We start from the raw sequence: 72,089 nt of genomic DNA on the forward strand, positions 1-72,089 counted from the left end.
TTTTTTGATAATCTGAAAAATCATAAAAATGATTCTTGAAGCAAGAAAAAACAGTGAATACAAAAGCTTGCGAAAAAAAATGGCAAAAAAAAAAAGAGAAAGAAAAAGAAAAAGCAAGCAGAAAAAGCCAAAAGCTCTTTAAACCAAAAGGCAAGAGCAAAAAGCCAATAGCCCTTAAAACCAAAAGGCAAGGGTAATAAAAAGGATCCAAGGCTTTGAGCATCAGTGGATAGGAGGGCCCAAAAGGAATAAAATCCTGGCCTAAGCGGCTAAACCAAGCTGTCCCTAACCATGTGCTTGTGGCGTGAAGGTGTCAAGTGAAAACTTGAGACTGAGCGGTTAAAGTCGAGGTCCAAAGCAAAAAAAAGAGTGTGCTTAAGAACCCTGGACACCTCTAATTGGGGACTTTAGCAAACCTGAGTCACAATCTGAAAAGGTTCACCAAGTTATGTGTATGTGGCATGTATGTATCCGGTGGTAATACTGGAAAACAGAGTGCTTAGGGCCACGGCCAAGACTCATAAAGTAGCTGTGTTCAAGAATCAATATACTGAACTAGGAGAATCAATAACACTATCTGAATTCTAAGTTCCTATAGATGCCAATCATTCTGAACTTCAATGGATAAAGTGAGATGCCAAAACTATTCAAGAGGCAAAAAGCTAAGTTTCATTGATATTTTGGAATTTATAGTATATTCTCTTCTTTTATCCTATTTGATTTTCAGTTGATTGGGGACAAGCAACAATTTAAGTTTGGTGTTGTGATGAGCGGATAATTTATACGCTTTTTGGCATTGTTTTTACATAGTTTTTAGCATGATTTAGTTAGTTTTTAGTATATTTTTATTAGTTTTTAAATAAAAATCACATTTCTAGAGTTTACTATGAGTTTGTGTGTTTTTCTGTGATTTCAGGTAATTTCTGGCTAAAATTGAGGGACTTGAGCAAAAATTAGATTCAGAGGTTGAAGAAGGACTGCAGATGCTGTTGGATTCTGACCTCCCTACTCTCAATTGCGTTAGAAAGTAGACATCTAGGGCTTTCCAGCAATATATAATATTCCATGCTTTTCTCGAGTTTAGATGACGCAAACTGGCATTCAACACCAGCTCTCTGCCCTATTCTGGAGTTAAACGCCAGAAACAGGTTGCAAAGCAGAGTTAAACGCCAGAAACAGGTTACAAACTGGCGTTTAACTCCAAGGAAGACCTCTACATGTGAAAGCTTCAATGCTCAACCCAAGCACACATCAAGTGGGCTTGGAAGTGGATTTCTGCATCATTTACTCATTTCTGTAAAACCTAGTAACTAGTTTAGTATAAATAGGACTTTTTACTATTGTATTTACATCTTCAGATCTATCTTTGGATTATCTTTTGATCCTTGGATCACGTTTTGGGGGCTGGCCATTCGGCCATGCCTAGACCTTATTCTTATGTATTTTCAACGGTAGATTTTCTACACACCATAGATCAAGGTGTGGAGCTCTGCTGTTCCTTATGAAGTAATGCAAAGTACTACTGTTTTTCTATTCAATTCAAGCCTATTTCTTCTCTAAGATATTCATTCGCACACAAGAACATGATGAATGTGATGATTATGTGACGCTCATTATCATTCTCACTTATGAACGCGTGCCTAACAAACACTTCCGTTCTACATGCAAACAAGCTTGAATGTGTATCTCTTAGCCTTCTGATTGTGAGATCAGAGTCTTCGTGGTATAGGCTAGAACTATTGGCGGCCATTCTTGAGGTTCGGAAAGTCTAAACCTTGTCTGTGGTATTCCGAGTAGGATCCGGGAAGGGATGGCTGTGACAAGCTTCAAACTCGTGAGTGCTGGGCGTAGTGACAGACGGAAAAGGATTACTGAATGCTATTCCAGTATGATCGATAACCGACAGATGAATAGCCGTGCGGTGACAGCGCATCTTGGACCATTTTCACTGAGAGGATGGGAAGTAGTCATTGACAACGGTGATGCCCTAGACAAAGCTTGCCATGGAAAGGAGTGGGAATGATTGGATGAAGACAGCAGGAAAGCAGAGGTTCAAGAGGAACAAAAGCATCTTTATACGCTTATCTGAAATTCTCACCAATGACTTACATAAGTATCTCTATCCCGTTTTACGTTTTATTTATCTTTTGATTATTAAAACTCTATAACCATTTAAATTCGTCTGATTGAGATTTACAAGGTTACCATAGCTTGCTTCAAGCCGACAATCTCCGTGGGATCGACCCTTACTCACGTAAGGTTTATTACTTGGATGACCCAGTGCACTTGCTGGTTAGTTGTGCGAAGTTGTGATAAAGTGTGTGAATTACTTCCGAGCACCAAGTTTTTGGCGCCGTTGTTAAGGATCACAATTTCGTGCACCAATATTGACCAAACCATTTGACGTACTTCAAGTATAGAAGTAGACTTAATGAGTTTGGTTCCTCATAATTGTCAAGATATGGTTATTAGACAAGGATGGTGACCCCAATTCCCATGCCTAGCCAAGAGTTGCTTTTATTATTCATATCTAAAAATCCAAAATTATTGATTACTTATCTTAGTTATAGTTAGTTGTTTAGTTTGGTGTAGAATTATATTGGATGCTACTTTGTTAGTTTGGAATTGCTCATATCTTGCTTAGTTATTTGAATTAGTTTCTTGCAATTTAAGATTACTTGCTTGTTAAGATTCCTAGTTTAAATTCTTGCTCATGACTCACAACCCCAGATTTCTAACCAATGTTGAAGCACATGTTTTCCCATTCCTTGTGAGATGACCCGAGGTTTGAATACTTCGATTATTTCTATTGGGGTTGAACTTGTGACAACCAAATCCCTTTCTAAATTTGATACTCGAGGATTGTTGTTGGTAGAGCTATACTTGCAACGCGACGTTACCGAGAAATTCTTTACCGACGTAGTCCACGAGCTAACATCAGCAGGCTGTATGATCCTCTCGAATGAGAAATACCAGGCGCTATCACCGCATGGCTAATCATCTGTCGGTTTTCACTAGCGTCGGAATAGGACCATTATCCTTTTGCACACTGTCACTGCGCCCAATATTCACAAGTTTGAAGCTCGTCATAGTCATGCCCTTTCAGATCCTACTCAGAATACCACTGACAAGGTTTAGACTTTTTGGATCTCAGGAATGCTGCCAATGATTCTAGCCAATACCACGAAGGTTCTAACCTCCGGACTCGGTCCGTGGATTAGAAACCCAAGAGATACGCACTCAAGCTGTCGCCTAATGACTACGTTGAGCTCATACAGAACGGAGTAGTTGTCAGGCACGCGTTCATACGGTTGAGGATAATGATGAGTGTCACGAATCATCATATTCTCCATATTGAAGTACGAGTGAATATCTTAGAATAGAATCAAGCGTAATTGAATAGAAAATAGTAGCAATTGCATTAATCCATTGAAACATAGCAGAGCTCCTCACCCCCACCTATAGGGTTTAGAGACTCATGCTGTCAAAGGTACAATTGAAGTGTAAAAATATCATAAGTTGTAAAATGAATCTATAAAAGTAGTTTTTATACTAGACTAGTAACCTAGGATTATAGAAAATGAGTAACTAAGTGCAAATAGTGCAGAAATCCACTTCCAGGACCCACTTGGTGTGTGCTTGGGCTGAGAATTGAAGCTTTTTCGTGCTTAGGCTGTTCCTGGAGTTAAACACCAGCTTTGGTGCCAGTTTGGGCATTTAACACCAATTCTGGTGCCAGTTTGGGCATTTTACACCATAATTTTTAAACTGACTTTGAACGCCAGTTTGGGCCATCAAATCTCGGGCAAGGTGTGGACTATTACATATTGCTGGAAAGCCCAAGATATCTACTTTCCAACGCAATTGAGAGCCATTACAAGAAAACAAGCTTTTTGCTACGCTTTTAAAGCGTGGCGAAAAGTCTAAAAAAGCGTAGCGATAGCTTTTCGCCACGCTTTTTGAGCTACCGGCACGCTTTTGAAAGGGTCACAACTGCAAGGGTGCCGGTAATTAATAACCGATTTTTTCTTCTAATTAATAAAGGTGGGAAAAGAAAGAAAGAAAAGACCAATCCTCAACAAATAAATCAAGCAAAATAAGATATACCATGAGAGCCATTAATTCCTTCTGGAGTTTGCAAAAATCAAAAGAAACAAAACCATTAAAATTCAATTATGGTTTCTTTTCTTTTCCTTTTTCCAATTTGATTACGAAAAAGTGCAAATCTTCAAAGATTTCTCGTGTTTTCCAAAATTGAGATTCAATACCACACTAAATACAAAACAAAACACTACTAAAAAGTCAACAACTTTGAATTCAGATTCCAATTCAACACCATTAGCACCATTTATAATATTTTATCTCACTATCAAATGTCCAAAATCAACAACAACAATAAGTCAACTACTTTGAATAGAAATATATCGAATATCCAAAGATAATGACTTACATCTTTGGGTGGAATATGAGTTGATTCGGAGGAGCGAGGAGTATATCTCGGTCTACTACTTGAGGCATCCAAAGGAGAATTTTGGGCAGCTTGCACTAAGGCTGCTACCTCTTCCTCACTCATTCCAGGGTTGACTTGGTGCACCAATACCTTTAATAAACTACATACACCGTCCATCTTCTTCTCTAATGATTCAACATTGTTGTTGTATTCAACTTTGACTTGTCGAATCTCCTCATCCTTTTTAAGAGACCTTCTTGTAATCGAAGCCCCATAACAACAAACTCGACCTGGTTGGTCCTTTCCTAGCACTCCTACAAATGCATCCTCATCATTTTCCCCTGCCTCTATGCGGATTTGAAGTTTAGCCTGTCAAAAGTGAGGAGCAATAAAATACAAAGCCGCATTAACTCAATATTAATAGAAATCACTATAGAATTTATATTGTACAAATCCAAATACAAATACAAACAACTCACAATTGTGCTTTGTGTTTTAGCATCAATTTCTTTTCCTTTTTTACTTGTGCGAGTTACTATGAAAACTTCAACTCTTGATGGTTCTTCACTGTTCTCTTTAGAGTCGCGCTAGAGTACATATAGAAAAATTTACATGAAGCATACTAACTAGAAAATTACAACATGAATATAAATGAGAAATCACAAAAAAATAAGTTATATTACCAGCTGCTTGCGCACTATTCCAAAATTTGTGGAACCCATCCGGTGAGGACATGTTTGTTTTGACCTATTTTCAGCATTCTTAGTAGATACAGCCTAAGTTCAGTTTTCCCATTGAAAGATCTTTTATTATGTCTCCATTGATGGTTCATAGGTAAAAACCTTCGATGATCCATATAAACAGTCTTGTGGCTATGTTTCAGATATATAGAAGAAGTTTCATCATTACAACATGGACAAGCCAATTTTCCCTTTGTACTCCACCCAGATAACATAGCATACACAGGAAAGTCGTTAATTGTCCATAAAAGACATGCTCTCATGTTGAATGTTTTGTTCTCTTTGGAATCATATGTTTCGACACCTAACTCCCACAATTCTTTTAATTCTTCAATTAGTGGTTGAAGAAAGACATCAATATCATTTCTTGGTGATTGTGGGCCAGGAATGAGTAAAGAGAGCATAAAATAATCAGGCTTCATGCTCATCCAAGGGGGTAGATTATACACCATTAGAACAACAGGCCATGTACTATTTGTACTACTCAAAGTTCGAAACGGATTGAATCCGTCGCTTGCTAAGCCAAGTCTCACATTACGAGGCTCCTTTGCAAAATCTTCATGTCGACTGTCAAACGCTTTCCAAGATTCACCATCGGCAGGATGACTTAACGACCTATCTTTAACACGTTCATTATGATGCCAAGACATAGCTTCGACCGTCCTTGTGCACATAAAAAGCCTTTGAAGTCTGGGAATCAGGGGGAAATGCCTTAGAGTTTTTGCAGCAACTTTACGAGGCTTTTTAGATGAGGTAGCATCGTCCTCTTCTACATGATGCTCAATATAACGGGATGTTCCACAGACATGGCAAGATGAGTCATTCTCATGCCCGTTCCGATACAACATGCAATCATTGCGACATGCATCGATCTTTTGGTAGTCAAGACCCAAATTCTTCACCATATTCTTCGTTTTATCAAAAGAAGTAGGAATATTCAAATGTGGCATTCCTTCTTTCAATAATTCTAAGAGAGAAGTGAACGACGCCTTACTCCAACCATGCAAGCATTTTAACAAGTAAAGACGGATGGTAAAGGATAATCTTGTGAATCCTTTACATCCAGGGTATAGTTCTTGGCTTGCCTCGTCTACCAATTTATAAAATTCTTTTGCACCTTTGTTAGGCCCCATGTTATATCCATCAACTTGTGTAGTATCTCTGAATCTATCACGTAACAACTCATTAATGTTATCATTGTAGTTATATTCCTCATCTGTGTCACTGTCAACATCCATAGCAACAAGTGATTCCCCATGATTAAACCACCGCCTATAACCTTTTACGAATCCATCGCATATTAGATGGTCATACACGACATCTCTCCTTAACCAAAGTCTATTACAACACTTTGCACATGGGCATTGAATTTCTTCCCCTTGAGAAATTCCCGGTGATGAAAAAGCAAAGTGTAAAAACTTTTCTACACCGAGTTGATATTCTTTTTCATGACGTGATGTATCCATCCAATCCTTGGACACATCCATCGAAAACCTATATATTTCAAATAGATAGCTAAGTTTCTAGTTTGAAGTCTTTACTGCTAGTCTCACTAACTGCGAGTCTAGCTTCTGAATTAACTAAGAGACAATATTTTCCAAGTCTCCAAAATACTTTGAAGGCATTGGACATAAAATAGCAAAGAAAATTAAATTTTAGCAATTCTTAAAGAAGGTCCTGAAGTGAGTGCCTCAGGAAAGCACTTAAGTTGTCCACATAACATTAATAACAAATTAATAGATGTATTTAAATTTGCATGAACCAACCTTAAATACTGTCTTAATCCGTACAACACCAGCACCAAAGTAGTAGCGCAACAGAAGCAGAATTAGAAAGGTAGCAGCAGCAGCGAATAGAGATTCGGCAGCAGATAATTAGTACCACAGCAACATCAAAGCAATACCACAGGAGCAGCAGAATAAAAGAAGTGGTAGTAGTAGTGGATAGATAACTATCAAAAGCCTGTTGGAAAGCATAAAATAAAAATTCTCTTGAGAATTAAATTTTTTTCTTACTTTAAGACATAAAAAATACATGAATATAAACTCTTTTGAGAATTTTAATTCTCATCTTCAACCAGGGTGAGAGTGGCCCCTAACACTTGTCAGCCTATTTTTTTTTACTGAAAAATATAGCCATTGTAGCATGTAGCAACCAACCAGCAATTAACACATTTCTGAATTATTTTTCGCTGTTATATAAACTGTTTTATGAATTACTAGTACTATTTCAATTTTGACTTAAACCGGCAAGTATGTCTCAACTTTAATTTCTCTGAGATTAAAGTATATCTAGGCTGTGATTTTTCAATAATCTAATTTTAGGTCTCCTGATAAGTATACTTTAAATACAATCATTCTCAAGCCATAAGGTAATCATAATAATAATAAACTTCTACCTAAGAATAACTATATTAATTAAACATTACTCCATCAAATAGAAACAGCAAAGCATGAAAAATTATGCAACTCTCTTTTTCTAACCACAGCAATGACCTTGGAAAGACATGAGCAAGCAACTCAGAATCAGAAGGATAATGGTCAATTTAAAAGACTAAAATCTAATCAGTTTTTTTTAAGATACTATATGTTAAAAAAAACTAACTATATATATTTTTTATCTATTTTATACACTAGCATAACAACAGCTCAATGAAAGCAAAAAAAGAAGACTGCTTAGACAGAAGGCAACTAGAGTTGTTAGTTAGCTAAATGCCTAAATGTTTTGCGCTTATTTATTTAATTAATTAATTATACTATTCAGTCACGCTTAAACGGATCCCACAAGCTTTTCCATACATGAACAGAAAAAGAGTCCTTAACTTGTTATATTGTAATGTATATATAAAATATAAATATGAACTTGGATAGAGAAACAAGAATTCAGAATTGTGAACATGCATAAGTAACAAAACCTGTTATAGTTGTGAACTTAAGTAACAAAACAAAACATATTTTAGGCTAGCTAAGTAACAAGGATCAAATTCTTTGTAACAATCATTTTAAATTCTGTCTTAGACATTACATATGGACTGTTTCATAGCTAGCAGTATGTCAAATTGCACAACCAGAATGAGCCCTACGACCTAGACTAGACCAGGAAGGAAAAAGAATATAATTCCATCTAGCTGTAAGTTTTCTTGATGAAGACTAATAAATTCCAATCTGCAAGCAGCATGCTGAATAAATGAACAGATATTACAATATTTATCAAAACAATAAGAAAGGAAGAAAAAGGATCAATAAAAAATTAAAAATAAAAGCCGTAAACAATGCAAAGGTGGACACTTGTAGTTGAATTCTATTACAAACATATCTCCATAAAATTACATAAAGGAATCTTATATCCATGAGATTCACATCCCTAAATAAAATTTAGAACTCCTTGCTTTAAGCGATACATTACTCTTTTCTTGGGAATGGAATTACAAAAAGTATAAAGTAAAGAGAAATATAGTTAAGTTACTTGCATTGCTTGCATCTAGAGTAGTAGTTACAAATCAAAATTACATTTACCTTTTGAAAAATTTAGAACAAAATATATTACTGACACATACAGATACAAGTTACGTATCATCATGGCATTATTTCTCGTAATTATTTTACTTTACATGGTATTTTAATTACTACATATTTAAACTAAACGCAAATAAGGAGCTTGTGATTTTGAAAAGCACAAGCACTTCTTCAAAAAAACTTTACCAAATCAAGCCTTAATGTCTTATTGGTTCTGCATCACTGGCAGACATAAAAAAATTCCTAAAAACAAATAGGTATTCATGAAGACATGAACTGAGTCAAGTTTTTCCTGTTGAATATTTTAGGAAATAAACTTATTTAATTGCAATAATATCTCTAACAGCTTAGAACACTCGAAAGACCTCCACATCAATATGATATATAGTTGTGCAAGTGTATTCAAGTGAGACAGCGCAAACCAAATGCACCAATTCACAAAATTCAATATTAAAAGCACAAATAGTGGCAATCGGCAAGAATTAGTATCCAAATCCAGTAATAATAATCCAATAATTCAAGACAAAGACACTAGTAGTGTCAATTCTCAAAGCCTTTACGAAATTCAGAAAACATGGAAGGAGGAAGAAAAAAGAGGTAATACCATCAGCAGACATAGCAAAAACTAACAAGTTTCTTGGAGTCTTGTGATGCAAATGGTAGAGCTTTGAAGAAATTGAATTTGTGAGATTGATCCCTGAATTTGATAAACAAGAATTTGTTATTATTTATCCAAAGTAAATTACAACATATCAGCATGAAAGCCTTATGCATGGCACATATAATAAAGTCAGCTACAAAAAGTTAAATGGATAAAGCTAATATTACTAAGTACTCATTAATCAGCTTCAATATATTGGGTAGTAGCTATTAGATAGTTGATTAATTTTGAAGATTTCTGTTGCTTTCTGTAGGTGGAGAAATTAAATTAAAATTAAAATAATATAGGAATAACAATACATTATACATATACATATTGAAAATCATGTTACGGCTAATGCCCTTCATCATCAATTATTCGTCCCTTTAATTTTCTCTTAATATATATCTCATTAATCTTGGCATGAATTTCGTATATATTAGGAAAGGAAATAGATTAACCCATGAGAAAAAAAATAAAAGAAAGATGAGAGAACTCAGAGAAGTGTGTTTATAAGGAAAAGAATCTTAAACCAAGGATTGAATTTTGGAAGTTAATTTTACAATTCGTGCAGGAACTTATGCAACATCCAAATGGTGCATTCCTGCTTCATTTCTACTAAGATTCAGTCAAATAAACCAAAACACAATGAAAACATAGGACCATGAACTCATGTTTGGTGATGATAACAATGGTCTCGACAACAAATAGCTGCTTCTAAATTGACAAAAATGAAACAGTTTTCAAATTTATAAGTAACTTTAAATAATTTTAGCAAGAATTTAATTGTAAATTGTGCTATATGCAGAGGATGAAAACTAACTTGAAGGTACAACCATTATGAGTGAATAGCAAATAATAATCAGGGGCACCCACAACTGCTAACTCAATACACTCCTCAAATGGAATCAAATCCTCAAAGTTACTAGTTGAAATTACAAATGCCTCATGTTCAAATTTACTGGTACAGTGGTATGTGATGCCCAATAAACAGATTAGAATATCCATAATACTCATCAATGAGAAGACACCAAAGAAGGCACATCAAAGAAGTTGGTGAATCTAATATATATAAAGGTCATAATATCCTCTTTGGTATGTGAAACAAACTATGGATATAGATTCTAATTGACAAATGGTAATTAATTAGAAGTAACAAGAGTATTGTATATTGTTATAGCTAAAATAAAAATAAAGATATGAGCTAGATTCCATGTACATTGAAAAATTATTGTTGATCAAAAGCAAAATGAAGCATACTCCAATGTAATCACGTCATTAGTTTAACAGTTTTACATTACTCATATGTTCCAACACATGGACATAGGACACAATAGCTCAAATGAACCTATAGTCACTACCATCACAGAAACCAATTTAAAATAACCAAAATGAAGATACAGAGAGCCAGTAGGAGAAAATTACCATAGCCAGCGGCAGTAATAGCTTGCCTATACTTCTTGTCCCGGGCTTAAATATAAAACAGATTTCTTTAGTAAGTCGCAAACAAAGTAAAAGAGCAAAGTCAGTCATAAAATCACTATGATGGTTTTTTGACAATATAATTAGAGGCTTGGTCCAGCAAAAAATTAATAAGGACAATTTTTCGTTTAGCAGCTGAAGATCTTGCGCAATGAACCAAAACCCAAGGAGGAACCCTTACAAGAGTGCAATCTCATATGATCCAAAATTGATCTCACAAATCACAGACAAGGAAAACGGCATCATCAAATTCGAAGCATGAACATGTCATAAATCTTCAAACAAAGTAGACATGCAAATAAACACGCGAATCATGAACCCCCAAATATTCAAATTACAGTGCGATTTAATACAAAAAAAGGAACAATCTTTTTTCTTTGCAACTTGCTTAACCAGCTCAACATGACAACACTTAAACCGATTAATCAATTCGACAAAGCTTCCCTTGAATCATTAAAAAAAACACTGATTTTGAACGAGGAGACAAAAATCACACACTAAGGAAATGAATAAAAATCAAATGCAAAGACGAAGTATATGAAATGAGACAGAGAGAATGAAAGATGAAATTTCCAACAAGTGAGGGCTTCGTCGTCCTGGGCTTCGTCACTGGTCTTCGTCATTCTGGGCTTCGTCACAATGTAGCCATCAGATTTGCGGAGCGACTTACAAAGAAGAGGACTTACAAGAAGCAAGAAGTAGGAAGGCAGTGGCCCGGAAGGGGGTAGGGGGTTAGGGTTTTGCAGCGATAGAAGGGATGAGCAGCGGCAAAGGGGGGCATCCACGACGACTGAGCAGAGGGAGTCACTTAGCTTCCAGAGATAGTCACCGAAGAAGGAGGGTTGGGAGTGCCAGAAGAGGGATTTCCGGTAGAGGCATTGCAATCGCAGCGTCGTTCTTCACGGAGGAGTGTGGTCGGAGTGTCGTCGCGCGGTGTGTGCAAGGCACAATGAAGGAGGAGGAGTTAGGGCACAATGGAGTGAGTGTCTCGTCGCTGGGGCTTTTGATGGAGGAGTAGTTAGCGCAGAGCACAAATGAGAAGGTGTTGGGGCAGAGCAAGCACAGTACAATGAAGCTTTTTCTCTAAGTTTTTTGTGGTGGCTTTTTTTCTCTAAGTCTTTAAACGAAGAGGGGTTTTTTTAATTTATCCGATCCCTACCTTTTTTTTCGGGGGAACCTTTTGGCCACGCTTTCAAAGCGTGCCAAAAGGTTTCTCATAAACGGCTATGCTTTTTAAACGCCGCAATAACAAAACTCTGTTGCTACGCTTTAAAAGCGTGCCGGTTTCTCTCTACGGCTACGCTTTTTAAGCGTGGCAAATAAAAGCGTGGCCAAAACTCGCATCAATTGCCACTCTCATAAAAGCATGGCCATTGACACTTTTTACCACGCTTTTGAAGCGTAGCGAAAAAAAAAGTGGCCAAATCTTTATTTTATCACCACCCTCATAAAAGCGTGGCCATAGACCACTTTTGGCTACGCTTTTAAAGCGTAGCAAAAAAAAGCGTGGCCATAGGCCTTTTTTCTTGTAGTGAGCGCGCCAATTGGGCTTCTGTAACTCCAAAAAATCCAGTTCAAGTGCAGAGAGTCAGAATCCAACAGCATCTGCAGTCCTTTTTCAGCCTCTGAATAAGATTTTTGCTCAGGTCCCTCAATTTCAGTCAGAAAATACCTGAAATCACAGAAAAACACACAAACTCATAGTAAAGTCCAGAAATGTGATTTTTGAATAAAAATTAATAAAAAGTAACTAAAACATACCAAAAACTATGTAAAAACAATGCCAAAAAGGGTATAAATTATCCGCTCATCACTACTCAAAAACTATAAGAAACATTCTATCAAACACCTAATGTGAAATAAAAATAATCATTACAAAATGCTAAAATTAAAGAAACCCATAAATTTCATAAGCGAGAAATCAATAATAGCAAGCAAGATCAACATAAAAGAAACATAGAAACATAAAATTGCATTAAAAGGAAATTAGATCTAACAATGTTCATCAACATACAAGAGAGCAAAATGAGAACTTAACACTACAACTAAGGAAATTAAGATGTAGAATTGAGAAATTGTAAAAGAAACAAGATGAAATCAAGTAATTAATTCAGGATCCAAGACAATTTGACCTAATCCTAACCTAATTCTAGAGAGAAGAGGGAGCTTCTCTCTCTAGAAAACTAACTAAAGGCTCATGTTGACTAACTAATTGCTCCCCCCTCTCTTGGGCTTCAATTCTGCATGAAATACACTCAGAAACAAACTGGATTTGGGCTTGGGAAGCTCAGAAATTGGCCCCAGCATTTTGCCTTTAAGTAGGTCACGTGTGAGTATCGGGCGTACGCGCCATGTGCGCGTGCGCGTCGATTGGATGTTTCTTCATCCACGCATACGCGGCATGTAGGCATGCGCGTCTCTATGCAAAATCACTTCGGCGCGTGCGCGCCTTGTACGCGTGCGCACCCATCAATGCATTCCCAATTCTTGTTTCCTCATGCATTCTCAACTTTGTATACTTTTCTCCACATTTCTTCCATCCAATACTTGCCTTATGAACCTGAAATCACTCAACAAACACATCAAGGCATCGAATGGAATTAAAGTGAATCAAAATCATCAATTTAAGGGCCTAAAAAGCATGTTTTTACACTTAAGAATAATTAAAGGGAGAATTACAAAACCATGCTATTTCATTGAATAAATGTTGGAAAAGGTGAATAAATCCCCTAAAATAAGCACAAGATAAACCATGAAATTGGGGTTTATCAAAGGTGTCAAGTGAAAAGCTGGAGACTAAGCAGTTAAAGTTGTGATCCAAAGCAAAAGGGTACGCTTAAGAACTCTGGGCACCACTGTTTGGGAATTTAAGCAAAAAGGGTTCCCCCAGTTAAGTGCCTGTGGCGTTTATGTATCCGGTAGTAATACGGAAAAACATAACGCTTAGAGTCAAGGCTAGGCTAAAAAAAGGTGCAAAGCACCAAGAAAAGGAAGCTGTGTTCAAGAATTAAGAAGAGCTTAAAGAAGAGAACTAATAATATCATCTAGACTCTAACTCTGAGGGATGTCAATGCTTCTGAACTTCGAAGAAAAGTGAGATATCAAAAGTGTTCGGAAGAAAAGAGCTATTAGCCCCACTCAATAATTGAAACTCAGCTTCATTGAAAACTTGGAAACTTGTATTTTTCTCTTCTTTTTAATCTTACTTATTTTTCGTTGCTTGAGGATAAGCAACAGTTTAAGTTTGGTGTTCTGATGAGTGGATATTTTATATGCTTTTGGCATCATTTTCTTAGTGTTTTTGGTATGTTTTGTTAAGTTTTATTATGTTTTAGTAGGTCTTAATGAAAAACACACTTCTTTGGATATTACTTTGAGCTTTTATGTTTTTCTATGATTTTAGGTGAATTTTGGGTGAATCTGGCGAAGTTCTGACAAAGTCTATTTCAGAGGCAAGAAACGCAGAGCAGATGCTGTCAAAGTCTGACCTCCATGCATTCAAATGAGCATTTCTGGAGCTATAGAGATCCAAATGATGCATTCTCAATGGAATTTAAAAGCTAACATCCAGGGCATTCTAGCAATATATAATGGTTTATGCTTTTCTTCGGATTGAACAACCCAAAATAGGCGTTGAACACCCAAACTACTCCCTATGTAGCGTTCAACGCCCCAAGAGGACCAAGGCTGGAATTGAACTCCCAAACCTGGCATTCAACACCACAAAGGGAGCGAGGGAGCAGCAATCCTACCCCCAACACCCACTTCTTCAAGTGGGACACTAAGCTCTACTCAAACACTCAACAAGTGGGCCCAGAAGTGGATTTTTTTCGCACCATTAGCTTAGTTATTTCATTTTTATAATTTCTAATTACTATTAATTCCTTTTTAGGTTTATGTTAGTATATATAGAAAAGAGATCACCATTGTTTGGGATATCTCCTTTACCACTTTCGAACATTTCATAGTATTCTCTGTAGAGTACGAGCAACTAAACCTCCTAAGTTAAAGTTAGGAGCTCTACTGATTCATATGAATTAATACAATTACTTTTATATTCCAATTAATGTTTGATTCTATTCTATGATGCATTGTTGTTATTCAGCCTTATGAATTTTGATTCTACATGAGCTCTTTACAAGTCTTGACCCGGATAGTATTGAGCTACAGCTTGATGATGCATCCGGGTTCCAACAAAATTATCTGGATTAATTGGGGTATGTGACATATAACCTCATTAGTCAGGGGCAATTGAGGTTCCTATGGCTCTAAGGGCTAGAACCGTAAGAGCATCAGTCTCTGATCTGAAATATACAACCTTGTCTGTGGCGTTTTGAGTAGGATCAACAAAGGGTTTGACTTGCGCACGCTTCACCCTCTCCCAGATTGATCTAGTCCGTTCAGATGTTTGGTCTCGACCTGAGGAGATTAATAACCACGACCCATGGCTTAATCACTTACAGCCTTGCCATTGAAGGAATCACTCATCATTGGAGTAGTGAGTATGACGTGTAATCCAGAAGAGGAAGCAACTCCGAAGCCTTAACTGACGTCTCATCACTGTCTCTACAATATCCATTTATCGTTCTTGTTATTGTTCATTTATACGTTTACAACAATCAAATCTTCTTTCTATTCGCTTGACTAAGATCTGGAGGATAACCATAGCTTGCTCAATCCGGCAATTCTCGGGGTATTCGACCATCACTCACCTGAGGTATTACTTGGACGACCGGGTGCACCTACCGGTTCAGTTGTGCGAGTTTAAATTTCGCGCACCACTGATGAGTCCATATTTGACGATATATTTTGGCTTTATTTGAATGGATTTCATCACATAAACTCACACTTAATCACCAAAATAGCATACTTTTGTGTTTTATCCCTAAATTGAACCTAAATGTGAAAACATGTGTTTTTGTGCTTAAATTAGTGATTTTAATTCCACTTTTATTCCATTTGATGCCATGACATATTTTGTGAGTGATTTCAAGTCATTTATGCAAGAATGGATAGCCAAAAGTGGAAGGAAGCATGTACAAGGGAGAACACTTGAAGAAAACAAGGAAAAGCACACAAAGACAAGTGTGCGTATGCACAAGAATCTGTGCGTATGCACAAGGATGTGATTTTCGAGGCCTTTGGCCCAGGTTATGAAGGCTCAATGCTGAATGGGAAGTGCTATATGAAGGGGATGTCAACACATATGAAGGCATTAGTTAGTATTAGGTTTTATTAGGTTTAGTTTTTAGCTTTCATTAGTTAGGAAGCTTCCATAGGAGTAGGAGTAGGAGTAGAGTAGAAAATGCTCTCCTAGGATTTTATTTCCATCTCCATTGTAGCATTTTATAGCAGGCTTTGCTTTTGGATTTTTGCTTCTTTTATTGTAAGTACTCTTAATCTTTTCTTTAATTACATCACTTTTGCTCTTATGTTCTTATGGTTCAAGTTACTTTGTTAATATTTGCAATTTTGAGTTCTTGAAGTTTTGATTGATGAATTTCTTGTTTTATGCTTTATATATGCTTGTTGGATTGTCTATTTTTGATATTGTGAATATTTTGGTTATAGTTTTCATTTTCCCTTGCAATTTCCTATGTTTTGGTTTTATGCACACAAGGTGTTTGTGAAAATACCAATTATAAGTTTTGAGTAGATTTTCACACCTTGACTTGGGATTTGAGTTCCTAGGATACTAGAGTCATAATGTCCGACATTTAGTGGTAATTCTTGGGTAGTTAGTTGACTCTTGTTTCCATTGACGCTAGCTTTTTATCAACTAGTTTGGTAAGTTTGCTAGGACTTATGGATTAAGGTCAATTCTGCTTGATTGACCCACTCCTCGATATTAAGGGTTAACTAGGCGAGATTAACTCATCACAGTTACCATAGTTGTGGTTATGACGATGATAGGATTCCTTGGACCCTCTTATTCCCAAGTCAAGGCTCTTTTATGCATTTATAGTATTTTTCACTAGTTTTGATCTTGTTTCCTTGTTAATAGCATTGATTGCAATTTTGATAATTTCTTAGTTCTTTTATTTCTTGAATTCCTTTAATCTTTAGTTCTTTGATTTGAAAAACCCCCCTTTTTCCTCACAACCAAAGCGTAACACTTTCAATTGCATCCCAAGGGAAGACGGCCCAAGGTTGAAAGACTCTCGGTTTATATGTTTTGAATTGGAAAATACTAAACTTTGATGTTTGGGATTGAATTGCCAGTTTGGGTTATACTTGCAATGAACCGCTTATTCTTCTTTTGAGAAATTCTAAACCGGTATAAATCCTCTCACATCAACCACCGATGCAGCTCTCTGATTCACTGGAGTATGGACTCCTTTGAATGATTTTCTCACATTATTTTATAGGAATTTGCATTGCTTCTCCTGGAAAGGAGTTTGCTTCTCTGTCACCTGCTTGGTAATCAATTTTGTATCTTTCTCCAGATTTTTATATTTATTCTAGTCTCATGTGCGCAACTTTGTGTGTATTGAGTAAACTCAGCAACGGTTTGAGTAAACTTAGCAACAGAATTCTCTAGTTTTTCTTTGGTAAGCTCAAAAGATGATGGTTCTTGATAAGAATAAAGAGATGATGGTTATTGATATGAACAAAAAGATGATGGTTCTTGATATGGATAATTAGGATGTAAGGTTGAAGCTTCTTGCATGAATTTTGCAAGGGATTGCTCTAGTTTTTCCATGGAAAGATCAAGAGATGATGGTCCTTGATATGAATAGAGAGATATTGGTTCTTGATATGAATAATTGGATGATGGTTGATAAACCACTATTTTATGGTTTATCTTGTGCTCAATTGAGTAGCTTTTATCAATCTTTCATACACTTGTTCATACAAAATGTATGTTTTACAATTTCCTTGTTGATTTTGTGCTATGATTGAAAATATGCTTCTTTGGACTTAAATTTCCTATGTTTAATCCTCTCTTATTACCATTCAATGCCTTGATATGTGTGTTAAGTGATTTCAGAGATTACAGGGCAGGAATGACTTAGAGGATGGAAAGGAAGCATGCAAAAGTGGAAGGAATACAAGAAGTTGAAGAAATTGCTAAGCTGTCCAGCCTGACCTCTACGCACTCAAACGGTCATAACATGAGCGACAGAGGTCCAAATGATGCAGTTCTAGTTGCGTTGAAAAGCTAACGTCTGGGGCTTCAATTTGAAATATAATATGTCACAGTGGCCATACATCTAGGTGACGCGAACGCGTGCTCCACGCAGAAGCATTACAGTGACGAAAATCAGCGTGGCAGATTCGCCCCCAGTGATTTCTGGGCTGTTTCTGGCCCAGTTTTCGGCCCAGAAAACACAAATTAGAGGCTATAAAGTGGGGAAATCCATTCATTTATTAATGAAGCTTTAATAATACACAATTTTAGGATTATATGTAGTTTTAGAGAGAGATGTTCTCTCCTCTCTCTTAGGATTAGGATTTAGGATTTCTATTATGTTTAGGCTACTTCTCTCAATTTCCAGGTTCAATGTTCCTTTTATTTATTTTCCCAATTTAATTAATGAATTCTCATGTTAGATTTGATTTCTTTTATTTGATATAATTTGAGGTAATTCAGATTTAAGATTTCTTTCTTTTATTTATGTTACAGTTGCTTCCCATCTGAAGGCATTCTTATTCAAGTAGATTTTCTCCCTTTTTGCTTTGGTTAAATAATTGGAGACATTTGAGTTATCAAACTCCTTGTGATTGATAATTGTTATCTTGCTAGTTGATTTGTATTCCAATATCTCTAGTCTTTTCTTAGGAATTGACTAGGACCTGAGGAATCGAATTAATTTATCCACTTGACTTTCCTTCATAGTTAGAGGTTAACAAAGTGGGAGCAAAATCCAATTCTCATCACAATTGATAAGGATAACTAGGATAGGACGTCTAGTTCTTATACCTTGCCAAGAGTTATTATTATTATTAATTTACTTTATTACTAATTTATTCTCCTTGTTCCCTATTTCAAAAAAACCCAAAAATATATCTTTTTATATAACCAATAATAAATCATACCTCCCTGCAATTCCTTGAGAAGACGACCCGAGGTTTAAATACTTCAGTTATAAATTTTATTGGGTTTTGTTACTTGTGACAACGAAACTTTTGTACGAAAGGATTCTCTGTTGGTTTAGAAGCTATACTTACAACACGATTAATTTTATAAAAATTCTAAACCGATAGAAAATCCGTTCGTCAAAATGGCGTCGTTGCCGGAGAATTGCAAACGTGTGCCTTATTATTGGTTATTGTAAATATTTACTTTTAAATTGATTTTTTCGAAAAAAAAATTTTCAGATTTTTGTTTTAAAATTTTTATCTTATCTTATCTTACTTTTAAATTTCAAAATTCAAATCTTTTTCAAAAATCATATCTTTTTCAAAATCTTATCTTATCTTATTTTAAAAATCAAATTTAAAATTTCAATATTTAAATTCCAAAATTCAAAATTCAAATTTCAAAATTCAAAATTTAAATTTAAAATTTTAAAAATCAAACCTTTTCAAAATTTAAATTTTTTCAAATTTTTATCTTATATTGTTGACTTTTTCAAAAATTCAAATTTTAAATTTTAAATTTCAAAAATTTAAATTTCAAAACCTTTTAATTTAAAAACTTATCTTCTCTTACCTAACTTATCTTATCTTTTCTAATCTTAAAATCAAATCTTTTTCAAACCTTTTCTCTTATTTATTTTATTTTATTTTATTTTCCTTTGTTTGTTTATTTGTTTTTGTTTTTAATTTTTATTAATTACTATAAGTTCTCATCCCCGTCGCTTTGAGTTTGGTTCTAATATTGTTGTAAGGAATGGAAACTATAATGAAAATAGGCATCAAGATTGGAAGAATCAAAGATGGGAGGAGCCACAAGGATTTGATTAACCCTCTTGGCAACAACCCCCTCCAATGCGCTATAACCAACAACCATTCTACAATGCATGCCAAGACAATAGTTATGGTGGACCCCTTCGTAACAAACCACCTCCACCAAATTACTATGGTCAAGAGCCATTCCAGGGAGCGTACCAAGATGATGAATATGGTGGAACCCCTTGTAGTTACCAACAAGCCCCGCCATATGCTTATGAACCGCCTCCCCAACATACCTTTGAACCACTATACTCACAAGCACCTTACCACCAAACACCCCCATATGACCCTGACCCACATCCACCACACCAATCACCATTGGATAACAACACACTCATCTCTAATATCATTGGTCTCACCTCTACACTCCAAAATCTTATATCCCGTATGAACCAACCCTCTACCTCTAATATTCAACCCTCAAGCTTTAGCGCGCTTCCTTTTCAACAACATAATAACCTTCCCATCCCATCACCACCCTCCATGGAAGAGCACCCACATCCATCAATCCAAGAACAAGATGATCCCAGTTATGCTATTGATATGGAACAAGAAAGAAGGAATTATCTTCGCGAATCCATACTTCATAAGAAGCTAGAGGAGGCCCTACAGATGAAGGTAGTGGAGAACCTTGAAGTCGAAGGAGTGATTGAAGAATTAGTGAAGGAAGACATCAAGGAGGAGTCTAATTTTGTCTCAGAGCAAGAGAAAGCCCAAAATGTGGAGATAGGAGAGACCCTTGAAGATAAAGGAATAGTTGAAAGGAGTTATCATGGAAAGAAAATCATCAAGGATGAGTACGATTTTATACTAAAACAACTGGACAAAGCAGTAATTATTGAAGAGAAAGAAGTGGTTGAAGATCTAGGAGATGCAGAACCTCCATGGGAAAGTCCAGTCATAAAACCTCCTTCAAAGACGTTTGAAATTAATGTTAAGGAGGGTGTACAACCTCCAAGGTATATCATGGCTAAAGACTTTGAAGAGGTTAATAAAGAGATGGAGATTAAAGAAGAAGTACAACCTCCCATGCCCTTGGTAAGCAATGAAGCAGAGATTAAATTGGAAGAAAACTACCAAGAGGAAGGGGTTGACATTGAAGAAGCTTACAAGGAGGTGGAAGAATTCAAGGAAGAGCACAAGGGAGTGGAGCTTGCAAGATCATTAGTAACACCTCTCCCAAAGCCATTACCATCCAATACAACATTCAAGTGGGTAAAATTCTTATCATTGACTTTTACTTTCCCATTGAATATGGGCTACTTGAGACAGATGGTCAGTTCAGAGCTCTTTGTGGCTTTAAGAGTAAAAGGGAGGTGGTTAGTGGTTGGCAACACAATCCTAGGCTCATTATGGTTGGACGCTCAAGGCCTGATTGCAAGGGTTGGCATAATTCTCAATTAATTGGGTCTAGGAGGATGTTTGCGTGCCTAAATGAGAATTCTAAGGTTGAACCACCCGGATGGAATCATCATGATCCACTTGAAGACGGGTGCAGAAATAAGATTTGGGATCCAGACATACATGAGGATCAAATTTGGGAGCTCAAAGCTTGTGAAGAACTCCATCAAAGCTTGAGAAATTTACTTGGTATTGATAGAGCTTATTGGAAGTCCAAGCATTGGTGGAAATTTCAAGATGAATTCAAGCACAAGCAACCATGACAAGGAGCTCATCAAATGTCCAACTTAAGGACTTTAACTAAAAGTGCTAGGTGGGAGACAACCCACCATGGTATATTCTTTCCTTTTTGTTCTTAGTTTTATTTTATTTTATTTTTATGATGTTAATGGCTCTTCTCATCATCCCTGCATATAGCTGCATATAGTTTACATGAGTATTCTGCATATGTTAAAAAAAAAAAAAGCACGCACGCGACGCGTAAGCGTCGCTAACGCGTCTGCGTCACAAAGTGCGTTGGGAAGAAAACAAATTGAACAGAGAGTCACGCGAAAGCGTGGCTGGAGGCGTGCCTTAGGCACAAATATGACCACGCAACCGCGTCGCTGACGCGTTTGCGTCGTTTGCGAAATAGCCTCCCCACGCGTCCGCATCACCCACGCGAACGCGTGGCCCTGCAAAATCGACGTAAAGAGGTGTATGGCAGAGAGTTATGATGGAGCTGGGCTGGAATGATGCTGGAAGCACCAGCCCTATCACGCGACCGCGTGCCCACGTGGCCGCGTCATTTTCAAAATATGTCCATTCACGCGATCGCGTCAACCACGCGATCGCGTCACCCCAAATTTTTGGCAAAATGGGTTTGAAACAGAGAGTTGCGCGAACGCATGGCTGCCTCGTGCCATTCGCTTAAATCAAGTCACGCGACTACGTGACCCACGCGTCTGCATCACTTGACAAAAATCACACACCACGCGATCGCGTGACTCACGCGTCCGCATCGCCTGCGCCATACAGCCTATCCAGATCAGTGCCAGAAATCTTATCTTTTCTTCCTTAATCCTAATTTTTTCTTTTCCCTTCTTATTTCTTTCTTCTTCTTTCTTCCTTCTTACTTCATCTCTTTAACTTCTCATCCTTCTTCACTTCCATTCTATTTTACTTAATTTATTTGCATACTTTCATTCATTGCATTTTAATTTTTTGCATATTTTTATTTTCTTTTCTAAATTTATTATTTTTCCATTGGTGTTAAATTTTCTAAATTTAACTGTTGCATCTTCTCTTGAATTATTCTGGTGCTTCGTGACTTGTTTTATTCTGATTGGGTAATATTATTTAAATCAATGCTAACTTTTTATGATATTTGTACTCCTCTTGCATTGATATGAACTTACACTGTCTTTCATTACCCACACTCTCTTTCCCATTGTTGCAAATTTTTGCACCCTTGATTTGCCATATGCTTCTACTGTTTTCTCACTGCATGTTGTAGCTACTATGTAATTGAGACTCTTATTATTTGGCATTACCAACTCATATTTTATTTGTTTTCTATCATTATTTTTGAGTTCCTGTTCTTCTTTTTCTCTTCTTTCAGGCTGGCCACCGAGGAAAGAAAACAGAAAACTTTATTATGGGGTGACAAACAAGTTCCTACACATATTTCTTGGAGAAAAAAGCGTCAGTTGGAGCAACCCATCCACTTGTACATCTCAGCATGCACTGAGGACGGTGTAATCTTTAAGTGTGGGGAGGTCGATACCGATCTCCATGGGTTAGTTACTCTTCTATCTCAACACCAATGGTTTATTTTCCTTGTTAGTTGTTGCATTTGCATGTTTGACTGCATATTCGTTTGATTTTGTGCATATTTTACCACTGCCTGGTTAAAGTAATAAATTTCTTTCAAGACTCTACTTTATAGCATTTCACTAATTTAAATTAAAATTTTTGTGTTAAACTTGTTTGAAGACTATAAATTGGAACATGGTTTTTGAGTTAAGAACACACAACCTGTGAGATTTGAGCTTAATTACATGGTTACACTATTTAAACATAATATTTTTCCTTGTGTGTTTTCTTCTCTATGATTGCAATCTTTGCTTTGTTCCACTCTATATATCCATTGTTTAGTGTATTTATATGCTTGCATATGATTGAGGCCATTACTTGTTTTTGCTCACTTATTCCAAACAGCCTACCCTTTTATGTCACCCTTGTTAGCCACCTTAAGCCTTTTTACCCCCTTGTTCTATATTTTACCACATCACTAGCCTTAAGCAGAAAAACAAATTAAAAACCCCAATTGAATCTTTGGTTAGCTTAAGATAGTGTGTTAACTAAGTGTGGGGAAACTGTGGGTACTTGGGTTAATGAAAGTGTACGGTGTTTAAATGATAAAATATTGGGAATTTAGGTACCTACTCATGTGAAACCAGAAAAATCAAATATCCATGTGCATTGATATGTTATGGTTTACTTTTTCATATTAAAAAAAAGAAAAAAAATCCAAAAAAATATTCAATAAATAAGTAAATAAATAAGGGGACAAAATCACCCTAATGCTAAGTTAAGTTAAGGAAAAGATCAATGCATATGTGATAAAATTAAAGAAAAGTTGATACATGAGTATGATATGCAAAAATGGAAATTTTGGGTAGCTAGGCATGATTTTAGAAGTACATAGAGTGTGTGTATAGGTGAAGAGCTTCGGTTAATTAAAGATTCTTATTATAGCTCACTTGGCCATACATATATCCTCACCCTTACCTTAGCCCCATTACAACCGTGAAAAGACCTCATGATGTTTGCATTGGTACATTAAATTTTTGTTGATTGGGTATATGAAGAATAAAGTTTAGAAAGCATGACTAGAGAAGAGTAGAGTGATTAACCCTAGACACTTGAGAGATTAGAGTGATATACACTACCAGTGAGGGTTCAATGCTTGATTCTATGTTTCCTGCTTTCATGAGTTATCTTCTTACAAGTTTACTTGTCTTTTATCGTATAATTTGAATTAGTGAAATCTGATTTATGTTTGTCTTGAAGAGCTTATTTACTTTTAACCAAGTAGATAGAAACATCTTAGCATGTAGTTGCATTCATATAGATAGGTTGCATTTCATACATTCTACCATTCCTCTTCACTCCCTTATAGCTTCTCTTGAGCTTAGCATGAGGACATGCTATTGTTTAAGTATGGGGAGGTTGATAAACCACTACTTTATGGTTTATCTTGTGCTCAATTGAGTGGATTTTATCAATCTTTCATACACTTGTTCATACAAAATGTATGTTTTACAATTTCCTTCTTGATTTTGTGCTACGATTGAAAATATGCTTCCTTGGCCTTAAATTTCCTATCTTTAATCCTCTCTTTTTACTATTCGATGCCTTGATATATGTGTTAAGTGATTTCAGAGATTACAGGGCAGGAACTACTTAGAGGATGGAAAGGAAGCATGCAAAAGTGGAAGGAATAAAAGAAGTTGAAGAAATTGCTAAACTGTCCAGCCTGACCTCTTCGCACTCAAACCATCATAACTTGAGCTACAGAGGTCCAAATGACGCGGTTCCAGTTGAGTTGGAAAGCTAACGTCTGGGGCTTCGATTTGATATATAATTTCTTATAATGGCCGTACAGATATGTGATGCGAACGCATACTCCACGCGGATGCATTGCAGTGATGAAAATCAACGTGGCAGATTTCGCCCCCAGCGATTTCTGGCCCAGTTTTCGGCCCAGAAAACACATATAAGAGGCTATAAAGTGGAGAAATCCATTCATTCTTTAATGAAGCTTTAACAATACACAATTTTAGGATTAGATATAGTTTTAGAGAGAGAGGTTCTCTCCTCTCTCTTAGGATTAGGATTTAGGATTTCTATTATGTTTAGGCTACTTCTCTCAATTTTCAGGCTCAATATTCCTTTTATTTATTTTCCCAATTTAATTTATGAATTCCCATGTTAGATTTGATTTCTTTTATTTGATATAATTTGAGGTATTTCATATTTAAGATTTCTTTCTTTTATTTATGTTACTGTTGCTTCCCATCTGAAGGCATTCTTATTCAAGTAGATTTTCTCCTTTTTTGCTTTGGTTAAGTAATTGGAGACATTTGAGTTATGAAACTCCTTGTGATTGATAATTGTTATCTTGCTAGTTGATTTGTATTCCAATAACTCTAGTCTTTTCTTAGGAATTGACTAGGACCTGAGGAATCAAATTAATTTATCCACTTGACTTTCCGTCATAGTTAGAGGTTAACAAAGTGGGAGCAAAATCCAATTCTCATCACAATTGATAAGGATAACTAGGATAGGACGTCCAGTTCTTATACCTTGCCAAGAGTTATTATTATTATTAGTTTACTTTATTACTAATTTATTCTCCTTGTTCCCTATTTCAAAATAATCCAAAAATATATCTTTTTACATAACCAATAATAAATCATACCTCCCTGCAATTCCTTGAGAAGACGACCCGAGGTTTAAATACTTCGGTTATAAATTTTATTGGGTTTTGTTACTTGTGACAACCAAACTTTTGTACGAAAGGATTCTCTGTTGGTTTAGAAGCTATACTTACAACACGATTAATTTTATAAAAATTCTAAACCGATAGAAAATCCGTTCGTCAATGGTTCCTGATATGAATAAAGAGATGATAGTTATTGATGGATGGGATATGGAACATGGAAGTTTCCTTGTTCTTGACTTTTCCAACCAAAATCTAGATAGTTCCTCCATGCACAATAATATGAATCATTCTTTGAGTGTAAGTAGTAACTCATGTGGTTTCTCTCCATTATATTCCTTGGCATAAAACACCAAACTGAATTAAACTCACAATGTGGTAAAAAGAAAATAAGCGAAGAAAGAAAAGAACATAAAGGGAAATTTTTAAAATATATATATATTTTTAAAACCGAAGAGAAACAGAAAAAGAAAAAGTGTCTAATCTAGGTAACCAATTAATATGGTAGTTGTTAATCTTAATTAATCCCAGGCAACGGTGCCAAAAACTTGATGCGGATTTTATAACACTAAAAACTATTGGCAAATGTACTAAATCATCTCAAGTAATACCACGGGAATTGGTTATCGTTCTCACAAGGATTAACGAATTAAGCAAGAAATAATCAATTGATTATTCTAGTCAGACAATCAAAAACTTAGGATTTCAAGAACACTTAGCATAAAAAATATGGAATTTAGCAAAAGCAATAATAAACGAGTGCGAAAACAATATGATTAAGAGAGTTAAGGTTTCAGAGATGTTGAACTTTCGGAATATTGCTTTTCACTCTCCACCTTGATCATGCAAAGATGTATCAGTGACAAATCATTACTAATAAAACCCTAATCCCTTGGTAATTTAATTTCTCTTTAACCTAATTAATCGCTAATCTATTAGTCAATTATTTAATAAAAGAGGTGAAGCGCTTTCACTGATTTAAGAACCACACATATCACAAGAATTATTCCTAGTTGATTCGATGTCACTTATCAAGTCTAGTTTTTAAACTTAAGACTTGTGAGAAGTTTTTAAGCTTAATTCAACTAATTTACTTTTCCAAGATATTAAGAGAATTCAAGTCAGAGAATGATTGTTTCCTACACATTCAAATCCTTTCGATGAAGAATAAAATTTTTTTCTTAAGAAAACATCAACAAATTAATTAAAGGTAGAAAAGTTAGAATATTAATCCATAGGAATCAAAAGAGCTCCTAACCTTAACCAAGGAGATTCGTGCCTCATGCTTCAAGTTGCACGACCCATCTCCCCACATTGCATGCAAGGAATCCTTGGTGAATTGCCCCTCTATTTTCTTCTCAGGCAACCCATGATTGCTTCCCCATGTTGCACGCATTGGCTTTTGCCTTCAATTTTCTCTTTGTTTTGCCCATCATATCGCACAGCTAAATTCACACATCCCATGGCTGGTGAAATCGTGATGCGTACACATGATGTTCCTTGTGGTGCTAGTCGTGCGTACGCATGTTAGATGCATATGCATGACACCCTTTGATTGCTCTCAATTAGCTTATGTTTCTCTTTTCACATTGTAAGGCTAGGTTCCAGCGTGTAACGGCTAGTGTTATTGTGCTTACGCATGCTAGATGCGCACACACGAAGTGCCTAATGTCGTTTGTTGTGCATACGCATACCAGATGCGTACGCATGACACCCTCTTTGCATCTTTTAATTTTTGTTTTGTGCTTGATTCCAACACTTTTCTACATATACCAAAGCTCAAAGAAACTCCAAAAAATATTGATTAAAAGCATGAGAATCTTAATAAAAACAAGGAAATCACTAACTTTACTCAAGAAAATAATAACTAAAGACAATTAAAGATGTCCATCGATGTTTATGCCAAGCAATATATGCCATTTTTGTTTCAAGCAAGCAACAATCAATCAGAGTATGAAGCTTTACTTGTTAGACTTCGGTTTGCAAAAGAAGCAAACGTTCAAAACCTTAGAGTTCATTGTGACTCCCTCCTCGTCATTCAACAGGTAACCGGTAACTTCTAGGTAAGAGAACCTCTCTTAGAGCAATACTTAAATATGGTAAAGGATCATATACAACATTTTAGACATTTTGACATATCACACATACCTAAGGAACAAAATATTAGGGCAGACATTTTATCCAAACTAGCTACTTCCAGGGAACAAGATGTTCCAAAATCTTTATCACAACTAACTCTTAATAAGCCGACTATACTTAACAAGAATATTCTGAGTTTGTCACAACAGGAAAATTGGAGAAGCACATACATAAATTATTTAAAAACTGGAAATATACCGTTTGAGGAGATTCTGGGGTTATTTAAAAGAAAAGCGAGCTATTACATAATCATCAGAAATGACTAATATAAAAGAGTCTCCCAGCCATTACTCAAGTGCCTTGGACCTACAAAAGTGGAGTTGGCAATCTCTAAAGTACATGAGGGCATTTGTGGCATTCACATTAGAGAACAGAGTTTAGCCTCAAAGCTCCTAAGAGCAAGATATTATTGGCCAACATTAAGAAGGGATTGCATGGAAAGGTTCCATCAATGCGACAATTACTAAAAGTGTGCACCAATTATCCACAGCCCAGCCAAGCTGTTGCATGCTTCAGAAATCGGATGGCCCTTTCACAAATGGGGGCTTGACATACTCGGACCATTGCCAACATTAGTGGGATAAGTCAAATTCTTACTAGTAGCTATAGATTACTTCACTAAGTGGATCGAAGCACAACCACTTGCTTTAACTTCGGACAAGGTACGCTCTTTTATTTGGAAATTCATAATATACAGATATGGGTTACCCAGGGAAACATTTCTGACAATGTGGTCGGCAATTTATCGATAAAAAATTGCATTGTTTTTAACAAATTTTCAAATTAGACACAATTTCTCCTCTGTAGGGCACCCACAAAGCAATCAGCTTGTAGAAGTAGCTAACAAAGTTATTTTGCAGGCTTTAAGAAAAAAAATTAATAGATGTAAAAGGGCGATGGGATGGGCTTATTCCCGAAATCCTATAGAGTTATAACACAACACCACAGCCAACAACAGAACTTAGCTATTGAATGATGAAGCTAATGCAGTGGCACGACTAACTAAGCTCGACACATTAGACGAAGAACATGACCTGGCAAGACTAAGATAACAATCTATGTAGCTCACAATACAACGAAAGTACAATGAACGGGTTAGGCCTCAAACACTGCAACAAGAAGATTGGGTGCCCCAAAAAATAGAAGAAGTTCTAAAACCTCCAGGACATGGAAAATTGACAGCAACCTAGGAAGGCCCTTTTCCAGTATCAAAAGATCATGGTAAAGGAGCTTATTCGTTACAGACACTAGCCGGCACTGAATTAACCAATACTTGGAAAATAACTTCCTTAAAATTGTATTATAGTTAATCTTATGTAAACGACGGGATGAAAGGTACACTTTTTCCTAATCATGAGGTTTTTTTCCACCATGAGTTTTACTCGGATAGGTTTTAACGAGGCTGATCATCCTGTGCCTTCTATGATAGAAGGACTCACCAACAAATTCCAATACATCTCTATACGATTTGATCTATATAAATCGCTAAAACAGATTTCAAAATTGTTCATCACTACAAAGAAATATATAAAAATAACCGATATTGAATATCGGTTACACATTCGAAATATCCAAAAGCAATTCATATCCAACACAAATCCGACATCAAAGGTCGGCACAAGTTCAACAAATATAAACTGATATCCAAAAGATCGGTCAGCGTCTAAACATTAACAAAACTCCAAAAAACATAAGTTTCAAAATAAAACAATTACAAACATAAGGACCTAAACATCCTTATCAATAGGACTAACATTTTCATCCTCCATTTCTCCAGCCTTGTCTTCAACCAACTCACCATTAACCACGATATTGGTAACGTTAAGTTTGCCGACATCAAACTCGAGAGCAAAAGCAGCCACTTAGCTCATAGCCCGATCAAAACCAGCTGCAAATATCTCTAATACATCGTTCTCCAACTCGTGAATTCTAGATGTCATTTGCCCTTTGTCTTTGTCATTCTCATTAATCTGATTCTGCAGTAGACGAATCTGGTCCTGGAGTTTCGTGATGTCCCTGATACGAATTTTATAAACCACAAAATACCAGCAAGTGCATCGGGTGGTACCAAGTAATAACTCACAGTGCGTGAGTGTCGATGCCACGAGGATTATAGAGTTAAGCAAGCAATGGTCAATTAATTACTCTAGTCAGACAATCAATAATAAGGGTTTTCAAAGACAATTGAATAAAGAAGCAGTGAATTAAATAAAAATAAGTCATAAGTAATTGAGAAGAAAAATATGATTCAAGAGAGTTAAGGTTTTAGAGATGTTGAAACTTCCAGAAAAATGTTTTCCACTTTTCACCTTGATTAAACAATGATGTTTCTATGGAAAATCATAAGTAATTAAACTTTAATTCCTTGGTAATTCAATTTCTCTAATCCTAATCAATTATTAATTCCTTGATTAATTAATTGTGACAAGAGGTTAAGGATGTTCACTGATTTAAAAACCACATAATTCTCAAGAACCAAACTTAGTTGATTCGAAGTCACTTATCAAGTCCAAATTCAAAGCTTAAGAATCATGAGAAGAAGTTTTCAAGCTCAATTAAATTAATTAACTTTTTCAAGATATTAAAAGAATTCAAACCAGAAGAGAATTGTTTTCCAACACATTCAAACCCTTCGGATGAAGAGCAAAAACTTTTTCTTAAGAAAAACATCAATGAATTAATCAAGATAGAAAAGCTATAACATTAATCCTTAGGAATCAACAGAGTTCCTAACCTTAACTTAGGAGATTAGTGGCTCATTCTTTAAAATAAAAAACAAAGTTTCAAAAACAGCAAAAGGTCCGAAGGTCCTTTCAAAGAGTTTCCACGACCCTTATATACTAAAGAAAAACAAAACCTAATTATTAAATTCAAACATAAATTCAAAACAAAACAAATCTAATCTAATCTTCCGCATTAATTTTTCAGCTTTGTATATTTTCTTTAAGGCTTTAGTGATCCCAGGTTTTGCATTCTGAATGGACTTGGAGAGTGGCCGAAATGGCTTGTAGAGGATAGGCTAAGTTGAATGCAAAACGCCACTCTTAATGCTTGTGAAACGCCACGCTTTGCATGGGAATTGCCATGCTTTCCTTGAGCATATTCACTTGGCGTGTAAAATGCTATACTTTCTTCACTTGGAGTGCTAGCTTCTCTTGGCATGTGAAATGCCAATATGTGGCATGTGAAACGCCACTCTTCAATGGTCCCTGGAGCTCTTTCTTTCTTGGCAGTTGACACGTCCTTGTTGTGGCGTGTAAATCGCCCAAATGGGTCTTTTAAATAGTCTTTTGGAAACTTGGCCCATCATGTAACACCGGGCTTCGGCGTGTGAAACACCACTCATCAAACAAGGTCTTGGGAGTGTGGTATTTTGCATGTGACATGCCAATAACTGGCGTTTAACGCCCATATAATTTCCTTCACTTAAGTGCCAAAGGCATGTGGTTTTCATATGCCCCTTCTTCCTAGCGTTTAGAATGCCTACTATTCATGGGGTCGTGTGATGCATGGTGGTGCGTGCGTATGCACGAATGCAAAACTCCCACTTGTGCGTATGCACGGTGATGCTTGCGTACCCACGGATGCTAAATCTTCAGGCAAGCATACATATGGTGGTGTGTGCGAACGCACGAGTGGACTTTCGAAGGTGTTTCATTTTTTAACGCCCACTATTCATAGCGTGTTAAATGCCAGCCATGCACGTCCAGGAATGCTCTTCCCTTCATGGCATGTGACACACCACTTGCTTGGCGTGTTGCACGCCCATTTCTTGCTCAAATTGCCTTGGATTTGATACTCTGGAAAGGTGGCCCAATGTGCAACGCCGTGCCTTGGCGTGTTTCATGCCGAGTTCTTCACTGGGTGTTTGAAATGCCGTTTAAAAATGACACTCATGAAAGTCCTATTTCTTTCCTGAAACCTTGGCCTGGCATGCCACACCACTATTTGGCGTGTGAAATGCCAGGTCCCCTGTTTCTGGATGCATGGCCGTGTTGCATACCCCCTGTCTGGCGTGTGAAACGCCAGCCCTCTACCTCCTATCGGATGCTTTTTTGGTTGTTTTCTTTTACTTGTACTTTGCTCCTCTTTTTCCTTCATTTTCTTGTTATTGAATCAAAAACCAAAGGACTCAAAGTACTGATAAAACTTCATAGAAAATCCTATGATAATAACAAACAAGCATTGATACTTAAGATGCTCATGCATCACTCTCCCTCTCCATTTTTCATCTTCGCAGTCACATTTATAATGACATTTTCTTTTTCATTCATGGATTTTTCCATAGTAATCACCTTCTCTAAAATATTGTTTTCCTCAGCACCCAGTAATTCAGCAATCCGACCTGTGCATAACAGTCATGATGCAACTATCTGCAAATACATGATTACATCAGACCATGCACAAAATGTAAATGATCAACAAAGAAGTAAAAAGAAAATTTACTTGCATATATTTCCCAATACCTTCTGTACTACTATGTTTCACCATCTCTACATCTCCAGGACACTGGGCAACCTTGTCAGTCGAGTTCAGTTATGGGAAACTGCTCACTCCATAAAGATTGCGGGTTTACCCCTTCAACAAAGCCACATAGCTTTTTTTGTTTTTTAAAAACAGATTTGCCACTAGCACCACCATCCAAATCCTCTTCAAAAAAATCTCCAAAGATCTCTCAAATTCAAGCCTTCTTTTTTTTTTTGTGGAGGGATAGGCCGAGCACTTGACTAAGCGACATCGATACCTGTTTCTTTCACCACTCCAGAAGCACCACCATCCTTATCACTCTTCTTCTTCTAAACCAAAAATGGCTAAAGTTGAGAAGTTGTCAAATTCGGCACTCTTTCATCTACAAATACAATGGAAATAAATGTGAGAATCCAGCCAAGAATAGCATTAAACCCTCTGAGACCATTCGCTTACCTATATAAACATCTAGAGCTTTCTTATCTAATTTGACCTTTAATAGTTTAGCAATAGACAATAACTCACATTCCAAAAATATTCAATCAGAAAATCTAAAAACAGGTTTTCATCTTCACTTCTTACCAGAGCTTCCAATATTTACGTTGTTTCCAGACTCCAATATAGGGGAAATTTTTTACCTAATTCCTCATCTAAGAAGAAGGGATACTCGGTCTCTGACGACTGCACTTTTGCAAACATAGCCTTAAAATTTTTAAAAGATGCTTTATACAAAACAAATTTACGGACACCTTTAAACTGGAACAAAGAGAAGAATATATTCAAAGAGGGAGAAAAATCAAGGAAGTCCATCACACATTGAAAAGCCCATAGAAATGCCCATGCTTTCGAATGAAATTGTGATGATGCACAGTTCAACTGAGTCAAGACTTTACACTTGAACTTTGAGAGTGGGAATTTTAAATTCAACTCCATCAAACATGGAGTATAAAAATAAAAATATTTCCAATCTCCCCTTCTCTCACACACTCTTTCCAAATTCAAATTCAAATATTTGAGTCCAGACAACGATTCTTCGCTATTAAAGGTTGAAAGCACGATGCTTTACATCAATGTGAACCCAACAGTAGATATCCTCCTTTTTCACTTCTACTTGTTTACCCCTAGCCATCGTTACGAGAAAGTAAAGACAAAAGTCACTAAACTTTGGAAGTCATGTTATTTTTGCTTCACACCGAGATAGGGTAGGGTAACCACTGCCTTTTTTCCAAAACAAGAGCAGTAATAAAGAGCTGCAATAAACCCCCGCACACGTTCCCCACTTTTCCACGGGTGGATTTTAAAAACGTTTCATTTACCATAGTGATGAGTGGTGGTGATTGTCTTGAAGAAATCGCCAGTGTCATTATTACACCATCTTACCTTTTCGCATTCTACAGAAAAATAAAAATACAAAAAACAAAATTGCCTTTGCCCGCCAAAACGACGCGCGTTGATCTTGGGAACTAAGCAATTAAATTAAGCCGAGGTATAACGTTACATGGAAAAGCTCAACTAGCTAGCAATAGAATGCGGTCCCCGCAAGTCAAGCTTGGGGACTGTGTTCCTAAACCCTCACAAATCGGTAGTAAACGGTTACACCTCGGATGCTCATTCAAAATATCTTTTAAATTAATAATGGCCCACTACGGATAAATTGCTTCCAACCTTCTCGGACACATCTCGAAATTTGGAGATAATGGTTAAAGACTGTTCACTAGAGGGGACACAAATTCAGAAAGCAAATCACTGTTCTGACCTTTTTTAGCTATCTTTTATTTTAAGAGATACATTACTGACTTGAGCGTCGAAGTCTTTTTTGTAGGTTCCACGTCTAAGTTTGAGTTCTAAGGATAGCCCATCCTTGCTAATCAGAAAGCTTGAAACACCCATGGTATCACAGAAATGAGATATATCTCAAAAAAGTATCCTTGATAGAACAATTCTTATTTATATGACCATTATAACTCGGTTTTTATCTACTTATAAATCGAATATTAATATATTTTGTTACCTTATATGTCAATTACATAAAAATTATTTTTGATGAATAATTATTTGATTGACAAAATAGTAACAACCAATAGCTATACAGATACGGTATGTCTAAAATGAGTACAACAATTATGTGCTTATTAGATGTACCAAATTTATATAGACCATTAAATTTTATGAGATGAAAATCAAAGGCTAATATAAAAGAAGAGCATTGATGGACTCTAATAAATACAGAATATCCTATTATAAAAATAAATACTTTAAATAATAGTAATGTAATTCACAACACTTTAAATGGCAACAAAATATTTTATTCTTAAATAATTAAATATAAAATATATAAATACAAAAAATATGAATATTCTTTATTCATTAAGATTAATTATTATGCAAAAAAAATTATAATATTAAAAAATATTAAAATAATTAAAATTTTATTTTATATTATTTGATAAATAATTAGATTATTATATTCAATTTTAATAACTAATTATTTTTGTTAAAAATATTATTATATAATATAATTTTTCATCAAAATATTTTAAAAATATAATTTATTTAAAATATTTTATATAATACATTGAAATACTAACTTTTTTATTTTTAAATTTTTTTAAATAAATATAATAAATAATATAATTCTAAATACATGTCTATCACATTATATATTTATTTATATTAGTGAGATCTAAACTATTCGAGCTCACCTAATTAAAAATATATAAAATGGCAAAACTGAAATCTATCGGGTAACAATTAAATGAGATAATTTATTTATCTATCGGCATATATAGTAGATAATATAGATAAAAACATAATTTCTTTATTTATTTTTTTAATATTTTTAATTACGTAAATTTTTCTGTAGTTTAGATCTTACTAATATAAGTAAATATATAATGTGATAGACATGTATTTAGAATTATATTATTTATTTTATTTTTTTAAAAAAAAATTAAAAATAAAAAATTAATAGTTTCATGTACAATATAAAATATTTTAAATAAATTATATTTTTAAAATATTTTGATTATATTATATAAAATTTTTAACAAAAGTAGTTAGTTAATAAATTTAAATATAATAATCTAATTATTTATTAAGTAATATAAAATCAAATTTTAATTATTTTATATTTTTATATTATAGTCTAAAATATTATTTTAATATATTTTTTTAATATTATAAAAATTTTTACATAATAATTAATTTTAATAAATAAAAAATACTCATATTTTTTGTATTTATATATTTTATATTTAATTATTTAAGAATAAAAGATTCTGTTACTATTTAAAGTATTGTATATTAAATTATTATCATTTAAAGTATTTATTTATATACTAAAATATTATGTATTTATTAGAGTCCATCAATGCTCTTTTTTTGTATTAGCCTTTGATTTTTATCTAATATAATCTAATGGTATACATAAATGTGGCACATTCAATAAACACATAATTATTATGCTCATTTTAGACATATTCAGATACATCTATGAAAATATTTAGATATAATTCAAGAAAATATTAAAAGTTAACTGGAATATTAAAATATTTTTTATTTATAAATATGTAAGTTCTATGTTTTTAGTTTACCAAAGTATATCTCATTGGTATGGGACATTGTGATAACTCTTTTCACAATTCCGCAAAACTAACCAACAAGTGCACTGGGTCGTCCAAGTAATACCTTACGTGAGTAAGGGTCGATCCCACAGAGATTGTCAGTTTGAAGCAAGCTATGGTCATCTTGTAAATCTTAGTCAGGATATTAATGATAAAAATGGTTTTGTTTATGAAAGGTAAATAACATGAAATAAATGGTACTTGTAATTCAGTAAAGAGAAACAAGCTGAGGTTCCGGAGATGCTCTGTCATCTGAATCTCTGCTTTTCTACTGTCTTCTTCTCCAAACACGCATGGCTTCTTTCAATGGCAAGCTTTATGATCTTTTCGGATGAAAAATACCAGGTACGATCTCTGCACGGCTAATCAACTGTCGGATTTCTCGTCTCGGATGAAAAATATCATGTACAGCTACCGCATGGCTAATCATCTGTCGGTTCCCACTAGCGTCGGAATAGGACCCTTGTCCTTTTGCACACTGTCACTGCGCCCAACATTCGCAGGTTTGAAACTCGCCACAGTCATCCCTTCCCAGATCCTACTCGGAATACCACAGACAAGGTTTAGACTTTCCAGATCTCAGGAATGCTGCCAATTGGTTATAGCCTATACCACGAAGGTTCTGATCTCATGGACTCGGTCCGTGAATCAGAGACCCAAGAGATACGCACTCAAGCTGTCACCCAATGACTACGTTGAGCTTAGATAGAACGGGAATGGTTGTCAGGTACGCGTTCATAGAATTGAGGATAATGATGAGTGTCACGGATCATCATCTTCTCCAGATTGAAGTACGAGTGAGTATCTTAGAATAGAATCAAGCGTGATTGAATAGAAAACAGTAGTAATTGCATTAATCCATTGAAACACAGCAGAGCTCCTCACCCCGACCGATGGGGTTTAGAGACTCATGCCGTAGAAGATACAATATGAAGTGTAAAATGTCATAGGTTACAAAATGAATCTCTAAAAGTAGTATTTATACTAAATAGTAACTTAGGTTTACAAAAAATGGGTAAGTAAGTGCAGATAGTGCAGAAATCCACTTCCGGGACCCACTTGGTGCGTGTCCGGGCTGAGCTTTCAAGCTTTCACGTGCATATGCCCAAAGTTGGAGTTAAACGCCACCCTGGGTGCCAAAATGGGCGTTTAACGCCAAGAATTATGCCAGTTCTGGCGTTTTACGCCAGAAAGTTTTAGGCTGGCTTTCGACGCCAGTTTGGGCCATCAAATCTCGGGCAAAGTATGGACTATTATATATTGCTGGAAAGCCCAAGATGTCTACGTTCCAACGCAATTGAGAGCGCGCCAAATGGGTTTCTGTAACTCCAGAAAATCCACTTTGAGTGCAGGAGGGTCAGAATCCAACAGCATCTGCAGTCCTTTGTCAGCCTCTGAATCAGATTTTTGCTTATGTCCCACAATTTCAGCCAGAAAATACCTGAAATTACAAAACAACACACAAACTCATAGTAAAGTCCAGAAATGTGATTTTTGAATAAAAACTAATAAAAATATAATAAAAAGTAATTAAAACATACTAAAAACTATGTAAAAACAATGCCAAAAAATATATAAATTATCCGCTCATCACTCATCAACCTCAAAGAGGTTGAGAACTCAAACTAAGGCTGGCCGAGCTAAACGATACGAAGGTTAACCACTACGATAACAATTATTATTCTATATACATAAGTAGATTGCATCACTCGTATTAAAGAAGTAGAGTTGGTAAATCTTAATAGTTTATTAAATTAGTGAAGTGTAAAATTCTAAACTCCAGGATTTAATATTCTTTTCCGTCGAAACCATATAATTCATCGTCAACAAGAGTGGTTATTAATTCCTTTATTGTGGAAGGTAGGGTATTGAAGAGATACATAAATGACTAGCCCCCTAATGTCTTCCATTTTAGACCACTTGAGACTTTGAGAGAAGAAAATTTCGTGTTAGATATGACTTTTACATGTTAGCTAATATAATTATCTATGCACATTTATTCAACAACTTCAATTATATTTTTTAGATAACTTATTTTATGATGCACGCATAAAAGTTATTACAGAGAATTTGAGAATGATATAATGATATTCACAACAATTTTTTTGCACATAAAAAGAAAATATTTCTTCAGACATTGATTTTAATATCAACAAATTAAATTGTAAATTTCACTCATGTAACTCATTATATATCTAGGCTGTGTTTTTTCATTTTTTAGTGTCCATGTGCATGTAGTCTGTATATGTTGTTTGTTTGTTGAGAGATAAAATTATGAAAGACACAATTACATACATTTTTTACACACAAAAAATATATATTTTGTGTTTATCCAAAATATTGAGATACGATTTTTTAGATTGAGACATAGATTGAATAATTTTTTTGGACAACTTTATCTTTGTTATTTTTTAAAAAAATGATAAATAAGTCCCTAACCTTTTAAAAACGTGACAAATAGATTCCTCACAAATATTAATTACAAATGTATCCCTGACATTTGCAAATGGCATACAGATACGCCCCTCCGTCCATTTGCCTCTCCTAAAGCAAACGAAAATGGCTAACTTGGCGCCCACATATTCATAACGGAGCTACGTATCCGTTATGATGCTGAGGTGTAATCTCCTCAGAAAAATTAGAGGACAACTAGGTCCCTGTAGTCCAAAACCGGCTATTTTGAGAGCTTCCTTAAATCTTCAAATTGTAGTCAAATCCAGATCTAGTGTGACCTGAAGATGGAGATTCCATCGCCGTTGGAGACTCTCCTCCACCCTACGTGGGTCAGAGAGGCTCTCATATTGGTGTTGCCAGAGGGCTTGTAATAGTGCATGTGGATGTTGTGGATGATCACGTTCGAGAGTATTAGAGCGTGATGCAGTCGTGACCGATGATGTGGACATTGGTACTGTGGTTGTCCACCGTCTTGTAGCTGTTGAAAGCTTGTTAAACTTTAGGAAAGGATTTCTCCTCAAAGATGTTCCACATTCAAGGGGTGGATGCAACTGTTACTCTGCAGCGATATAGACCCAACCCATTCCTACCCACTCCGGGGCACCATAACTGATTTACCCATGGAGAGGGATTTAAAGCCTTAGTTTTTTCACCCCTATTTCATTATTAGATCTGGACGCCATTTCTACACATTGCGTCATGCCCGAAGCCGATACCACAATCGGCGAGCTTCTGCCAATTTGCTTACTAGTTTGCGTAACATCGCCAACAGTCGTCAACGGGGTTTCTGGTGAGACAAGTGGATGATTGGTCTATTAGATAAGCTCCATTCTTGAAAGTGAAGCATTGATTGTCTTACAAAATGTGAGCATTGAATTCCATGCAACAGATGTAAAAAATTGTATCTTTTAGTGTTTGGATTACGAAAAAGCAGCTAAAGATTAACTTTTTATAAATGTGGTTTTGGTTTATCATAACAATGGCAATGGTGTTTATGTGTTGTGGTTGAATTGAGAAGGGGCTTACCTTTGAATTTGATGAATAGTGTTGCAATAGAGTCTGACTATAATTTGAAGATTTAAGGTGGTGCAGAATTTAAAGTCCACAAACTAACCGGCAAGTGCACTGGGTCGTACCAAGTAATACCTCAGGTGAGTGATGGTCGATCCCACAATGATTGATAGATCAATAAACAATGATTGAGTGATTTACTTAGTCAGTCAAATAGAAAATGATGTTTGAGAGTTCACTAGCATTAAACAGCAAATTCAGATAATTAGAAAGCAAGCAGTAAATGGGTTGTGAAGATTATATGAGAGAATAGTAATTTAGTCTAAACCCTAATTTCTTAGTAATTTAGTCTCCTTTAACCTAGTTAACCACCAATTCCTTGGTCACTTAATTTCAATTAGAGGGTTAAGTTCAATTCTAGTTTATGTGCCACTGAAACCCTAATTATCCAAATATAAGAAGATTATATGTCACGTATCCCGTTAAGTCCAGATAAATTAGTGGTTTAGGAGAATTTGTTTTCAAGATGTTGTTCAAGTAAATTTCTTTTCCAAGGTTTACAAGCACTGAATTAGAATAGGGTTTATTCTTCCGATCTACCCAAATCCTTAAGATGAAGAACGAAAACAAATTCTTGAAATTGAAATCCATACATTAATTAAAATAGAATAGTAATACTATCAATCCATAAAATAAACAGAGCTCCTAACCTTAATAGTGGAGGTTTAGTTGCTCATGGCTCAGAGAGAAAACTAGGATTCAAAAAAACTGTAAAGTACGGAATGAGGTGCGTAAAAGAGAAGAGAGCCCAAAGGGCTAAATCTTTTTCTTTTTATATCTAATCCTAATTAATGTAAGATATATTTTCTAAAACTAAATAATATCTTTTCTTATTTGTAAATAAAATAAAGTTTTAATCAAAATAAAATAAAATTTTCGAGTACTCCTTTTTTGACATGGGATCCATTGCAATTACTAATTAGCAGCATGTAATTACTAATTTTTCTTTCAATTGGCTGATGCATCACTATTTTATGATATATTTTGGACTAAATTGAGTGGGTTTGTGTCAACTAACCTCACACTTATTCATGAAAATTGCACGTTTTTCATTTCCTTCTTAATTTTTGTGATATGGTTGAAAACTTGCTTCCTGGGCCTTTTGATGAGTCCATATTTTCTGGTATATTTTGGTTTGATTTGGATGGATTTTATCATATAAACCCACATTTATTCATCCAAGTAGCATGCTTTTGTGTTTTCTCTCTAGATTGTGCCTAAATATGAAAACATGCTATTTTGTGCTTAAATTAGTGATTTTAATCCCACTTTTATGCCATTCGATTCCATGACATATTTGTTGAGTAATTTTAGGTCCTAAAGGCAAGTTTGGCAAGGCAAAAGTGGAAGGAAGCATGTACAAAGGGAGAAAACATGAAGAAAACAAAGAAGAAGCACATATTGGAGTGTGCGTGCGCACAAACACTTGTGCGTACGCACAAAAGCCACAAAACCATGTGTGCGTATGCACGGCATCCTGTGCGTACGCATAAGAAGAAAATCAGCAAGTATGCGTACACACACACTGTGCATACCCACAGGTCCCAGCGCGTGACTCATTTATTGCAAATCACTGGGGACGATTCCTGGGCCTCCAGGGCCTAAATTTGGGACTTTCTGAAGCTAATTGAGTGCTATATGAAGGAAGGACTCACTCCTTATGAAGGGGGCAATTAGGGTTAGATTTTATCATGTTTTAGTGTAGTTTTCTAGAGAGATAAGCTCCCTCTTCTTTCTAGAATTAGGGTTTTTAGCTTAGTTTCCTTTTAATTTCAGCACTTTAATTCTTGTTTTAGTGTAGTTTCCTTTATGTTTTCTTGTTCTCTTGTCTTTATCTTCTTAATTCCTCTTATTATTTCCTCTATTTTGCTATTTTTTTATGTTCATGGATACTCTTGTTAACTTTAATTTCAATTAATGCAATTTATGTTTTCATGTTCATTTATTGCTTTCTTTAGTTGCTGTTATGATTTTCTTGCTTTTGGTAGTTAGAATTTATTTTTAATGTATTTTAATATTATTTTATTTTCATGCACACCATGTGTTTGATAAAATGCTTGGCTTAGTTTTTACTTAGTTTTTCTTCACTCTTGGCTTGGAATTGTTGACTTTGGTGATTCTTGAGTCATTGATGTCCATTCTTGTTTGATATATTAGAGTGGTTAGTTGATTAGGTCTCCCTTGACTCTATGTGACCCCTTAGTGTTGACATAGGACTTAGGGATTGAAATTAACTATGCCTATTTGACTTATCTTTGATGTAAGGTTGACTAAGTAGGATTAACTCTTCATGATCATCATGTGTTTGTGGTCAATGGCTAGGATAAGTAACCTTAGCTCTCAATTGCTTGCCAAGAGGTTTTATTGCATTTTAAGTTTCCTTTCCTTGCATTTAATTGCTTTGACTTTTAATTCCTTGCATGTTTATTTAATTTCTTTGATGTTTAATTTCTTGCATGTTTAATTTTCACACTCTTGGTTGAGAAATTGGGTGTTTGGGTGGGATTGAGTTGTGGATGTCTATTTCGCATTGTGTGAGAATGGTTAATTGGTTTGGTTTCCATTGATGCTAGTCTTTCACTAAGTAATTAGTGAATTGACTAGGACTTATGGATTGAGATCAATTAAGCCTTTTGACTAATTCTCAATGAGGATTGACTAGTTGGATTGATTCCACACAATTGCCATGTTTGTGGTCCATAACTAGGATAGGAAACCTAAATTACCCAATTCTCACTAAGAGCCTTCTTTAGCACTTAATTTCCATTTTCATTGCTTTGACTTTTAATTCCTTGCATGCTTGTTTCCATTCTTGCTATTTACATTTCTTGCTCTCTTGCTTTCATTTCCAAATTCCCCATTTCCTCCCATAGCCAATAATATGACATTTCATTGCAACTCGTAGGGAAGACGACCCAAGGTTTAATTACTCTTGGTTATTTTGTATTGGATTTAATATTTGATCTTGAGAATTCATTGTTGGTTTGGACTATGCTACCAACGAATTGATCCTTGTTTTTGATTAATTCCGAACTATACAAGAATTCTCATTCATCAAATTTGGCGCCGTTGCCGGGGAGTTGCAATGGTGTAAAGTTAGTGGCTATATTATATATGTTAATATGTAAATAGCTTGCTTTTTAGTTGTCTTTTGCTTTTGTTGATGGTTAGGATTGGATCCCGGAGGACATTGCAAATTCTAGCATTGGTGGGGAAGTCAAGTGCAAGCCACCATAGCAAGGGCTCTCCCAATTGACTAACTTAAAGACATTAAATAAAAATACTTGGTAACATTGTTCTAACTCTTCTCTTTTGTACATATTTTGACTTATTTGCTTTTTTTTTGTTATGCTTGCTTATCTTAGAATTAGTTTAATTTTGAGTTAGTTATGTTAATTTTGGTTTGGATCATGAATTTATGGGTTCTTGCATGTTTTGGTGTTGAGTTTTGGTTGAACTAAGGTTTGCTGCCTTAGAATTTTGAAGAAAAAAATTTTGGAAAAAACAGGGCATGTGCGTGCACACACCTTTGTGTGCACACACACAACAATGAAAATTCACCTTCTGTGCGGAGGCACCCAGCTGTGCTGAAGAACTGAAGATTGATGGTTTAGAAGTTATAGTAAACTCTCGTTGCAAGTATAGTTACTAAACCAAGCAATCAACCTTTCTTACAAACGTTTTGGTTGTCACAAGTAACAAACCCCTTTTGAAATTGATAACCGAGTATTTAAACCTCGAGTCGTCTTCTCAAGGAATTGCAGGGAGGTGTTCTTATTATTAGTTATGAGTCTTGTAAATTGGGGTTTTGAAAGTAAGGAAGTAGTATGTTAAATGATAAGAAAAATACAATAATAATAATAAAATAAACTCTTGGCAAGGTATGAGGAATTGGAAGTCCTATCCTTATCAATTGTGATGAAAATTGGGTTTTAATCCCACTTTGTTAATTAACCTCTAACTATGAAGGTAAATCAAGTGCATTAATTAGCTTAATCCTCAGGTCCTAGTCAATTCCTATGGAAAGACTAGAGTTATTGGAGCAACTCCCAATTTCAACCACTGCTTTATTTGACAGCTCAAGCGTTACCAATTACTTAACCCAAGCCAAAAGGGAGAAAATATCTAAATTAAATTAAAAGCATCAATATAAATAAAGCAAAGCAATCTTAAATCTGAAATACCTCAAATAATATTAATTAAGAAAATCATAACATGAATGTAGCATAAGCCAAATTGAAAAGATAAATAATAATTAAAAGTATATAATAAAAGTAGAAAATATATAAGAGGAACATTGAACCTGTGACGAAGAAGAAATAATCCTAAATCCTAAAACTAAATCCTAAGAGAGAGGAGAGAACCTCTCTCTCTAAAAACTACATCTAAAAATCTAAAATTGTGAATTATGAGCTTATGATAATGAATGAATGGATTCCCCCACTTTATAGCCTCTAATATGTGTTTTCTGGGCCGCAAACTGGGTCAGAAACAGTCCAGAATTCGCTGGTTGCGAATTCAAACACGCTGATTTTTTGTCACTGCGATGCGGCCGCGTGGAGCACGCATTCGCGTTGCCTAGCGTCAGGGCAACTATGGCATATTATATATCAAATCGAAGCCCCGGATGTTAGCTTTCCAACGCAACTAGAACCGCATCATTTGGACCTCTGTAGCTAAAGTTATAGCCGTTTTGTGCGAAGATGTCAGGCTGGACAGCTTAGCAATTTCTCCAACTTCTTGTATTCCTTCCACTTTTGCATGCTTCCTTTGCATCCTCTGAGCCATTCCTGCCCTGTAATCTCTGAAAACACTTAACACACATATTAAGGCATCTAATAGTAATAAGAGAGGATTAAACATAGGGAACTTAAGGCCAAAGAAGCATGTTTTCAATTAAAGCACATAATTAGGAAGGAAAATGTAAAACCATGCAAATAGTATGAATAAGTGGGTAAAGAGTTGATAAAAATCACTCAATTGAGCACAAGATAAACCATAAAATAGTAATTTATCAACCTCCCCACACTTAAACAATAGCATGTCCTCATGCTAATCTCAAGAGAAGCTATAAGGGAGTGAAGAGGAATGGTAGAATGTATGAAATGCAACCTATCTGTATGAATGCAACTATATGCAGAATGTTTCTACCTACTTGGTTAAAAGTAAATAAGCTCTTCAAGACAAACATAAATTAGATTTCACTAATTCAAATTATATAGTAAAAGACAAGTAAACTTGTAAGAAGATAGCTCATGAAAGCAGGGAACATAGAATCAAGCATTGAACCCTTACTGGTAGTGTATATCACTCTAATCTCTCAAGTATCTAGGGTTAATCACTCTACTCTTCTCTAATCATGCTTTCTAAATTTGTTCTTCATCAAACCAATGAACAAAAATTTAATGTACCAATGCAAACATCATGAGGTCTTTTCAATGTTGTAATGGGGCTAAGGTAAGGGTGAGGGTATATATATATATATATGGCTAAGTGAGCTATATAAAGTGAATCCTTGATTAGTCTAAGATCTCACCTAATATACATATTTTGTAATTCAAAGGTTTCTGTACCTATTTACCCAATTTTTCCCACTTTTTATGTTACATGCTCATGCATTAGTTTTAATTTTGTCCCATGTGCATTGCTTCATTTTTCATTTGGGGAATTCTTTTGTATCCCCTTTATTCAAATACTGAAAAATAAATTTTTTTTTAATGCACATGGTAATTTAATTGCTTTGATTTCACATGAGCATGCTTCCCAAAATTTTATTTTGAAATATTTTTATTCTTTTTAACTTTCTACTTTTGTTTCTATCATCCATGTTCCCATAAGGTTCCCCACACTTAAACAATTACACAATTTCTATCTTAAGCTAACCAAGGATTCAACTTGGGATTTTTATTTTGTTTTTTCTGCTTAAGGCTAGTAATGTGGTTATGAAAATAGAAGGGGGTTAAAAAGTTCAAAGTGGCTAACAAGGGTGATGTAAAAGGTAAGATTATTTGGGATAAGTGAGCTAATAACAAATAATGGCCTCAATCATATGCAAGCATGTAAATACACTAAATAGTGGACATATAGAATGGAACAAAGCAAAGATTGCAATCATAAAGAAGAAAACACACAAGAATAAAAATTTATGGTTAAATAATGTAACCATGTAAATAAGCTCAAAATCTCACAGGTTGTGTGTTCTTTGGCTCAAAAACCATGTTCCAAATACAACTTCTGATAAGTTTAACACAAAAATTTTGATTTTAAATTAGTGAAAATTTTTCAGAAATAGGGTCTTTAAAAAGAAACTTTTTATTTCTCAACCAAGCAGTAGCTAAATGCATAAAATCAAACAAATATGCAATTAAACATGCAAATGCAATAATGAACAAACAAAGAAAATAAAACAATGGTGTTGAAAAGAAGAAAATAGCTAACCCATGGAGATCGGTATCGACCTCTCCACACTTAAAGGTTGCACTGTCCTCGGTGCATGCTGAGATGTGCAGGTGGACGGGTTGTTCCAACTGATGTTTTTCTTCAAGGATTGTGTAGATGGACTTGTTTGTCTCCCCTTTTAGAAGTTTCTCCCTTTTTCCGTCTTCGGTGGCCAGCCTGAAAGAAGAGAAAAAGAAGAACAGTAACCCAGAAATAAAGATAAGAAAATAAATAAAATATGGGTGTTAATGCCAGATAATAAGGGTCCCAATTACATGGTAGCTACAACATGCAAGTGAGAAAACAGTAGAAGTACATGGCAAATCAAGAGTGCAAAAATTTGCAACAATATGGAAGAGAGTGTGGGTAAGGAAAGATAATATAAATTCATGTCAATGCAAAAGTAATACAGGTATAAAAGATTGGCATTGATATAAATAATATTACCTATCCAAAATAAAACAAGTCACTAAGCACCCAAAGTAATTCAAGAAAAGATGCAACAGTTGAGTAAGAACATTTAACACCAATGGTAAAATAATAAATTTAGAAAAGAAAAATAAAAATATGCACAAAATTAAAATGCAATGAATGAAATATGCAAATAAATTAAGTAAAACAGGATGAAGGTGAAAAAGGATGAGAAGTTAAAAAGATGAAGAGAAAGAAAGAAAGAAACGAGAGAGAAAGAAATTAGGATTTGGGGAAGAAAAGATAAGATATTTTGGCTGATCTGGATATTCTGTGCGCCGCATGCGACGCGGACGCGTGAGTGACGCGGTCGCGTGGTGCGCGATAAGGTCAGGTGACGCGGACGCGTGGGTCACGCGATCGCGTGAAGTGACTTGTGCCATTAGCGCGAGGGCAGCCTCGCGGTTGCGCAACTCTCTGTTTGAAGTTCATATTGCCAAATATCTGGGGTGACGCGATCGCGTGGGTGACGCGATTGCGTGAATGGCCATATTTGCAAAACGACGCGGACGCGTGGGGCACGCGTTCGGGTGGTAAGATTTGTGCTTCTAGCAACGTTCCAGCACCATTCCAGCCTAACTTGCTGCCAAACACCCATTTACGTCAATTTTACGGGGCCACGCGTTCGCGTGGGTGACGCGGACGCGTGGGAGGCATTTTTCCCATATGATGCGGACGCGTCAGTGACGCGGTCGCGTGGGTCAATTTTGTGCCAAAGGCACACCTCCAACCATGCTCTCGCGTGACTCTCTGTTCAATTTTCTTTTCTTCCTAATGCACTGGTGACGCGGACGCATCAGCGACGCTGCCACGTCGCGTGCGTGTTTTTTTATTATGCAATATGCAGATGCAAAATGCAATGATAATGTGGATGCTATGAATAATTCCAGGTTCAATGAAAATAGAATAAAATAAAACTCAAAAACAAACAAAATGAAATAAAATCAAAATTGAAGAAAAAGAAACGATCTTACCATGGTGGGTTGTCTCCCACCTAGCACTTTTAGTTAAAGTCCTTAAGTTGGACATTTGGTGGGCTCCTTGTCATGGTGGCTTGTGCTTGTACTGATATAGGAATCTCCACCAATGTTTGTACTTCCAGTAACCTCTGGGGTCCCAAACTAGGCGCAGAAAGCCTTCAAGTAGGTTAAAGCAAGTGACAAGGCCCCAAGAGTGTTGATTGCCAGAATGAATTCCGGGGTCCCAAATCTTGCTTATGCACCCGTCTTCTTGTTGATATCATGATTCCATCCGGGTAGCAAGCAATCTGAATTCTCACTAAAGCGGCCAAATAACTTCCTAGACCCATTCAGTTGAGCTTTACACCAACCTTTGCGTTTAAACTTAAAGCTTCCAATTATAATGAACCTTGCAGGACAAAATTTACCACTGACCATCTTCCTCTTACTCTTAATGCCACAAAGAGCTCCAAGCTGACCATCCGTCTCTAGTAGCCCATATTCAAGTGGGAAAGTAAAGGTCAAGGATGAGAATTTTACCCACTTGAATGATGTGTTGGACGGTAATGGCCTTGGGGGAGGTGTTTCTTGTAACGACCCAACTTCTAGCATGTCTAGATCATACTAGAAATCCAATGTTACCAACTTGTTTTTCCTTTTTGTATTATTAATTAATAATTATAAGCCTGTACGTTGTTAAAACCCCGCGAATTTTACAAGTAAATTTTTTTTAACAAGAATAATTTAAAGTCGCATACCTTCCATATATCAAGGGATACTTAAACGTTCACATACATAAGACAAAAGATAACAGAATATGGAACAACACACTATAATATACATCATGTTACAGAAGTGGCTCAGTTATATAAGCATAGAGCTATGGTACAGCACCCCTAAGTCAGTGACTCATATAGTATATACATATATGTACATAAGACGCCCCAGGGCCTGGCCTGTCCAAAAGCCCCTAAGCTGGCACCCAGGCTAGCCTAACTCTATGATATGCCTATTCCCTCTAATCATGCTAACAAAAGTGAGGGAGACACTCTAATGTAGTGAAGTTAGACTAGGCGTCTCAAAAAGTCTCCTCAATCCTGGTCTAGAGTACCTCACGAAAAATCACCGGGCGAATGGTGATGCTCGCCTGCTGGCGCCTCGCCTGGCTCATCGTCATCGCTGTCAGAGGAGATAACTATGAAGTTAGGATCTTCCTCTGGATCTTCTTCTTCCTCGTCCTCTTCTTCTGCTGGAGTGATAGCAGAGGAACCACTGCTGGCCACAGGAACCATAAAAGGATAGCTACCAAACAAAATACAGTCTGGAGAAGGAGGTGGCGCCTCCATGATCTGATCATACTCATGTCCCTGCTGATCATCAAAGACAGGAGGCTCGATCGGCTCAGGTAAAGGATCAAACTCGGGTGGCAACACAAGAACACCCCACTCATCAAGGACAAAAGCTGTAGGAGGTGCCTCATGGATAAGCTGGGCAGGTATAGGCTCATCAGGTAGAGGAGGTTCAGGTGGAGGAGGATAGTCAGGTGGAGGTGGCATCTGCTCCTCAGGATGAGGTATTCCAAGTCCGCCGGGGTGTAACCAAGATAAAGGAAAGTCATATGGTGCATCAGGATTAAAGTATGCTGTCCTAATAGGGTACTGGAAAGGTCTACCCCGACGCAATCCGACCCTCCAAGTCAGATAAGGCCTTCCCAGAACTTAATCCCAGATTAAGTACTGCATACCCTCTACCAAGTGCTCTCGACTTGCAGGGCTGGTATTTGCTCAGGTCTCAACATACCGCAGGTATGCGAGTCAGGCCTCTACCAAGCATTCAGCTTGCAGGGCTGGTACTACTCTACCGCAGCTTGTCTGGGAAGCAACATCACAATACAGGCGTCCCTGCACAACATTCACAAGCATTGCCCGAAGGCTCATAATTCACATATAACCATACTTTCCATCATTTAGCAATCATCATAAATCAAGCATTACAACATCACAGAAAGCTCATTTTACAATTCTCTGGTTACTCTGTAAGGTCAGGTACACAACTATATCACTTTTAACTCCTTTTCTTTTTAACTTAAACACAGGTTTCAAAATCTTGTTTCTTTACCTCATATACCTCTATATCTTCTCTTATACCTCTTCTTAGGTGTTTAGTAAAGGAAATTAGAGAATTCTGGACTCAAATCTGCCTTCCTGAGGCTTTCAGGGAAAACTGTCTTTTTATCAATATTTTATTATTATTAATAAAATAATATTATTATTAAAGTAATATTATTAATAAAAATAATATATTAATATTTTATTATTAAAATAATAATATTTTATTTAACTTTCAAAAATTGCATTTTGACCCTCAGACTTCTTGGAAATTGCACTTTGACCACTATAACTTTTAATATTTGCACTTTAGCCCCTCAACTTTTGATTAATTAATTTTCAACCCCAAACTTTTTAATAATTGTATTTTAACCCCAAAACTCCTTGAATACACGTTTTCATGTTCTTCCAAAAACCAAAAACATTTTTTTTTCAAAAGTTCATCAGATTTCTGCTTGATTTTCAGCTAGTTTTTCAATCTTTTTGGAAACCGATTTGAACCCGATTTTTATCAAACCAAAGAGAAACTTTTCAGCCATCAAATACACATCAAATAAGCATAAAAAATCATGATTTTCATGGCTGGAATGTCACGTTTTCCAGCAGCACCAACAGCCACTTCAAAACCATCATAAACATGATTTTCAAGCATTAAACAACAAGTTTCCATGATCAAACCCTCACACATACACCCAAAATCAAATCTCAAGCAACAAGATCTGGTTTAACACTTCAAGAACACAGCCAATCATTGATTAATTTACCAAACCTTACCTCCTTTGCTGCTATCCGAGATTGCACCAAAAACAAGCTTCCAAAAGCACTTTTACGCCTATTTTAACATCAAAAACAACTTTAGAATCTTATGAACCATGAAGGCTGAAGCTTCATGATGATGAAAAGAAGGTTTTCCTCACCTTAAGGTAACTAGAAATCACGTTTTCTTGGAGCTTTTGGTGATTGAATAGGAGATCCTAAGAAAGAACATGAAGAAAACATCATTAACTTAAGGAACCACCATGGCCGAATCTTCAAGAAGGAGGAGCAGCCTTCATACCTTGATTTACTCCATGAAAAGTGACATAGAAATGAAGAGGAGAAAGAGATGAACACTTTGGTAAGATTAGATTTTTGATAGGGGTTTCGGTTTGAGAAAGAACGGAGAAAGTAGCTCAGGTGTTCATGGAAACTTCATGGTTTTCTTTCATGGTGTTCTAAGCTTTTCCAAGAACAAAAATGTTAGCCAAGCTGTCCAAGGGAGGCCGTGGCTTTTGGATGATGATTATCCAAAAGTTACTTGTCAAAATATCTCAGAAAAGGATAATTACTAAAGCTAGATGTATTAGAACTTAAGTAATTACACTACCAATGGATAAACATTAAGTTACTTAGTGTAAATGACACTAGTAACTGGATAATCATAAGAATAAAAGATATATGATGAAGCATTAGCAGTGCTAAGTTCATCTAAGAATGCCGGTATTATCCGTTACCGGTAGATTTCAAGCTCAGTTATCATATTACTAAACATAGATCAACATTAATCACAGTAGAGAGGAAAATAATATAATATTCTGAATAAAATAATAATATATGAATATTATATTAATATAATTTTTCTCTCGAAATTCGTGACCGGCTCGTCACATAGAGACTAACCACGAAAATCAGAATTTTGAAATTCGGGCCCGAAGTGGCTCAAAAACGCAACTCTTCGCGACGTGCCTACTTAGATTAGGAGAGGTGTCCTGTGCAATCAAGCTGCTGACTCAGCAACTTGATGACGCAGCACCTGTGCAGTGGAGGTGCTTATATGCATAGAAATTCCTAAAAATTTTGTAAAAATTCCGTTTGATCCCGAAAAAACGCTGTTTCTTCGGGGCTAGGCCGTTACATTCTACCCTCCTAAAAGAATATTTTGTCCTCAAAATTTCAATTACCTGAAAAGAGAAACGGGTAGTCTGTTCTCATCTTGTCTTCCAGCTCCCATGTGTACTCTTCAGTTCCAGTTTGTCCCCATGCTACCTTAACCAATGATACTGTCTTGTCTCTAAGTTGTTTGTCACTTCGTTCCACAATCCTGACAGGTAGGGTTTGATATGTCAAGTCGGCTCGCAGCTGTACTGTCTCTGGTTGTAAAATGTGGCTCTCGTCGGGATTATACCTTTTGAGTTGTGAAACATGAAAAACATCATAAAGGTTTTACAAATAAGGAGGGAGAGCTACTTGGTATGCTACTGGACCGACTCTTTTAAGAATTTGAAAAGGACCTAAGTATCGTGGATTCAATTTTTTAGTCCTAAGAGCTCTACCTATTGATGACAAGTCATCTTAGCCTATTTTAACTAGTCTTTTTCTTTTGTTTTCATTAGAATTATGCACTTTCTTGAGCTACAAGCAAGCCAATTAGGTAGATTTTCATGTTTCCTTTGATTTAATCAACCATGTATGAATTCATGCTATTTCATGAGGTTTTATACTATAATTGTTACATATTATGAAAGAATGAATATCTCATGATTTTAAGCATAGCTTTGATGTGTTTGGTTGATTAATGATAGGTGAAGAAAGCTTGGAGAAAGGTTGAAGCAAGAAGGAATAGCTAGGAGTAAAGAGAAGACAATGGAATAAGTGAAATTGAACCAGGAAGCAAAAAGCTGGACCTAAAGTTAGCATCAAACTTTTGCACAAACTTTTGGTTGAAAAGTTAGCCCCAACGTTAGCCCCTAACTTTTGGGCTAACGTTGGAACTTGAAAATCACTCCCTGGATACCAAAAGTTTGCGCCAACGTTAGACCCTAACTTTGAGGCTAATGTTGGCACATGAAAATCACCCCTGGGCACCAAAAGTTTGCGCCAACGTTAGACCCCTAACTTTGAGGCTAACGTTGGCATGAAGAAAACCTCCCTGGGCACAAAAAGTTTGCGCCAACGTTAGCCCCCTAACTTGGTGGCTAACGTTGGCACATGAAAATCACAAGGGAAGGAGCAAAAGTTTGCGCCAACGTTAGCCCCCTAACTTGGTGGCTAACGTTGGCGCCACAAGTGCACAAGGTAAGGCCAACGTTAGGGCCAAAGTTAGACCCCTAACTTTGGCACCAACGTTGGTATCAGATGGATATAGTTGCTGATATGAAAAGTTTGGGCAAAAGTTAGCCCCCTAACTTTTGCTCAAACTTTTGGTCCAACTTTTGCAAAACTCCAACCCGGTTCAATTGGTTCACTTTGGTTCTTCTCCAAACTTCAAGAGCAATCAACCAAGGCCTCTTTCAACCCAATTCCACCAAGAGCAAAGGCCCAACTCAAGGCTTGAAGATCATTTGAAGAAAGTGTATAAATAGGATAGAATTCAAGTTCTTCGGGGAGCTTTCTTTTGCAATTTTCATAATAGTTTTCGGAGAGCTTTTGATATTGAGTGATCTTTAATTTCTTTGTCTTGGGGAAGGAGAATTCACTTCTCTTCCTCTCAGTTTTATTGCTTTCAATTTCAATTACAACTGTCTTGGATTTTTGGGTTGGAGAATTGAAGAAATTCTGTTTCAATCTCAACCTTGGATCTGACTGCTTTATTTACTGCTTGATTGAATTTCAATTTCTGTTAATTGCTCTTCATCCACTCTCTTTGAATTTCAATTTCAATTTCTTGTTGGATCTAGGAAAGCATTGAGATCTAGACTTGGTTTTCTAGTCTCTGGGTCCTGAGATCTAATTTCCCAATTTTACATTTTCTGTTTACTGTTTTCATGTTCATTTACTTTTCTGCTTCAAGATCCAATCTAACCCAAACCTTCTTCTACTTCTCTGCTTGATGCAATTTACTTTTCCTTGTTTAAATTCTGCAAATCCAATCCCCAATTCCCTTTACAATTCTAGCCGTTTACATTTCTTGCACTTTAAGATTCCGCAATTTACTTTTCTTGCATTCTAAGTTTCTGCTATTTAATTTTTCTTGTTCTTTAAGATTCAGCACTTTAATTCCCTATTCTCTTTACTTCCATGCAATTTAATTTATGCAAATCACAAAACACTCAACCAAATCTTGATTCGCTTGACTAAATTAACCACTAAGCTAAAATTGCTCAATCCTTCAATCCCTGTGGGATCAACCTCACTCCCGTGAGTTTTTATTACTTGATACGACCCGGTACACTTGCCGGTTAGATTTGTGTGTTTTGGGAGAAATTTATTTTTCACCAAAATACTCATCACCTATTCCAGTCGTAGGTGTCACTCTTAAGAAGATATGGTCACCTTCGTTAAATTCTAAGGGCCTACGCCTATTATCTACATAGCTCTTTTGTCGACTTTGGGCAGTTTGAATCTTCTCTCGAATGTGCTTAATCCGTTCGGTAGTTTCTTGTACCAAGTCTAGCCCCAAAATCCTGCCTTCCTCCTTGTCATACCATCATAATGGTGATTGACACTTTCTTCCATAGAGGGTCTCGATCTTTAAAGGATCTACAGTTATTCCATCTCGTGTGATCACATGTCCCAAGAATGCCACTTCTGTCACCCAAAACTCACATTTCGACAACTTCGCATATAGCTTCCGTGCTCTTAATATTTGCAACACAATCCTCAAATGCTCTCCATGTTCTTCTTCTGTCTTGGAATAGATGAGGATATCATCTATAAAGACTACCACAAACTGATCTAGATACGGACAAAAAATGTGATTCATATAATCCATGAATACAGCAGGAGCATTAGTCAGTCCAAAGGACATAACACTCATAGTGGCCGTACCTAGTTCGAAAGGCAGTCTTGGGTATATCTGATTCCTTCACCCGGATTTGATGGTAACCTGACCGCAAATCAATCTTCGAGAATACTGTCGCACCTCTCAGCTGGTCCATCAGATCATCTATCATTGGGAGTGGATACTTGTTCTTGATTGTGATCTTGTTCAATTGCCGATAATCCACACATAACCTCATTCCACCATCCTTCTTCTTTACTAGTAACACTGGAGCTCCCCATGGTGATATACTCGGACGAATAAACTTCTTCCCCAGCAATTCATTCAACTGCTTCTTTAACTCTACTAATTCCAATGGTGACATCCGATACGGTGCTATAGAAATTGGTCCGGCTCCAAGAACCAGATCAATACTAAACTCTATCTCTCTCTGAGGTGGAAACTCAGGTATATCATCCAGAAAAATATCAGGAAACTCCTTCACCACTCGGATTTGCTTCAAGTTTTATTCATTAGTTTCTGAGCTAGCCGATAGTAGAACGTAACCCTCTAACCCACTATTACAAGAAATAACTGTTAAGGAATTCAAATAGAAAGTACAAGACTCAACTGGTTCAGTGTGCATTTCAGATGATGGAAATGTAGCAATTCGTTTAAAACAATCAAGTAAAACATGATGCTTGGACAACCAATCTAGACCTAAGATAATATCTAAACCACACAAAGGCAAACAAACCAGGTCATGTATAAAAGTCCTAGCCTCAATAACAAAAGGCACTTGTTGACATACTTGACTAGTCAAGGCATTTTGAGATGTGGGTGTACGAACAATTAGATTATAATCTAACATGGTGAAATCTAATCCCAACTCATGCGCAACAGTCTCAGAAATAAATGAATGTGATGCACCAGAGTCATACAGTACAGTTAAGAGTCAAGATTTGACATAACACTGACCTTGAATTAGGGAGTCTGATTTCATTGCGTCATCAGCAGTCATAGCAAACACACGTCCTTGCTGTCGCGGCCTATCTATTCCTTGTACTGGCTTCTTCGGACAGTCCTTAGCCATATATCCAGGCTGACCACAAGAAAAACAGATAACGCCTGTAAGCTGACAAGGTCTACCTCCATGCTCCTTTCCGCACTGCCTACATACTGGTCGCATCTGCGCCTGCTGAGGTCACTTACCCATATCCTGTCTCATTCTTCCTCCATTCCCTCCTGTAGGACGTGCATGAACATTTCTATTCTGATTGTACCTTCGTGAAGGCATTGCTCCCTGCTTAAAATTCCTTCCCTGAGGAGCTGTATACCGATTATAATTCTGAAAAGAAGATCCTGGGCGATTCATCCGAGCTGCAGCTATCTTCTAAGCACAGTCCTCTACTAGCTGACTCTTATTAACCAACTCCGCAAAATTCCGTATTTCTAATGGAACCACTGAGTTCAACAAATCTTCACGGAGTCCCCCTTCAAATTTCAAACATTTCCACTCTTCGAAATCTGCTGGATTCCCTTGACAAACCTTGGAAAAATGACATAAATCTTCAAACTTCTTTGTATACTCAGCAACAGACATACTTCCCTGTTTCAACTGCATCAACTCCATCTCCTTTGCCTCACGAGTAGCTCTAGGAAAGTACTTCTTATAAAACTCTTCTTTGAAAACATCCCACAAAATATTACCCTCATCTTGCTGCAGTAAATGTTAAATGCCCTACCACCAGTGCTGAGCATCCCCTTCCAACATATAAGTAGCAAATTCTACATACTGTTCTTCCGGAACATGTTGTGCCTTCAAGGACCTTTCTATGCCTCGGAACCAATTATCAGCTTCAGTTGCTACAGTCGTACCCTTGAACTTCGGTGGATTAACGTTCAAGAAAGCAGCTAATGTCATAGGCCTATCATGATTCATGTTATCTCCATCACCGTTCCCACCATTCTCACCATTATGGTCATTGTTACGCTCTCCATTACGTTTCCCCAGACGGTTAACTGCTCGGGTAGTAGCAGTCGCCGTTTCACGCACAGCCTCAGCCATAGCGTGAATCGCAGGAAACAGATTATCATCGTTTCGTGGCGGATTATTAACAGTAGACCCTTCCCGATCGCTACGTCTCCGTGGAGGCATCCTGATTCTGTTCATACCGAACAATCAATACCAAGGTGATCAGTCTTAATACCTCAAGTTGGGCGTGAACATTATCAGAATGAAAGCACAAAGACATTCATGCAACACATATCACATAGATACCCTATAAGCATGAGACACACCACAGAGCATGCAATAAAGCATGATTCAGTCCATTCCCCAGGCTCTAACAGGAAGAACCGCTCTGATACCAAATTGTAACGACCCAACTTCTAGCATGTCTAGATCATACTAGAAATCGAATGTTACCAACTTGCTTTTCCTTTTTGTATTATTAATTAATAATTATAAGCCTGTACGTTGTTAAAACCCCGCGAATTTTACAAGTAAAATTTTTTTAACAAGAATAATTTAAAGTCGCATACCTTCCATATATCAAGGGATAATTAAACGTTCACATACATAAGACAAAAGATAACAGAATATGGAACAACACACTATAATATACATTATGTTACAGAAGTGGCTCAGTTATATAAGCATAGAGCTATGGTACAGCACCCCTAAGTCAGTGACTCATATAGTATATACATATATGTACATAAGACGCCCCAGGGCCTGGCCTGTCCAAAAGCCCCTAAGCTGGCACCCAGGCTAGCCTAACTATATGATATGCCTATTCCCTCTAATCATGCTAACAAAAGTGAGGAAGACACTCTAATGTACTGAAGTTAGACTAGGCGTCTCAAAAAGTCTCCTCAATCCTGGTCTAGAGTACCTCACGGAAAATCACCAGCCGAATGGTGATGCTCACCTGCTGGTGCCTCGCCTGGCTCATCATCATCACTGTCAGAGGAGATAACTATGAAGTTAGGATCTTCTTCTTCCTCGTCCTCTTCCTCTGCTGGAGTGATAGCAGAGGAACCACTGCTGGCCACAGGAACCATAAAAGGATAGCTACCAAACAAAATACAGTCTGGAGAAGGAGGTGGCGCCTCCATGATCTGATCATACTCATGTCCCTGCTGCTCATCAAAGACAGGAGGCTCGATCGGCTCAGGTAAAGGATCAAGCTCGGGTGGCAACACAGGAACACCCCACTCATCAAGGACAAAAGGTGCAGGAGGTGCCTCATGGATAAGCTGGGCAGGTATAGACTCATCAGGTAGAGGAGGTTCAGGTGGAGGAGGATAGTCAGGTGGAGGTGGCATCTGCTCCTCAGGATGAGGTATCCCAGGTCCGCCGGGGTGTAACCAAGATAAAGGAAAGTCATAGTGTGCATCAGGATTAAAGTATGCTGTCCTAATAGGGTATTGGAAAGGTCTACCACGAACTACATAATTACGGATACGAGGTACCGCACAGTAGATGTAATACTCGCCACGCACCGGGTCCTCGTGGATGTACGGTAGATCAATCTCGTAGAATAGGACTCCCGTGTCCATCTATAGAGGTGTAAGGGGTAAGAACTGGGGAGTTCTTAGTAAGGCCGGGGTTTACAGTTAAGTTCGTTTATAATGTCCGTGGTCATAGAAGTATAAATAAATATAGAGTAATATGTACATAACAGCAACATAAACCAACACATGAACAAGAGAGAAAATAGGAAGTAAATGCACATTCACACATTAATATGCAATCACACAGTTATGCTCAAACAAACAAGGAATAGAACAAGAACACAAGGAGATTAGCAATAAATGATGCACAAACAAGTATGATGCATGTCTGTCCCTATTGCAGGTAATGAGCTCATTTGTCGGTTTCGACCCGCACCCGACGCAATCCAACCCTCCAAGTCAGATAAGGCCTTCCCAGAACTTAATCCCAGATTAAGTACCGCATACCCTCTACCAAGTGCTCTTGACTTGCAGGGCTGGTATTTGCTCAGGTCTCAACATACCGCAGGTATGCGAGTCAGACCTCTACCAAGCATTCAGCTTGCAGGGCTGGTACTATTCTACCGCAGCCTGTCTGGGAAGCAACATCACAATACGGGCGTCCCGCACAACATTCACAAGCATTGCCCGAAGGCTCATAATTCACATATAACCATACTTTCCATCATTTAGCAATCATCATAAATCAAGCATTACAACATCACAGAAAGCTTATTTTACAATTCTCTGGTTACTCTGTAAGGTTAGGTACACAGCTATATCACTTTTAACTCCTTTTCTTTTTAACTTAAACACAGGTTTCAAAATCTTGTTTCTTTACCTAATATACCTCTATATCTTCTCTTATACCTCTTCTTAGGTGTTTAGTAAAGGAAATTAGAGAATTCTGGACTCAAATCTGCCTTCCTGAGGCTTTCAGGGAAAACTGTCTTTTTATCAATATTTTATTATTATTAATAAAATAATATTATTATTAAAGTAATATTATTAATAAAATAATATATTAATATTTTATTATTAAAATAATAATGTTTTATTTAACTTTCAAAAATTGCATTTTGACCCCCGGACATCTTGGAAATTACACTTTGACCTCTATAACTTTTAATATTTCCACTTTAGCCCCTCAACTTTTGATTAATTAATTTTCAACCCCAAACTTTTTAATAATTGCATTTTGACCCAAAAACTCCTTGAATACACGTTTTCATGTTCTTCCAAAAACCAAAAACATTTTTTTTCAAAAGTTCATCAGATTTCTGCTTGATTTTCAGCTAGTTTTTCAATCTTTTTGGAAACCGATTTGAACCCGATTTTTATCAAACCAAAGAGAAACTTTTCAGCCATCAAATACACATCAAATAAGCATCAAAAATCATGATTTTCATGGCTGGAATGTCACGTTTTCCAGCAGCACCAACAGCCACTTCAAAACCATCATAAACATGATTTTCAAGCATTAAACAACAAGTTTCCATGATCAAACCCTCACACATACACCCAAAATCAAATCTCAAGCTACAAGATCTGGTTTAACACTTCAAGAACACAGCCAATCATTGATTAATTTACCAAACCTTACCTCCTTTGCTGATGTCCGAGATTGCACCAAAAACAAGCTTCCAAAAGCACTTTTACGCCTATTTTAACATCAAAAACAACTTTAGAATCTTATGAACCATGAAGGCTGAAGCTTCATGATGATGAAAAGAAGGTTTTCCTCACCTTAAGGTAACTAGAAATCACGTTTTCTTGGAGCTTTTGGTGATTGAATAGGAGATCCTAAGAAAGAACATGAAGAAAACATCATTAACTTAAGGAACCACCATGGCCGAATCTTCAAGGAGGAGGAGCAGCCTTCATACCTTGATTTACTCCATGAAAAGTGACATAGAAATGAAGAGGAGGAAGAGGTGAACACTTTGGTAAGATTAGATTTTTGATAGGGGTTTCGGTTTGAGAAAGAACGGAGAAAGTAGCCCAGGTGTTCATGGAAACTTCATGGTTTTCTTTCATGGTGTTCTAAGCTTTTCCAAGAAAAAAAATGATAGCCAAGCTGTCCAAGGGAGGCCGTGGCTTTTGGATGATGATTATCCAAAAGTTACTTGTCAAAATATCTCAAAAAAGGATAATTACTAAAGCTAGATGTATTAGAACTTAAGTAATTATACTACTACTGGATAAACATTAAGTTACTTAGTGTAAATGACACTAGTAACTGGATAATCATAAGAATAAAAGATATATGATGAAGCATTAGCAGTGCTAAGTTCATCTAAGAATGCCGGTATTATCCGTTACCGGTAGATTTCAAGCTCAGTTATCATATTACTAAACATAGATCAACATTAATCACAGTAGAGAAGATAATAATATAATATTCTAAATAAAATAATAATATATGAATATTATATTAATATAATTTTTCTCTCGAAATTCGTGATCGGCTCATCACATAGAGACTAACACCGGAAATCAGAATTTTGAAATTCGGGCCCGAAGTGGCTCAAAAACGCAACTCTTCGCGACGTGCCTACTTAGATTAGGAGAGGTGTCCTGTGCAATCAAGCTGCTTACTCAGCAGCTTGATGACGCAGCACCTGTGCAGTGGAGGCGCTTATATGCATAAAAATTCCTAAAAATTCTGTAAAAATTCCGTTTGATCCCGAAAAAGCGCCGTTTCTTCGGGGCTAGGCCATTACATTTCTAATGAATTTTCAAGCTCCACTCCCTTATGCTCCTCTCTGACAACTTCCAGCTCTTTGCAAGTTTCTTCAATATCAACCTCTTTCTCTTGGTAGCTTTCTTCCAATTCAATCTCTTTTTCATTGCTCACCAAGGGCATGGGAGGCTGTGCTTCTTCTTCTTTAATCTCCATTTCTTGATCAACCTCTTCCAAGTCCTTAACCATGACATGCCTTGGAGGTTGTACACCCTCCTCAACATCAAATGCAACCGTCTTGGAAGGAGGCTCTATGTCTTGACTTTCCCATGGAGGTTCAGCATCTCGCAAGTCTTCAACCACTTTTTTCTCTTTAATAATTACTGCTTTGTCCAGTAGTTTTAATATAAAATCGTACTCATCCTTAATGATTTTCTTTCCATGACAACTCCTTTCAACGATTCTTTCATCTACAAGGGTCTTTACTACCTTCACCTTTAGGGCCTCGTCTAGCTCCTTATGAAGTATGGATTCACGAAGATGATCCCTTCTCTCTTGTTCTATGTTAATAGCATCATTGGGATCATGTTGCTCTTGGATTGATGGATGTGGGTGCTCTTCCATGGATGGTGGTAATAGGATGGAGAGATCATTCTGTGGTTGAAAAGGAAGTGCACTAGAGCTTGAGCGTTGATTGTTGAAGGTATTTGGTGGTCCGATTTGGGCGACGAGAGCTTGTATAGTAGATTTTAGATCAGTAAGTACTTTCTCCATGGAGGTTTGGGGTGGATAGAAGGGTTCATTTGGCTCATAGGGTGGTTGGTATGGTGGATACGGGTTAGGGTCATATGGAGGTGAACGGTGGTAGTTGGCTTGTGAGTGTGGTGGTTCAAAGTTGTGTTGAGGAGGTTCATAGGCATATGATGGTGGTTGTTGACAGTCCATTGGAGGTGGTTTTCGCCAAGATGGTTGATCAAATCCTTGTGGCTCCTCCCTTCTTTGATTGTTCCAACCTTGATGCCTGTTGGTGCGCAGAAATTGTGATTACACTTTGATTATGTAAAATTCATTGCTCTTTCTTTTCCTGGTAATGGCACCAAAAACATGATGCCAATACCATGGTTCACAACTTCACACAACTAACCAGCAAGTGCACTGGGTCGTCCAAGTAATACCTTACGTGAGTAAGGGTCGAATCCCACGGAGATTGTTGGTATGAAGCAAGCTATGGTCACCTTGTAAATCTCAGTCAGGCGGATATAAAATAGTAATGTGGTTTTCGAAATTAATTAATAAAATAGGGATAGAAATACTTATGTAAATCATTGGTGATAATTTCAGATAAGCGAATAGAGATGCTTTCGTTCCTCTGAGCCTCTGCTTTCCTGCTATCTTCATCCAATCAGTCTTACTCCTTTCCATGACTGGCTTTATGTAATGCATCACCATTGTCAATGGCTACTTTCGGTCTTCTCTTAGGAAAATGATCCAAATGCCCTGTCACGGCACGGCTAATCGTCTGGAGGCATCACCCTTGTAAATGGTTACATCCTATCCTCTCAGTGAATATGGTCAACGCACCCTGTCACGGCACGGCTATTCATCTGTCGGTTCTCGATCATGCTGGAATAGGATTTACTATCCTTTTGCGTCTGTCACTACGCCCAGCAATCGCGAGTTTGAAGCTCGTCACAGTCATTCAATCATTGAATCCTACTCGGAATACCATAGACAAGGTTTAGACTTTCCGGATTCTCTTGAATGCCGCCATCATTCTAGCTTACACCACGAAGATTCTGATTAAGAGATCTAAGAGATACTCATTCAGTCGAAGGTAGAACGGAAGTGGTTGTCAGGCACGCGTTCATAGGGAATGATGATGATTGTCACGTTCATCACATTCAGGTTGAAGTGCAAATGAATATCTTAGAAGCGAAATAAGATGAATTGAATAGAAAATAGTAGTACTTTGCATTAATCTTTGAGGAACAGCAGAGCTCCACACCTTAATCTATGGAGTGTAGAAACTCTACCGTTGAAAATACATAAGTGATAGGTCCAGGCATGGCCGAATGGCCAGCCCCTCTGATCTAAGAACCAGGCGTCCAAAGATGATCCTAAGATTCAAAGATGTCTAATAAAATAGTAAAAGGTCCTATTTATAATAAACTAGCTACTAGGGTTTACAGAAGTAAGTAATTGATGCATAAATCCACTTCCGGGGCCCACTTGGTGTGTGCTTGGGCTGAGCTTGAGTGTTGCACGTGTAGAGGTCCCTCTTGGAGTTGAACGCCAGCATTTGTGCCAGTTTGGGCGTTCAACTCTGGTTTTGGATCCTTTTCTGGCGCTGGACACCAGAATTGGGCAGAGAGCTAGCGTTGAACGCCAGTTTGCGTCGTTTATTATTGGCCAAAGTATGGACTATTATATATTTCTGGAAAGCCCTGGATGTCTACTTTCCAACGCATTTGGAAGCGCGCCATTTCGAGTTCGGTAGCTCTAGAAAATCCACTTTGAGTGCAGGGAGGTCAGAATCCAACAGCATCAGCAGTCCTTCTTCAACCTCTGAATCTGATTTTTGCTCAAGTCCCTCAATTTCAGCCAGAAAATACCTAAAATCACAGAAAAACACACAAACTCATAGTAAAGTCCAGAAATGTGAATTTAACATAAAAACTAATGAAAACATCCCTAAAAGTAACTAGATTCTACTAAAAACATACTAAAAGCAATGCCAAAAAGCGTATAAATTATCCGCTCATCACAACACCAAACTTAAATTGTTGCTTGTCCCCAAGCAACTGAAAATCAAATAGGATAAAGAGAAGAGAATATACTATAAATTCCAAACTATCAATGAAACATAGCTCCAATCAAATGAGCGGGACTTATAGCTTTTTGCCTCTTGAATAGTTTTGGCATCTCACTTTATCCATTGAGGTATAGAATGATTGGCATCTATAGGAACTCAGAGTTCAGATAGTGTTATTGATTCTCCTAGTTCAGTATGATGATTCTTGAACACAGTTATTTTATGAGTCTTGGCCGTGGCCCTAAGCACTTTGTTTTCCAGTATTACCACCGGATACATAAATGCCACAGATACATAATTGGGTGAACCTTTTCAGATTGTGACTCAGCTTTGCTAAAGTCCCCAATTAGAGGTGTCCAAGGTTCTTAAGCACACTCTTTTTTTGATTTGGACCTTGACTTTAACCGCTCAGTCTCAAGTTTTCACTTGACACCTTCACGCCACAAGCACATGGTTAGGGACAGCTTGGTTTAGCCGCTTAGACCAGGATTTTATTCCTTTAGGCCCTCCTATCCACTGATGCTCAAAGCCTTGGGATCCTTTTTATTTGCCCTTGCCTTTTGGTTTTAAGGGTTATTGGCTTTTTGCTCTTGCCTCTTGGTTTTAAGAGCTTTTGGCTTTCTCTGCTTGCTTTTTCTTTCTATTTTTTTTTTTGCCTATTTTTTTTTCTCTTTTTTTTTTCTGCAAGCTTTGTTCTTTGCTGCTTTTTCTTGCTTCAAGAATCATTTTTATGATTTTTCAGATTATCAAATAACATGTCTCCTTGTCATCATTCTTTCAAGAGCCAACATATTTAACATTCTTAAACAACAATTTCAAAAGACATATGCACTGTTCAAGCATACATTCAGAAAACAAGAAGCATTGTCACCACATCAATATAATTAAACTAAGTTCAAGGATAAATTCAAAACTCATGTACTTCTTGTTCTTTTGAATTTAAAACATTTTTCATTTAAGAGAGGTGATGGATTCATAGGACATTCATAACTTTAAGACAAAGTTACTAACTACTAATGATCATGTAATGAAGACACAAACACAGATAAGCACTTAACATAGAGAAAACAAAAAACAGAAAATAAGAACAAGGAATGAATCCACCTTAGTGATGATGGCGTTTCCTTCTTGAGGAACCAATGATGTCCTTGAGCTCTTCTATGTCTCTTCCTTGTCTTTGTTGCTCCTCCTTCATTGCTTTTTGATCTTCTCTAATTTCATGAAGGATGATGGAGTGTTCTTGATATTCCACCCTTAATTGTCCCATGTTGGAACTTAATTCTCCTAGGGAGGTGTTGATTTGCCCCCAAAAATTCTGTGGAGGCAAGTGCATCCCTTGATGTATCTCAAGGATTTCTTGATGATGAGCTTCTTCATGTGCCTGTTGAGATTCATGAATGTGCTCTCTTGTTTGCTCCATCCTTTTCTTAGTGATGGGCTTGTGAGATGAATCTTTCCATCTCCCATGGCTTTGAGGTGGAAGCTTTTGTCTTTCCTTTCCTCTTTCTTGAGGTTTCTCTGGCCTTAGGTGCCATTAATGGTAATGGAAAAATAAAAAGCTTATGCTTTTACCACAACAAACTTAGAATATTGCTCGCCCTCGAGCAAAAGAAGAAATAATAGAAGAAGAAGAAGAAGATATGGAGGAGATGGAGGGATATGAGTATGGATGTGAGTGGTGAATGGGAAACAGAAGGGATGATCATGAATGAAGAGAGAGAGGGTGAGGTGGGTGGGGATCCTGTGGGGTCCACAGATCCTGAGATGATCCTGTGAGGTCCACAGATCTTGAGGTGTCAAGGCATTTACATCCCTGCACCAATTTAGGCATGCAAAATGCCCTTGCACACAACTCTGGGCGTTCAGCGCCAGGTTGGTGCCCATTTTGGCCGTTCAATGCCCATTTGTTGCCCATTTCTGGCGTTGAACGCCAGAACCATGCTTGTTCTAGGCGTTCAGCGCCAGCTCCTCTCCAGGGTGCAATTCTGGCGTTCAGCGCCCAGATGATGCCCATTTTGGGCGTTCAGCGCCCAGATATTGCCCATTTTGGGCGTTCAGCGCCAGAACCATGCTCTGTTCTGGCGTTGAATGCCAGGCAGATGCTTCCTCCAGGGTGTGATTTTTCTTCTGCTATTTTTGATTTCGTTTTCAATTTTTATATTTATTTTGTGACTCCACATGATCATGAACCTATAAAGACATATAACTAAGAAAAATATAGTTAGATAAAAATTGGGTTGCCTCCCAACAAGCGCTTCTTTAATGTCAATAGCTTGACAGTGGGCTCTCATGGAGCCTCACAGATGTTCAGAGCATTGTTGAGACTCTCCAACACCAAACTTAGAGTTTGGATATGGGAGTTCAACACCAAACTTAGAGTTTGGTTGTGGCCTCCCAACACCAAACTTAGAGTTTGACTGTGGGGGCTTTGTTTGACTCTGCTTTGAGAGAAGCTTTTTATGCTTCCTCTCCATGGATGCAGAGAGAGATCCTTGAGTCGTAAATACAAGGTTGTCCTCATTCAATTGAAGGGTCAACTCTCCTCTGTCCACATCAATCACAGCTCTTGCTGTGGCTAGGAAAGGTCTTCCTAGGATGATGGATTCATCCTCTTCCTTTCCAGTATCCAGGACTATGAAATCAGCAGGGATGTAAAGGCCTTCAACCTTTACTAATACGTCCTCTACTTGTCCATAAGCTTGTTTTCTTGAATTGTCTGCCATCTCTAATGAGATTTTAGCAGCTTGCATCCCATAGATTCCCAGTTTCTCTATTACAGAGAGGGGCATGAGGTTTATCCCTGAACCAAGGTCACACAGAGCCTTAAAAATCATGGTGCCTATGGTACAAGGTATTATGAACTTTCCAGGATCCTGTCTCTTCTGAGGCAATGTCAGTTGATCCAGATCACTTAGTTCATTAGTGAACAAGGGAGGTTCATCTTCCCAAGTATCAATGCCAAATAATTTGGCATTTAGCTTTATGATTGCACCAAGGAACTTGGCAGTTTGCTCTTCAGTAACATCCTCATTCTCTTCAGAAGAGGAATACTCATCAGAGCTCATGAATGGCATAAGGAGGTTCAATGGAATCTCTATGGTCTCTAGATGAGTCTCAGATTCCTTTGGTTCCTCAGAAGGAAACTCCTTATTGATCACTGGACGTCCCAGGAGGTCTTCCCCCTTGGGATTCACGTCCTCTCCTTCCCTTACAGGTTCGGCCATGGTGCTTATGTCAATGGCCTTGCACTCTCCTTTTGGATTCTCTTCTGTATTGCTTGGGAGAGTACTAGGAGGGATTTCAATGATCCTTTTACTCAGCTGGCCCACTTGTACTTCCAAATTTCTAATGGAAGACCTTGTTTCATTCATGAAACTTACAGTGGCCTTGGATAGATCAGAAACTAAGTTTGCTAAATTAGAAGTATTTTGTTCAGAGTTCTCTGTCTGTTGCTGAGTGGATGATGGAAAAGGTTTATTATTGTTAAACCTGTTTCTCCCACCATTATTAAAGCCTTGTTGAGGCCTTTGATCCTTCCATGAGAGATTTGGATGATTTCTCCATGATGGATTATAGGTGTTTCCATAAGGTTCACCTAAGTAATTCACCTCTGCTATTGCAGGGTTTTCAGGATCATAAGCTTCTTCTTCATAAGAAGCCTCTTGAGTACTGTTGGATGCAGCTTGCACTCCATTCAGACTCTGAGAAAACATATTGACTTGCTGAGTCAATATTTTGTTCTGAGCCAATATGGCATTCAGAGTATCAACTTCAAGAACTCCCTTTTTCATAGGCGTCACATTACTCACAGGATTCCTCTCAGAAGTGTAGATAACCTGGTTATTAGCAACCATGTCAATGAGTTCTTGAGCTTCTGCAGGCGTTTTCTTTAGGTGAATGGATCCACCTGTAGAAGTATCCAATGATATCTTTGATATCTCAGATAAACCATCATAGAAGATATCCAGGATTGTCCATTCTGAAAGTATGTCAGAAGGACACTTTTTGGTCAGCTGCTTGTATCTTTCCCAAGCTTCATAGAGGGATTCACCTTCTTTCTGTCTGAAGGTTTGAACATCCACTCTAAGCTTGCTCAGCTTTTGAGGAGGAAAGAACTTGGCTAAGAAAGCCGTGACCAGCTTATCCCAAGAGTTCAGGCTGTCTTTGGGTTGAAAGTCCAACCAGATTCTAGCTCTGTCTCTTACAGCAAATGGGAAAAGCATGAGCCTGTAGACTTCAGGATCTACTCTATTAGTCTTAACAGTATCACAGATCTGCAAGAATTCAGTTAAGAACTGAAAAGGATCTTCAGATGGAAGTCCATGAAACTTGCAGTTCTGCTGCATCAGAGAAACTAGCTGAGGTTTCAGCTCAAAGTTGTTTTCTCCAATGGTAGGGATGGAGATGCTTCTTCCATGTAAATTGGAATTAGGTGCAGTAAAGTCACCAAGCATTCACCTTGCATTATTATTATTTTCGGCTGCCATCTCCTTTACTTGTTCGAAATTTTCAATCAAGTTGTCTCTGGATTGTTGTAATTTAGCTTCTCTTAGTTTCCTCTTCAGAGTCCTTTCAGGTTCTGGATCAGCTTCAACAAGAATGCCTTTTTTTCTGTCCTTGCTCATAAGAAAGAGAATAGAAAAAGAAAAGAAGAGGAATCCTCTATGTCACAGTAAAGAGGTTTCTTATTGTTAGTAGAAGAAAAGAAGAAGAAAAAAAATCTGAACTCAGAAAGAGAGAGAGAGGGTTCGGATATTTGGTGGGTGAGGGAGAGATGTTAGTAGATGAATAAATAAATAGAATAAGATGAGAGAGGGAAAATTTCGAAAATAATTTTTGAAAAAGGTTTGAATTTTTAAAATCAAAATTAACGACTTGATTCACAAGAAATCACAAGATATGATTCTAGAACTTAAAGTTTGAAACTTTCTTAACAAGTAAGTAACAAACTTGAAATTTTTGAATCAAAACATTAATTGATTATGTTATTTTCAAAAATTTGATATAAAAATAAGAAAAAGATTTTTGAAAAATATTTTTGGAATTTTCGAAAATAACTAAGAAATTTGAAAAAGATTTGATTTTTGAAAAAGATTTTGAAAAAGATGAGATTTTTAAATTGAAAATTTGATTTGACTCAAAAACAACTAGATTTTTTTTTAAAAAATTTTTGAAAAAGTCAAATCTAATTTTCGAATTTATGAGAGAGAAAAAGGGAAAGATATTTTTTTTTATTTTTGAATTTTTAATGAAGAGAGAGAAAAACAAGAAAAATGATGCAATGCATGAGAATTTTAGATCAAAACATGTGATGCATGCAAGAATGCTATGAATGTCAAGATGAACACCAAGAACACTTTGAATGTCAAGATGAACACCAAGAACATATTTTTGAAAAATTTTTTAATGCAAGGAAAACATGCAAGACACCAAACTTCGAATTCTTTAATGCTTAGACACTAAGAATTCAAGAATGCATATGAAAAACAAGAAAAGACACAAAACATGCAGATGCAAAGATCAAACAAGAAGACTTACCAAGAACAACTTGAAGATCATGAAAAACACTATGAATGCATGAAATTTTCGAAAAAGATGCAAGATGCACATGCAATTGACACCAAACTTATAACACGATTCAAGACTCAAACAAGAAACACAAAAAATATTTTTGATTTTTATGATTTTCTAATTTTTTTGAAAATTCTTTGAAAAAGAAAAATAAGGATTCCAAAATTTTTAATATGAATTCCAGGAATCTTATGTTCTTAATCTAAAGCTCCAATCAAAGGGTCAGGCATGGCTTAATAGCCAGCCAAGCTTTAGCATGTAACAGGTAGATCATGAATCAGCAGTAGGTGGATTAGCACCAACTAGCTTGCTCTTGATAACAAATTGGAAGCCTCAGTCCAAATGAATTTAGACATGGCTTTACAGCCAGCCAGGCTTCACATGCTTCATGAAACACTAGAATTCATTTTTAAAAATTCTGAAGAAAAATATATTTTTGAAAACATTTTTCTTTTTTTATTTTTTATTTTTTATTTTTTTTGAAAACAAAGGAGAAAATTTTGAAAGATTTTTTTTTTTGAAAAATTTTCGAAAAGAAAACAAAAAGAAAATTACCTAATCTGAGCAACAAGATGAACCCTCAGTTGTCCAAACTCGAACAATCCCCGGCAACGGCGCCAAAAACTTGGTGCGCAGAAATTGTGATTACACTTTGATTATGTAAAATTCATTGCTCTTTCTTTCCCTGGTAATGGCACCAAAAACATGATGCCAATACCATGGTTCACAACTTCGCACAACTAACCAGCAAGTGCACTCGGTCGTCCAAGTAATACCTTACGTGAGTAAGGGTCGAATCCCACGGAGATTGTTGGTATGAAGCAAGCTATGGTCAACTTGTAAATCTTAGTCAGGCGGATATAAAATAGTAATGTGGTTTTCGAAATTAATTAATAAAATAGGGATAGAAATACTTATGTAAATCATTGGTGAGAATTTCAGATAAGCGAATAGAGATGCTTTCGTTCCTCTAAACCTCTGCTTTCCTGCTATCTTCATCCAATCAGTCTTACTCCTTTCCATGGCTGGCTTTATGTAATGCATCACCATTGTCAATGGCTACTTTCGGTCTTCTCTCGGGAAAATGATCCAAATGCCCTGTCACGGCACGGCTAATCGTCTGGAGGCATCACCCTTGTCAATGGTTACATCCTATCCTCTCAGTGAATATGGTCGACGCACCCTGTCACGGCACGGCTATTCATCTGTCGGTTCTCGATCATGCTGGAATAGGATTTACTATCCTTTTGCGTCTGTCACTACGCCCAGCAATCGCGAGTTTGAAGCTCGTCATAGTCATTCAATCATTGAATCCTACTCGGAATACCACAGACAAGGTTTAGACTTTCCGGATTCTCTTGAATGCCGCCATCATTCTAGCTTACACCACGAAGATTCTGATTAAGAGATCTAAGAGATACTCATTCAGTCGAAGGTAGAACGGAAGTGGTTGTCAGGCACGCGTTCATAGGGAATGATGATGATTGTCACGTTCATCACATTCAGGTTGAAGTGCGAATGAATATCTTAGAAGCGAAATAAGATGAATTGAATAGAAAACAGTAGTACTTTGCATTAATCTTTGAGGAACAGCAAAGCTCCACACCTTAATCTATGGAGTGTAGAAACTCTACCGTTGAAAATACATAAGTGATAGGTCCAGGCATGGCCGAATGGCCAGCCCCTCTGATCTAAGAACCAGGCGTCCAAAGATGATCCTAAGATTCAAAGATGTCTAATACAATAGTAAAAGGTCCTATTTATAATAAACTAGCTACTAGGGTTTACAGAAGTAAGTAATTGATGCATAAATCCACCTCCGGGGCCCACTTGGTGTGTGCTTGGGTTGAGCTTGAGTGTTGCACATGTAGAGGTCCCTCTTCGAGTTGAACACCAGCATTTGTGCCAGTTTGGGCGTTCAACTCTGGTTTTGGATCCTTTTCTGGCGCTGGACGCCAGAATTGGGCAGAGAGCTGGCGTTGAATGCCAGTTTGCATCGTCTATTCTTGGCCAAAGTATGGACTATTATATATTGCTGGAAAGCTCTGGATGTCTACTTTCCAACGCAATTGTAAGCGCGCCATTTAGAGTTCTGTAGCTCCAGAAAATCCACTTTGAGTGCAGGGAGGTCAGAATCCAACAGCATTAGCAATCCTTCTTCAACCTCTGAATCTGATTTTTGCTCAAGTCCCTCAATTTCAGCCAGAAAATACCTGAAGTCACAGAAAAACACACAAACTCATAGTAAAGTCCAGAAATGTGAATTTAACATAAAAACTAATGAAAACATCCCTAAAAGTAACTAGATTCTACTAAAAACATACTAAAAACAATGCCAAAAAGCGTATAAATTATCCGCTCATCACCTATTCTCATTGTAATTTCTTCTTCCTGCAACATAATTGTAACCAGACTCATAGTGATGGGGTGAGAACTCATGATAGCAAATAAAAATTAAAAACGAAAATAAAAACAAATTGAAATTAAAAGGTTATTGAAATTTAAATTTTGAAAATTAAATTTTAAATTTTAAATTTTTGAAATTTGAAATTGGAAATTTGAAATTTGAATTTTGAAATTTAAAATTTGAAAATTTTAAATTTGAATTTTGAAATTTGATTTTTAAAATAAGATAAGATAAGATTTTGAAAAATATATGATTTTTTTGGAAAAGATTTGAATTTTGAAATTTAAATTTTGAAATTTTAAATTTTGAAATTTGAAAATTGAATTTTAAATTTTTGAATTTGAATTTTGAAAATTGAAAATTGAAATTTTGAAATTTGAATTTAAAATTTTTTTCATTTGAATTTTGAAAATTGAAAATTGAAAATTGAAATTTGAGTTTTAAATTTTGAATTTTTGAATTTAATGACGAAAGAGAAAAACAATAAAATGACACCAAACTTAAAATTTTTAGATCAAAATGAATAGAACGACTAAGAACAACTTGAAGGTCAAGATGAACACGAAGAATAAATTTTTGAAAAATTTTTTAATAACTAAATAAAAACCAATAACCTCTTAATTTATGAAAAAGCAAAAATAAAAACAAAAATAAAAACAAATAAACAAGCAAAAAGCAAATATTTACAATAACTAATAATAAGGCACACGTTTGCAATTCCCCGGCAACGGCGCCATTTTGAAGAACTGAAGATTGATGGTTTAGAAGTTATAGTAAACTCTCGTTGCATGTATAGTTACTAAACCAAGCAATCAACCTTTCTTGCAAATGTTTTGGTTGTCACAAGTAACAAACCCCTTTTGAAATTGATAACCGAGTATTTAAACCTCGGGTCGTCTTCTCAAGTAATTGCAGGGAGGTGTTCTTATTATTAGTTATGAGTTTTGTAAATTGGGGTTTTGAAAGTAAGGAAGTAGTATGTTAAATGATACGAAAAATAGAATAATAATAATAATAATAATAAAATAAACTCTTGGTAAGGTATAAGGAATTGGAAGTTCTATCCTTATCAATTGTGATGAGAATTGGGTTTTAATC

Source organism: Arachis hypogaea, chromosome 20 (assembly GCF_003086295.3).
Source record: "Arachis hypogaea cultivar Tifrunner chromosome 20, arahy.Tifrunner.gnm2.J5K5, whole genome shotgun sequence".
Taxonomy (NCBI): Eukaryota; Viridiplantae; Streptophyta; class Magnoliopsida; order Fabales; family Fabaceae; genus Arachis; species Arachis hypogaea.